We start from the raw sequence: 72,089 nt of genomic DNA on the forward strand, positions 1-72,089 counted from the left end.
TGATATCAACGTGCTCCTCGCTTGTTATCCCTTCTAATTCATCGCAAACTGTATTTTCTAGATAAATTTTTCTCGAAAGCTATATACAGTGATTGCCTATGCTTTCCCCTTTCAGAATAACCCACAATATGTTACGGTTTACGTTCCTATACGCTCCGGTAATGTCCATAAAAACCACATATAGCGGCTTCCTTTCTTCTTTGGATATTTCAATACACTGAGTAAGGAAAATAAGTTATCATCCAGACGCCTACCGATTGTGAAGCCATTCTGAAGTTCTCCCAATACACCATTATTCTCTGTCCATGCTTACAGCGTTAATTTAATCACCTGCATTGCTAACCTGTATATTACCGATGTAATCGCCCACGGTCTATAGGAGGGAATTCTTTATTTTTCCCCTTTATGAATTAAATTCATTCTACTATGTCGCCAACTGTCTGGTATTTGTCTATCGTTAAAGTTTTTTTTCTTTTTTTTGGTACTGCTTTCAACAGAGCTTCCTTACTTTTTGGTTCTAGTTCATTAATCAGCCTAACGGGAAGCTCGTCTAGCCCTGTGGCAGTGCGCTTCGTAATTTTAAAGCGAAAGCTTTACTGGCCGCGAACTTGCGATTTCGCCTAGGCCTTGCTCCGAGGAGGCACATGACGTCACACCGCGTTCCTTGTCACACCGTGTTCCTACACCGCGTTCCTCATCGTTGCGCTCGCCTCCACTCGCTTCGCCAGCTGCGCGTCGCATGTCTGATAACATGTCGGAGGATTGAAAAGGAGAGCTCGCGTGCGCCGCAACCACAGTTGAGGCGGCAGTATGGACGGCGACAATTCTGATAAGCAGGAGGAGGCCTGGAATCGACATTGGAACGAGATGAAGAGGAAACGAATCGCCCAGGAAGCAGCCGAACGACTGGTTAAACATAGTTGGACAACTAGACTAACCTGGACTTGCAATCAAGATTAACCAAGGCTAATCATGTTATGCCTTAGCTTTCGCTACGTATATCGTGGCATAGCCGAGCTAAGCCACTGCCAATTTTTTCTCTTCGACTTCTTTCGAGTTGAAATTTGTCAGCACCAGGTCCTTTTTCATTTGGTTCTCTTTCATGCTACATTTTTCCTTGGATAGATTCGGCTGTTATTTTTCGGACGTAGTTTAATGCCGCGTCCCGGATGCATCATGGGAGGCCCCACAAACCTCAACGAGCTGGCCCACTCCAAGGCGCGAGGTCTCGCTTTCCGCGACCATGGAGAACTCCAACGCCGGCCCGCAGTGGTGGAGAATAGAGATCAACCGATCACATACAATGAAATTACGCAGCACTTTTATCTCGGCAGGAGAGACTTTCCCCTTCCACACAAGAAGTTAAATAGAGCACAGGCATTGACCCTCAGATTATTGCAAACAGGCTCGTATCACAGCCCGGCTTTATTCCACAAGCTTTATCGCGACACCTATGCCACTAGTTCTTGCAGGCACTGCAATGACATCGCTAGCCTAGACCATATGCTCTGGCGTTGCCCGTCGTTACGAGGCATAGAACAAATAAATGAGGACAAGGGGCTCTCCGCTATCAAGAGCCCCGATGCCGGGGCGCAACTATGGACTGTCCAGAGGGCCCACGATGCGGCGGTCGGGCATGGCCTGACTGTCCCAACGTGGGATGGGCCCGCAGCGCGCTGAGTCGCGTACCTCAGGACCTTCATTAAAGTTTTGCATCCATCTATTTCCAGTTTGTTTCCATCTTCGTCTAGAATATGTTGTTGTATTGTTTCAGACTTCCTGCCTAATATGTTTATGTGGTTCCAAAATAGTCTAGGTGCGGCCTTCGTTTTCTCATGTATTTCTGACAACCAGCGTTCACTTTCACCTTTCATCTTTGCTTGCACCAGCATTTGAACCATAAGCTTTCTCTCCTGGTATATTTCTCATTTTATGGCTACTTCATATTACGGTAACTGCCATTTATTTGCCTACCTGTGCTCTCGTGATCCTTTCTGTGGTTCGGTGATCGCTTCTCGTATCTCCCTGTTCCACCAGCTTTTCGGTTTATTTTTACTTGCTCTTCAAATCGGCGGTGTCTGTCTGAGGCCGCGAAGCAAGTGAACGAGGAAGGCACCTGGCGGTGAAGAGAATTTCGCGCCGGGAAAAGTACGAAGGAGCGCGCTCAGCGTGCGGCAAAGTACCGCTGCCTAGAGGAATGTGTAGATAACGTTGAGCAAAGTGGGGATGGAGAAACGAAGCGAAGCGTCACGGAGGAGGAAGGTGGGCGGATGCACGCTGGGTTGGCCTCCGCGGCAGTTGCTTCAGGTTTTCTTTGCCTTGCGTACGTACTTAATTCGTGTCGTGGTAACATCGTCCGCGCGCGCTGTACGCTGTGTGTGCGAGTGAAAGTATGCGACGGTGAGCCAAATATGGGGGCTAAATCTAGCGTACGCAATGGGACGAAGTGCACCATGGCATCAGAGGTGGGGCGGGGGAAAGTCGTAGTACTTCGGCCTCGCGCGGTCTCGTGGGCTTTATCTTGAAAGCGATCTGCTTTGGGGGCACAGTCTAGGTGGGCCGACGGCTCGTAGCTTTGCGCACGCTGTGTTCTCACCACTCAGTTTGTGTTGAAGTGTTAGACAGCACGAAGGTCACTTCACTCGCTGCTGCTGCCGCGATTCCTCACGCCAGCGTTTTGATAGCGAGTGTCCGCGGTAGTCGAGTGTGAAGTGTTCATGTCTGCCTGTGTGCGCTGACACCATGTTAGGTACTCTTGATAGTAAGCGAGTGTTTACAACGGGGCGTTTTACAACAATGGCTGCTACATATGGCGCGGCCGCGCAAGCCCTCTCTCGAATACGATCTGCGATGCGCACAATGTAGGCGTAAAGGCGCACCGACGGCCGATACCGTCGTGCGCAGTGCCCATACGCTTTCACGTCACCCGCGTAATGAAGGGAAACGTCACTGCAACTTTTTCCTTTCCAGCGAGCATGTTGCTTTTGTTTCTGTATTTCGGCCGTAATTACACTCAGAAACTCACTATATGCCCACTCTTCGCTTGGCCATTTGCCAAGTTCTTCCTCGACTCTCGTGACTATATTTGTTATTGGTTCAGCGTTCAAATGTGGAGTGGTCATTCTTCGCTCCTCGCTCTCTTTGCCAACTACATATCCCATTCTGAAAAGGGTGCGTGTATGGTCACTCCCTATGCTGCTATACCCTTCCTTGTCAATCACCATTTCTCTCAATTTATCATAAGTTCCATCTGTCGTCAGACAGTAATCAATCGTCGATTGCTGGTTTCCTACTTATTACGTGATCTGCCCATCACACTTGGGCCCTGTATTCACAATAACGAGGTTATGTTTCTCACAAAGATCTAGCATTTATTTCTCTGTTTTCGGTATAGCCATCTAGATCCTGCATGTGGGTATTCATGTCTCCTAATAGGATACTTTCGACGTCGTTCACGAAACCCTTAAGGTAGTCTACTAATTCTTGATTCTTTTCTCTGCAAGCCTTTCCGATCCACAAATACGTTACGCCCACTCAAGCTTTCTTTCAAGTCATTGTGCATGATAACCAAATGTGCTCTTGACATTTTTTAATTTACTCTTTTCCATATGGCTCCGTGATGGATGAGCATTCCGACTCCCCTCCCTTTCTTTCCAATTCAGTTCTGTTGCACCCTTCCGAAACATAATTCCCAATCACTGGCGGCTCTTCCGAGTCTCTACTTATGGTGCGTTTCTGTAACCGCATACACCCCTATTTGTTCTATATTTAACTGCTCCTCAATTTTTAAACAATTTTCCTTTCTTCTACCGCCCTTCATGTTTATGTAGCATATTACATGGTGAGCTCTCTTTCTTGCTTTCCTCCTTTTTCTGTTATTGACGGCGACGCTACTCTGACGTTCTCCTATAAGGTACCTTCTTCAGTACTACTGATTGTGGCCTCCTGAGCGCCCGTGGGCACCCCAAAAAAGCAACTGTGAGACCAGCAAGTCGCCAGCCCACTTCTCGTCCAAGCCCGTGAGTGAAGTGTATCTCGTCTCCTTGAAGATACGAATGTGCTGGCGAACAGTCAAAACACGGGAATGTGAAGCGAACGACGAGACGAAGGCGCTCACGGTGATTTCAGTGATTTCGCAATGCGGGTTTCAAGGCCTGGTGTACTGTAAAACGCGTTTTCGTGTGTCTGCTTTTGAGAAAGGTCGCCAGTTGTAGGAGGCAGGCGACATCCATGGCATCAAGTAACATATTACGTAAAAAGCTAGTGAAAACTGCGACGTAAGTGCACCCCGCGAGCAGAGCTCACAGCGGCAAGCTAAGCTATGAAACTCCAGCAGTTATATTTCAGGTGTTGTTTTGCTGTGCACGTTAACGTAAATCATGTGAATAGGGGAAGAGCACAAAAATTACGCACAAATAAAGGAGACGTACGCCTCCCTTTGTTTCTTGAATCGCTTCGCCGATCGCACATGTGTCGGTAAGTTCTCGTTGCCTGTCCCTTGTAATTGTTTTCATCTTTCCAATGCTTCGCGATTTTTAATGTCTTAGAAACTAGCCAAATCTTCATTCATGGTCCATTTCACACAGCTTAGCGCAACGGGCACCGTCGGTGGCATTTGCATTCGCCGTCGCTGCTCCGCAAGCAGTCATAGGCCGGGCGCAACCAGAGTTGGGAAACGCGAGGAAAGTAAAGATAGCTAAAAAGGAAGACTGATACGTTGATAAGACGACAAAATGGCTGCTACAAAAATAAGTGTTCGCCTTCGGTGCCAAAGCTACAGAGACGTTACACCTGCGGAGGCGAAGACAGGCAATTCCCAAGGGACACGAAGCTCTTGCGTATGAACGGCTCCTTTAATTATGTTAGAAAAAACTAGACCATAACCAAGCAACATCGGAAATGTACAGTGCTCGGAGACCGAAACGCGATACTCGGACCGTGCGGCTGCCGCCGTTCCTTTTTTTTTTTTTCGCCACATGTGAGCGCTAGGTGGTTGCTATGGCACGAAATTCAGTCACAGTGCATCACAAAGGCTCTCGTTATCACGGTATATAAAGAAGCACCAGCTCGGTGTCCTTAGCGCTTACAGTCGGTGCAAAAAGCGCCACCGACGATGAGCTTGGCGCTTTTCAATTGCTGAGCACTGTACGTATACTGTTGGCCACAGACCGCGCGTATCCCGTCTTTCCGCTGTTCTACGTGGTGAGGCCGCGATGAAAAACGATCGAAGTGAATGACCTAATCAGCTTCAGTCATATTTCACTAACTATTCGTGTACCCAAAAACGCAACAGGTTTAGTCAGATCTATTTTCACGAGCTATTTCGGCAATGCAAAACAGAAATGACGGAACGTATTAAGTCAACGTAGTTGGTGGCTGCGCATGCTGCGCCCGGAGCGGCCGCCACACGAGTTTGGTTGTGAGGTTTAAATTATATCGCAGCATGGCCGCATTCCACGATGCCAAATGTTTTACGTCGTAATTGCACTGTGTATTTCACGAAACGCGATATTCGCGAGCGCACTCAATACACTAGCATTAACAGACTGCTGGCTTTAATTAAGCTCAAGAACGACAGTAAAAAAGAAGCACGACGTGCATTACCTTAATCCTCAAACACATCTTCTTTATTTACTAACATCACTTGTCAGGTAATATACTACTTTATGAAGGATAAAACGAAGAGACGTATCCAAGGGCACAAACACAGGTTCAAAAAGAGCCGCATAGCATAACCAGGCTTAAGAGCTTAGTTTTCAGAGAATATTGGCGATAACGGAGCAACCTTAGGCAATTTACCCAGGCAAGAAGAACAATACGCAATATGCGGTTGTCCACACTTTGCTGTCTGAAAACAAGACACTGTTTCTTCGAAAGTCCAAAACACAGACGAAATAAATAAAAAGATTGTATAGACAAAAGTATTACACAATTTCGCGTAAACTACCTGTAGACCATGACCACACAACACATTGAAGTTCACGAGATGTAGGCGTTTGAGGCAATATGCGGTTGTCCACACTTTGCTGTCTGAAAACAAGACACTGTTTCTTCGAAAGTCCGAAACACAGACGAAATAAATAAAAAGATTGTATAGACAAAAGTATTACACAATTCGCGTAAACTACCTGTAGACCATGACCACACAACACATTGAAGTTCACGAGATGTAGGCGTTTGAGATTGAAGGTTTACAAGCTGTCCCTTGCAAAAAAAGTATTGCAGCCTTTACATAACGGAAGAAGAAAAAAACTATGTGAAACGTTTATCTCACGTCTAGCGACGCGAGCGTCGATGGCTGCGAGAGACAGTGCTACACTTAGAGCTGTCGGCACTAACCCTACTTCTAGACGTGTCGCGGAGCCCGGTGTCAAGCGTCTTCTTCATGTAATCCATGCTGTGTTTGCTCATTGCCGACGCGCGCCGGTGTTCCATCTTGGTGCACTCTACCGAGGTAGCCTGCGGTAGGCCACTCTGGGCGAACATCGATGCCATAAGAAGAGTGCCGGCCACCGCGTGCCCAAGGTCAGCACGACTGAGCCCATGGAACTCCAGCACTACCGTGGCACACACGCCGCCTAGGCGTCCACAGGCGAAGACCCAGCACACCACCGTACCACGGATGGCTGTTGGGAAAAGCTCGAGAGTGTAGACGAAGCAAAGGACAGAGCCGGAGTAGAAGAGCGCCGTGGCCACCATGACCAGGGCCTGGCTCGTAAGCCCTGCACCCGCGCCGACCGCTAGACTCAGTAGGCATTGAAGCATGCCGAGCACCGAAAACCACACATTCATTACAGTCAGTATGCTGAGCCTGGTGATTAGCAAGTGCATCATCGCGTAGCCTAACAGGTTCACGGAGAATGACCCCAGAGTGTACCAGGGATCATTTCGATTCCCAGTGGCGAACGACGGGATGAACGAGGAGAACGTGATGGAGAAATACGAAAGGCTCAAAATCAAAGCGCGCCGCCGCATGGAGTACCCACTGAGCATGTCCTGGTCGATGGAAGGCAGGCGAACGGCGTTCCTGACCATCGCCGTCTTGACCTTGTCCAGTGTCAACGCCGTGTAATGGATGGGAAAGTGGTTGATCGCGGCAGCACTCATCATAACCGCCTCCGCAGCATTGAAATGAGCCTTTGCGACCAGCCAACGGGGTGACTCGAAGACGACACAGAAGGCCGGCAGCACGAGCACAGTCGGAAACGTAAACACCACGTGCTTCAGCATCCAACCGAGCCTGACTGTTGCGACGGTGGCATACCACATGTCGGAAAACAGAAGGCCCAGCGTTCCGGCAAAGATGACATGGAGCGGCCGGTTATTGTGCGTGGTAATCTCGAAGACGGACAGGATGGTAATATTCATGACTGCGGTGACGCTTCCCGAGCTGACAAACTTCACTGCCACGAACATCACGTAGGTTTCGGAAAGGCATGCGGCGACAGTGGAGACGATGAGTGCTACCGCGCATGCCAGGACCACGGGCAACCGACCTATGGCGTCGGCGAGCGATCCAGCGACGACTGTGAACAGGAAAGAGCCGAAGCTGTGGACCGCAATCATCATCGAGACGAGTATCCGCCTCTGACATACGAGGTCCCAGTCGCTCACGATGCTAGTGCGCGCCGGCTCGTCATCGTCGTCGTACACCCACTCACCACAGGGAATGGTGTTGGGGGTACTGCCGTTTGGTTCCTTTGGATGCTCGTAGCGGCGACAGAGGCTCAATTCGCCATCTGCTTCTGTGGGGATTAACAAACTCCTCCATGCGACCGGAGAGCTGTTGTATTGCGGCGGCGGCGCCGGAAGCTTGCATCTGTACTTAACGTCTCTCATAATCAACTGGAGTACAAAGCCGTGGATGTTTGCAAGGAAGGTAGCGATGGTGCAGAGCAGCAGCAGGCGCCTTTGGAAGGTGCCGTGGCCGAAGGCGTCGGCGCAGTCGAAGGACTCGCTGGTCAAAAGGTCCTTGGACAGCAGCCGTCGTGGGACCAGGATGTCCATTACTAAGGTCTGCACAGTGCGTTCTTTGACGAAACAACAAGCAACAGCCGGTACAGTCGCTGGAAACGTTGCGTACGCTGGCGAGACAGCTTCTTCTTTGACACGTGAGAAGATGACGCGCAGTCTCGTGGCATGGTGATGATGATCCCAAACGACGGGACACACCCACATTCGGTGACTTCGCCATAAAGCGGATGATACAACTATAATAAAAGAGGCGGAGGGATGGGAACAGTAGCAATACTAACAATAATAATGAGAATTAGGCTTACAATATTTTGATAATGAGTTGAGCACTGTGAACAACATCGCTCATCTTCATCTGTAGATATCAACATTGGGGACGTCATGTTCCATTCTTTGGAGGGTCCTATAATACAAGGGCTGCCTTGCGAACGGTCGAGGTGCGTACTGTGTTTTTCTTCACGTAAATTTTTACTTACGAGAAAACGATTAAGAAGAACGTTTTGTTCAGCCATAACTTTACAATATATAAGGAAAAAGACAGGGAAGTGAAATCTGCAAAATGCAGAAGTAAAGAAAGGCTTCATAACTGTAGGTCTATTTGGTACACCGTGCACTACGTGAACTGGTCACGGTCGTGGGATCTATGTGCCGTCGTCGTGCATGGTGCAGTTCAGCAAGTGCAGCAGGAAGCAACGCGATAGTAGCGCCCTCACCGAAACGAAGGCGAGGGTGCAGCTAACGTGCAAGCCTTCTGTTACAGTCTGTTATCTTCGAGCGTGTTGTGGAAAAGTTCGGCGCCACTGCTTTTCCGTTACGTTGCCTGTGAATCAGCGATGGTCTCCCTTTGAAGTGAATTACGTAGTTTTAGGTGCCAAAACCACGATCCGATTATGAGGCACGCCCTAGTGGGAGACTCTGGATTAATTTTGACCACCAGGGAATCTTTAAAGCCCCCAATGCACGGGACACGGCCGTTTTTGCACTTCGCCCCCATTCAAATGCGGCCGCCGCGGCTGGGATTTGATCCCACTACCGCGTGCTTGGTAGCGCAGCACCATAGGCGCTAAACCAGCGTGGCGGGTGGACTCCCTGTCCGCGGTGGTTCAATTGGCCATGAAAGTCGTTGACTCTGACAGTGAGGATGCACAATACGACGAACTTTGTGACGAGGATTGTATCGAAGCTTGCGAAATAACACAATAATCGCGTGCCGCGCTACTGTGAGGATGTTGTGAATAACTATTACGACTTTTAATTCAAGGATCACTTCCGTCTTTCGTGGTGCAGGGTTGACGCACTTGTAGTCCGTTTTGAAGTCTCTTCCTTCTATCCAAGTGCAATAGGAGGACGGCCCCGGATAAGCGCTGAAAGAAAGAAATATCTGGTGATTCTAACCCATTTTGGCCATCAATACTGCATGTATTCGCTAGCGGACAGTTTTGATGTCACCGACTGTTCTTTACAAGTATACGTGGACAAGGCGTTAGCATTATTGAATGCACTGAGCGCTGAAGTAATATCGTAGCTGAACGTGATCGTCGGCCTTGACTTCTTATCCGCCCATTCCGCCCTCATCGATTTTTGCGCTGATATTGTACAGCTTGGCCTAACAAGTGGAATAGATCCACCCGTATTAGTCAAGAGGCAGTGGGCTCCATGCTACAGTTATATCCTGTACTCTTTATCGGATTCCTACGCTATAGCTCTCCCGTGCTTGCTAAAACATGCAAATCATATCTTCGAGAACTTCAGAGTGTGCAAGCACAGGCACTACGCGTTTGCCTAGGCCTTCCGCGGAGCGTCTCAGCAGCAGGAACCGTTATAATGGCTCAAGACCGTCTGATCATGACTTACATTAGCACTGACACGCTTAGGGCCCATATTCATCATGTTTCACGGATGCAGTCAAGCTCTTTTTGCCTGCCTGCCAATACGACGGCCACAGGCGTCATTATCCAACGTGGTCAGCTTCCATTGTGCCTCCCTACCATCGGGCTTCACATCCTCAGCACGTTCAACCTCAGCTTTTTGGTGTTTAATACAACTTAAAGTACCTCTTACGGTTCCAGGGATAAGAAAGAAGACTGACCTGCCTACCTTAACCTTTAAGTAAGTAGCTCTGCATTGTTTGCGCACTTTCTACTTTGACCAACTCCGCATATATACGTATGGATCTTCCACTCAGACCACCTGGTGGTATAACCAATGGTTATACCAATGGTATAACCAACGGTTATACCACCACGACCAATAAGCATACGATACAGGATTGCTCACGTGAAAAGATAGACCGGTTCTGAGCTTGTTGCCCTCCGAGGTGCCGTTGATTATGTTAACAACTAACCGGGTAATCGGTAGGCAATATTCTGAGACTCGAAGGCAGCTTACAATGTCTTCTTTCAACTCTTCGTCGCGGCTCCTGTGAACAACTCGTGTCGGAGATCCGAGAAATGCACCATCGTGAAAGGACACGACATCGTGTTTCAGTGACTGCCGGATTATTGCGGTATCTCTGGCAACGACCTCGCTGATGAAGCTGCTGGGAAAGCACACGAAGGAGCAACCCTTGTTTCTCTACCTTTATCGCGGACTGACGCAACCCAACACTTAAGCAAGCTAGCGCACCGTATATATGACATTGGAAAAGTGGCCCACACCTGCATTCACCCAACATCTTTTGCATTCCCTCGACCCACCTATGCAACTGCGGCTGTTACCTGGGCTTCCACGTAATGAGGAAACAATGCTGTGCCGCTTACGCTTGGGCGTCGCATTCACCAATGCATATACTTTTTTATTAGAATGGCTGATAGCACCAAGTGCAATGCCTGCAGTGTCGAGGAGACTGTACAACATCTACTGTGCTACTGCCTATCTTTTGAAAATAAAAGACATGACCTCTGCACAGCTCTAAATTAATTAGGTAGAAAACCGTTTACCTTGAAAAAGATCTTGGGATCATGGCCTCATAGCTAGTGGCGTAGCCAGAAATTTCGTTCTAGGGGGCTCACGTTGCAGCTCGGCCTCCTCCTTACACAATTTGTCGAGGGATTGAATACATGAAAAATAACTGCATTGCCATTGCCAAAAATGTTGCAAAGGAATTCTTGGACGCTACACATTGTCAAGACAAGTAATATACGTTTTTTTTTCATAAAAGATATATTCGTATGTCACAAAAATTGTGGCAGAAATAACTGATATCAATGCTTCCATGTTTTTGTCTATTTATTAAGCAAAGAAAATATCACAAGAACTTGAAAACTACATCAGTTCGAAACCAGCAAAGTAGCTAGTGCATGCCACTGATATGATAAATGTAAAGGCCGTGTAATGAAGCAGTTGAGGACAAATATTTTAATTAAACATTGTCATTCAAGAACCTTGTTTACATGTTTGTACATATGCAACGGCCAGGGAAAAATCTCAATGACGCTGTCCTTCGTTCCAATGTATTGCACAGGAGCAGCTGTCACCAGTCGTGTATTGTAATTGCACCGAAATTATAGCCGCAACAGAGATCACATATAAAAAGCAGAGTTCTGCAATATATACACTAGAAATGCGAAGATGAAATACACAAATGCAAAGATAAAGCTTGATAAAGGGCAATGAAGTATCACTGGAAACAAAGTTCACTACATGTATCCGCAAAATCCCACAACGAGGTATTTAAGTATAGGTAAAAATCTCCAATAAATCTAGTATCTAAGCATAAGCCACTGTATACAGGGCGTTTCAGCTAAATTTAGCCAGAGTTTAAAAATATGCCGATGCACTCTAAGACGACGCGACCAAATGCATGTTGCTCGCTTCTGTATGTAGTGTGCCACGCTATTTTTTGTATTTTCCTTAATTAGAATTTTAGTCAAGATTAATTAACCGATTTCTGAAGTAACGAAGCTAGGAAAAAATTCCATTTAGAAAGTTGCAGAGTGGTTTGCAAAACATCCGAATAAACAGTTTCTTCCTTTATATCTAATAAGCATTGGTGTATTTGAGCTTACAGATGATGCCAGCGGAATACAAAACACCAGGTGACATGCCCGCTTGCGTGTCGTGATTGCACTGCTCCCAAACGTTCAGCGCACAAACAGCCATAGGCCAGCTGCCACTTAAAAGGCCACAAGGCAGCGACGTAGGCCTTAGCTGTGCCATTTACGCCAGCGATGTGCTCCCCTCGCGAAAGTTGGTTATAGCGATAAGCAGATGCAGCGGTTATCGCTTGTGCTGCCGGAAGCAACAGGTCCGTCACGTCGCGATAGCTGTAAGCAAATTGAATATCCCTAAATAAAGAAACTCCGTTTCCAGAACGGTGAAAATAATAGAATAAGAGTATCCTAGATGGCCAGACACAGTCTTTCACGGAATTTACGTTTATTTTTCATGCGCTTTCACGGGAAGTGCTCGAAGTGATCACCTGCAGCGATACAACACTGGAATCTTCTGCACCGTCGGTGAAATGCTGTGGCAGACTTCAGTTATTTTCTCCTGTAAGGTTTATGGAGTCGTCGTTTCCGTCGTGTATACGTGATCCATAATATAACCCCACAGGAAGAAGTCAAGAGGATTGAGGTCGGGTGACCTTGCTGGCCACAGGACAGGCCCATTTTTCCCCTACCCTTTGCCCTGAGAAGGTAACATCAAGCCATGCTCCTGCTTGAGTGCAGATGTGGGCTAGGGCCCCGTCGTGCTGATACCACATTGCGTCAAGCCGGGCTAGCGGCATGTTGCAGCAGAAGTCTTCAACCGGCCCTTCGAGGAACTCACTTACGTACCTCTTGCCGGTCAGCGTGTTGTTAAAAAACACTGGGCCAATGACTGTGCTGTCATATATTCCGCACCAAACGTTAAAATACCACTGATATTGGTGGCGGTATCTTCCTAGCCAGTGGGGATTTTGCTCACTCCAATAGCGTGCGTTGTGGATATTGGCAATTTCGAGAAAAGTTCGCCTCGTCAGTCCAGAGTACCTCGGTGAGAAAGTCAGAATCCTGCTCCTCCTGAATAAAAATCCGATTCGCAAAGTCGAGTCTCTTTTGTAGAACCCTTGGCTCCTGGCATTGATGCAACTGCAGATGACAGAGGTGCAGTCCAACTGTTTTCAAAATCCTTCACGCAGTTTAGTTGGACACACCGAGCTGTGCGCTCATGCTGCGCGTGCTAGCCTGTGGATTAGCCGCCATGAAAGACAAAACGTTGGAGCAAACCTCATTATTTATGACTGAAGCTGTCTGCCTCTTTCTTGTGAAGCTGCCGGTTTGCTTCAGCTACTCATAGGTGTTGGCAAACATGTTGTTCACTTCATATTGAATAACTTTACGCTCTGAAGCAGAAACTCAATATGGCCGGTGATGAATAGGACTGGCATCACCAGTATTTATGTGATGCTGAACAATTGAAATCTGGCCCTATTGGCGATTGTTGAGGTCGAAGATGTCGTGGTAGGAAACCAAAAGGCGACACAAAGCTGCTGCTTGTTCGGGCAATAGGTACACAGCAATCCTGGTACGAAATGTTGCGTCAAGACAAATAGCATTCTGTGGAGATGGAGAAGAATCTGAGCAGACGTCTACTGAAAACGTCGTGAAGTCGTCATCTCCTATAGTGCGCAGCTTTGCAACCTACATGCCTTGGTGTAGAACTTCCTTTGTCAGGCCAAAATTGACGACGGGGAGGCACGTCCGGTTATCGGCGACGGTGACGACGGAGTGGGGTACAGGGATATTGCACATCAAAAGGACATCAGGAGCAGGTGTGGCGGCGTAATCACCATCGGGCACAAGAAAAGATGATAGCAAATCGACGAAAGTCAAGGCTTTAGGCGGCAGGCGGACGAAGGCCGTCGTACTAAAGTTGTTCGGCAGTTGGGCACAGATATTCGCGAGTAGAGGAAGTTCGAGGCAAAGGGTACCGGCGGAACAGTCGATCAAAGTTGAATGCGCCGTAAGAAAGTCGAGTCCGAGGATTAGGCCATGGGGACAATTGGACAGCACTGCAAAAAGAACAGGAACGTGGCGGTAAGCTATACTTATACGGGAAGTGCACATTCCAGTGACGGCAACAGTGCTACCATCGGCCACGCGTACGTCTCGAGAAGTAGGAAGCGTGAGAACCTTCCTCAGTCGACAGCGGGGATTACAACTCATTATGGACACCTGAGCTCCAGTATCTTTTAACGCCGTCAAACGGACACCGTCGACGTGAACATCAAGTAAGTTCTGGTTCGTTGGGAGCGCCAATGGAGGAATTCGACGCGACGAAAATAATGCAGCGATACCGTCATCGCGCTCGGTCGCGTGCCCAGGTGCCAGCTTCGAAATATTCTTGCAGCTTGCCGTCTCTGTCCGCCTGCAGCTTCTAGGGCAAGGATCATGTCTGCTTTCTCCTCATTGGAAAAAGGCATAACGAAAAGTCTCGCGCTGTAAGAGCCGATGCAAGGCTTGGCCGATGCGCGATAGTCTGTTTATCGCTGTCTGGAACTACCACTTACCACCACCAACTCGTCCGTCAGTCACTTTACGCAACGCAAGCGATAACGGTTGCTAGCTTCAATCGAAGAGCCAACGCTTGCGTCGCTGCCAATGTCGCTTTTTAAGCGGCAGCGCACCTATGTCTGTTTGTGCGCGGAACGCTTGGAAGCAGTGCAATCACGATGCGCAAACGGGCATGTCGCATAGTTGTTTTTTTTTGTATTTCCCGGACATCCGCGGTAAGCAGAAAAACATTAATATTTAATAGATGGAAATACAGAAACCATTTATTCGGACGTTTTGCAAAACGTTCTGCAAACTTCTAATTGGAATTTTTTTCATAGCTTCGTTGCTTCAGAAGCTCGTTAACTAATCTTGACTAATTATCTAATTAATCAAAATACAGAATGCAGCGGGGCACACTGCATGCAAAAGTAAGCAGCATGCGTTTAGTCGCGTCGTCTTAGAGTGCATCGACATATTTTTAAACTCTGGCTAAAGTTAGCTGAAACACCCTGTATAATGCGTCAAACAAGGCAAATCAACATGTTGCTGAATAACAGATTCCCAGATCAGAGCATACTTCTTCACCAGATCCGTCTTCACCAGATCTGCCACTACCGACCTGAACAAAATGATCGCTCCAGATCTTTTTCCCCATCAAGCTGACCATCTCCTTCGCCTCCTATCTTGTTATTGGGGCGTTTTTGACCTTTGTGACCGTTCTGTTAGGTCAAACCTGTACTGTCAAGCACCGCATAAACACTGGCAATACACATCCGACCCACTGGCGGCCATAGCGGGTATCTCCATGGAGATATCTCCATGGCCTTCGGTGCTGCAGTTGAGCATCACATCATTCAAAAGGAGTTCGGCAAGATGTCGCCAAAGATATAAACAAGCCATCCTGCAGCCCTGTGGTTTCTCCTGCGGTTCTTGTTAAAAAGGACAAAAATGCCATAATCAACTATCTTTACGCGCTGCTATACACAACCTGTATGTCTAACGAACACGTTGTAAAATTCTGGGTGCCTGGGGAAAGAGGCATCGAGGGAAATGCACTAGTAGATGAATTGTCTAAAGCCATAGAATTGAAAGCTAGCAACTTGTGCAAAACAGTTCCTGCCACAGACCAGAAGTTATTCCTACTTAAAAAGCTCAGGAGCTATTGGCAACACCTGTGAGATGTGGGAACCTTGAATAAGCTCCACGTCATTAAAGGTCAACTGCAAAGAAAGTTTAGACCGCGTAAAAGGCCCAGTTTCAGATAATTTAGACATGCAGTAGGCCTTGTGTGAGATCTTACGCTTGAAATACAGGTTTCTTTCTAGTCGTCTACGTTTAACAGCAGGGCCTCAGTGCGTTTTGACTCCGGTCGAAAAAGAGTGCATTGGGGTGACCAAGCTGAATGTGCAGTATAGTCCGGCCTAACATGGACGCCATACACGTGTGGCGCAGTTGCGCTACATCGGCGAAAATTGGACACTCTACAGTCTAGTGTGGCTGGCGCGGGAACAGAACATGTGCTATCGCACCCCGGAGCAGCTGGAACAGGGTGTATCGTGCGCTGTCTTGACTGACCAGCAGCATGCTGTTCGGTTTCACTGAAGCGAGCGTGTTGCGTTTGCGCCTTCGACAAACAAAGAAGCACTCGCTCGCCGCGTTGCTGCGAAACAAGTTTAAAGCGCAGGGTAAAATTTTAGCGGCCTAAACACAGAAACTGTGCCTTCCACAGTGCAACGGAAATAAGAGTAGCAGTGGCGGAGTGAACTAAAGCATGCGACCGAGAGGTGACGCTAGCACAATCAAAACTAATATCATAATTATTACGTAGTGAGCAATATGGTCGCTACGGTAGCGACTGGTGGGGCTTGACGCACAGCTCGCTGGCTGGTTTTGGGCACTTTGTTACCATTTTCGGGGCGGTATTCGTGTGTACGTTACTCTAACATGACTACAGACGTCTTTATTATGTCGCCAGGTGACCGACAGGTATCAACTGGCAAAAAACACTTTAAACAAGTAAGCTTACATTGTTTATTGTCAATGGTGAATTCAAGCCGGTCGCTCGGCGCGCTGTTCGTCTGTTTCCTGGGCGATTCGTTTCCTCTTCATCTCGTTACGATGTCGATTCCAGGCCTCCTCCTGCTTATCAGAACTGTCGCCGTCCATACTGCCGCCTCAACTGTGGTTGCGGCGCACGCGAGCTCTCCTTTTCAATCCACAGACATGTTATCAGGCATGCGACGCTGCTGGCGAAGCGAGCGGAGGCGAGTACAACAACGAGGAACATGGTTTGTGGGGAAAGTTCGCCTAATAAAAATGTTTCGTCATTGAGAGATTGGCCTGTATCATTCACCGTCACTACTACAGGACTGTGTGTGTGTGTGTGTGTGCGTGCGTGCGTGCGTGCGTGTGTGTGTGTGCGTGCGTGTGTGTGTGTGTGTGTGTGTGTGTGTGTGTGTGTGTGTGTGTGTGCGTGCGCGTGCGTGCGTGCGTGCGTGCGTGTGCGTGCGTGCGTGTGCGTGCGTGCGTGCGTGCGTGTGTGTGTGTGTGTGTGTGTGTGTGTGTGTGTGTGTGTGTGTGTGTGTGTGTGTGTGTGCATGCGTGCGTGCGTGCGTGCGTGTGTGTGTGTGTGTGTGTGTGTGTGTGTGTGTGTGTGTGTGTGTGTGTGTGTGTGTGTGTGTGTGTGTGTGTGTGTGTGTGTGTGTGTGTGTGTGTGTGTGTGTGTGTGTGTGTGTGTGTGTGTGTGTGTGCGCGCGCGCTTTAGATTTCTGTCATCAGGCATGAACAACGATGTATTGGTCAACATAGGAAGCCGTCCTTCAGATCCGTTCGAAATGTTTTGTTGTAGCTTTAACGCGAGAGCCTGTACTTGCTGTACGTGGCATCGAAATTCGGTTGCGCGTGCGGCAAGCCATGTGCGCTGTACTATCTTAGAGGCCCTAAAGGCTACAAAGTTTGTTGTTTCTTTGAAATTCGTTCAGTGAGCCATGCTAAAACCTAAGGCACCTTACCAAAAATCCCTGCCATTTTTCCTGCCAACGAGATGGAAGATGAAATAAACTGGGAAGGCGGACATGACAGCCTTGCAGCCTAGTCATCAAAAAATGGCTGTGGCTTAGCTAAGGTTAAGCCCAGGATGCGAAGCATACTAGCCTTTATTTTAGTTGTTGAACCGCTGTTTAGCCTGGTGAACTGCTGTTGCTTGGCTATATTTGGTTCGGCTTGTAGAAGAAACAACTCATGCGTTATTCTGCTTCGCCTTCAAGAGTGTAACGCGACAGCGTTCCCGTCGACCTGCCAAGGGGTGTAAGACAATGGGCTACGGCGCAGCGACTACGCGCCCCGCATTGGACGCGGTGAGCGTCGAGCAACGCAGCGTTCGGCGCGGCAACGAAATGTGCGCCTGAGCAAGCGACGCACGCCTGAGCCTTAGAAACAGCTCGTTTCTAAGGCAACACCGCATTCACTAGAGGTGCTTTTGTACCGCTTCGAAGCATCGTACTCGTGGCTCAGTGGTAGCGTCTCCGTCTCACACTCCGGAGACCCTGGTTCGATTCCCACCCAGCCCATCTTGCAAGAGTTGAGCCAAAGCCACCTAGAAAAAGCGCAGCTGCTTATGTACCGCCGAGACGCCGCAAGCGACGGCGCGAGTTGGAGCCCCGTTTCTCCTCTGTCGTAACGTCACGGTGTCACGTGGTATTGAAGGCGACACCGCCGCGCCTGAGTAGCTGGATTGAGCTCTAGTAATATGCTTCGCATTAAAAATTAAGCGTGACTCTGCTATCGCAAACACCAGAGACCAGCGGAGCAGGGGGAAGTTAAGGCTTCAGGAAAATCCATGCCGCCTTTCTCTGTGGGGGGTTTCGGTTAGGAAAGCGCATCATTTGAGGTACCCGCCGCAACAGAAGCGATTTGTTGAGACGCCACATGCGTCGGTGTCGTGTGCTAGACGCTGCACCGACGCGACGCGTCTTAGCTCTGATGCATGCTAGCTCCGACGCCGTGTACCTAGTAGCTTCTTGAAATCCGCTGAAGCGAGCACGCGGATTTCTACCGGAAAGCAATGACGGCACACCACCTGTGTCCCCACCGCGCTGCTTCTCCTCCGCTAGGCTCCGTCCACCCTCGCCACGTAGCCATGCTACACGAGGGTGTTTATATACTCTGATTTCACTCTCTCTCAGCTCTCTCTCTCCCAGCTCGGCGAAGCTGCGGATGTCAAGAGATACCCAGCGAGGTTCTAACGGCTCTACTGTAATATAAAGGAAAAGTAGGCCCTCGTCACCTACTTTTCTTTTGACACCAAAGTAAACGTTCCTAACGCGTGGCATCTGAGATGTTGCCAGCACAGCTGGCTTGTCATCGCCGTAAAATCTCGGAACTCATGTAGAGCTAACACACCCGCTCTTGTTAAGCCTAGTGGGCCAAGAAACCGAGCACGAATATCGACCACGGCGCCCACTTGTCACCAGTACTTTGCTGTCGAAGCACCGTGACTCAAACTTAGTGCAAATGCAAGTATCTGTCAGGAATGACTGGACGAAACAGTGCAGGACAACGACTTAATAAATCAAAAGCATACGGCTGTCACCTCACAAAAGCATGCGTGAAAAACCAAGCAATCTCTTGAAAGCTCCAGCAACAATTTGGGCCTATTCGTTACCGAGAGCCACCGCGCACGTGTAGATCTGAGAGAGAAATACGGAGTCAGAGGAGGCTAGCTTGTTGAGTCTAGCTGAGTGACGTCATGCTCCCTCCTAATTTTGTTCCTTCCATCATGGCCAGCGGTAAGCAACTGAGCGTGAGCAAGCGAGCATCAATGGACAATCATTGCTGTGAAGCCCTCTTTCAGTGAAAAGAACAAGGAAACGAAGCTTGAAGGTAGCTTCATGGCTGCCTTACAATAAGGAAGCACGAAGGAATCCTCCGCTGAGGCCAGTACAGAAAGAAGGCTTTCAGAATTGACCTGAGGCCGCCTAGCCAAACTGAAGACTTCCTTACTAAGATAAGCAAGATTTCACAATTTGGGCCTCAGTGTTTAAAGAACTTGAAAACTGACGTGACCGCTATTTCAGAGCGAAGGCGTTTATATCGAAACTTTGGCTGCATCCGCGGCGTCGCTGTAGACTGCAATTGTGAGTAGCAGTGACAGTTTTCTGAGGTATAGGCAGTTGAGCAACACTGAAACGCCCGTTTGACTTTCTGAACTTCAATGTCTACAACACATGGCTGTTCTGGTAGCCTGTTGCCTATACAGCCTTGTTACAGAACATGCTCAAAAACAAAGCAATGTTTTTTGGCCGGAGTTACTTTCTCAATTTCCCTTTTCAGCAAGGGCAAATATTACGGCATAGCACTAGTCCGAGAAGCTGTGGTTGCAATGTGCGCGTCTGTAAATGAGAAGATAATCAAGCTACACCGGGATGTAAGCACTTAGGGAACCGTACCGACCTGCAGTTAAAAGCATGACGGAGGCAGCGAGATCCACCGTACTAAAATCGAGCGCCTTTACATGCTGTCTACAACTGCTACATTCCCAGACAGTGTCGTGTCACCATGTGAAATAGTGGATAAGCTGTCACAGCCTCCGCTTAGTACTTTGCGCCGAACTGAAACGTTTCACCCCATCCTTCCGCATCTTCAATTAATCTGTATACCCTTTATTCAATGTTGCCTTGGCTTCAGAAGTATGTACAAACTGCACTGACCATTGTCCTTAACAAAATTTGTTTCTGGGGTAGTTGGTTCACGCTTAACAACTGAATACTGGTAAGTGCAATTCCAAGACGGGACAGAAGATAGACACAGAAGAACAGGACAAGCGCTAATTCCCAGACTGGACAGAAGATAGACATAGCGCTTGTCCTGTTCTTGTGTATCTGCCTTCTCTCCCGTCTTGAAATTGCGCTTACCACTGTTCAGTTGTTAACGAGGGCCCTTACATGCAGAAATCGGATAATTATGTGGAAAAAGCTACAGTGCGAGTGAAATCCCTTCGTTCATCGTAGGCATGCGAAAAGCGAATGCCTATAAAGGCACCCAGGCGTGCATGGCAAGCGAATGTCAAGACACGACACGTCCATATAGGCTGAACAAAAATTTTGTTGTAAGATTTACAGTAGCGACGTGGCTGCATTTCACGACGCCAAATACTTCATGGCGTAATTGCACAGTGTACTTCACAAAACACATCATTCGCGAGGGCATTCAGTACAGCAGCATTTACAGGGTGTTCACTTTAAGCTTGAAAACGGCTGTACCAAAAAGTACGACGTCCATCGTCCTAGTCACAAACATCACTAGTCAATTCACATAACCGTACAAACAGAAAACAAAAGAAGATATGTATCTAAAGAACAAAACAGGTGCAATAATAGTCGCCCATGCCTGCATAGCATACCAATGTTCACGAGTGGGGTTCCCTGGAAAACTGACGATTGTGGTGATAATGGGACAATGGGGCACCTTAGGACATGTGCCCAAGCAAGGACGACACTACAATGTGCTCTTGTCCACGCTTTCTAAAGCGAAAAATCCAAACACTTCTTCATATAAAATCCAAAATACAGACGAAAGAAATAGAAAATTGCGTCTGCAGAAAAATATCACACAAGTTCACGCACACTACGTGTGAATCATGGCCACGTATAACACATTGCAGATCACGAGATGTAGACGCGTGAGCTTACAGGTTCACGACCAGTCACCTGCAAACAGCAGCCATCGTAAAATGCAAGCGGGGAAAAGTGTGCGCCATGTTAAACTCACGCCTAGTTACGCGAACGTCGACGACTCCGAGAGGCAGTGCTATATTTGGAGATATCGTCACTAACCCTGTTTCTGGGTGTAGCGTGGATGCTTGAGTCAAGCGTCTTCTTCATATACTCCATTCTGTGCTCGGGCACAAACGACGGGCGCCGGTAGTCCATCTTGGTGCATTCTGCTGAGGTGGCGCGCGGTAGGCCACCCTGGGCGAACATCGACGCGAAAAGAAGAGTGCCGGCCACTGCGTGCCCCAGGTCAGCCCGTCCGTGATTCTGGAACTCCAGCCCTGCTGTGGCGAACACGGCGCCTAGACGTCCACAGGCGAAGACCCAGCACAACACCGTGCCACGGATGGCTGTAGGGAAAAGCTCGAGGGTGTAGACGAAGCAAAGAATAGAGCCGGAGTAGAAGAGCGCCGTGGCTACCATAACCAAGGCCTGGATCATAACCCCGGGACCCCCCCCGACGACTACGCTCAGTAGGCATTCAAGCAAGCCGAGCACTGAAAACCACACATTCATTACGGTCAGTATGCTGAGCCTGGTGATTAGCAGGTGCATCATCGCGTAGCCTAACAGGTTCACGGAAAATGAACCGAGTGTGTACCAGGGCTCATTTCTGTTCTCGGTGGCGAACGACGGGATGAACGCGGAGAACGTCATGGAGAAATACGAAAGGCTCAAAACGAGAACGCGCCGCCGCATGGAGTATCCACTGAGCATGTCGTGGTCGATGGACGGCAAGCGCATGGTGTTCCTGACCATCGCCGTCTTGACCTTGTCCAGTGTCAACGCCGTGAAATGGATGGGAAAGTGGTTGATCACGGCCGCACTCATCATGACCATCTCCGCCTCCTTGAAGCGAGCCTTTACGATCAGCCAGCGGGGCGACTCGAAGACGACACAGAAGGCCGGCAGCGTGAGCACGGTCGGAAAAATAAAGAGCGCGTGCTTGAGCATCCAGCCGAGCTTGACCGTGGTGACGGTGGCATACCACATGTCGGAAAACAGAAGACCCAGGGTTGCAGCAAAGATGACATGGAGCGGCCGGTTATTGTGCGTGGTAATCTCGAAGACGGACATGACGGTAATATTCATGACTGCGGTGACGCTTCCCGAGCTGACAAACTTCACTGCCACGAACATCACGTAGCTTTTGGAAAGGCATGCGGCGACAGTGGAGATTATGAGTACCACCACGCATGCGAGGAGCAGGGGCAATCTGCCTATGGTGTCGGCGAGCGATCCAGCGATGACTGTGATCAGGAAAGAGCCGGCGACGTGGACGGCGATCATCACCGAGACGAGTATCCGCCTCTCGCAGACGAGGTCCCAGTCGCTCACAATGCTAGTGCGCGCCGGCTCGTCATCGTCGTCGTACACCCACTCACCGCAGGGAATTGTGTTGGGGGTGCTGCCGTTTGGTTCCTCAGGATGCTCGTAGCGGCGACAGAGGCTCAATTCGCCATCTGCTTCTTTGGGGATTAACAAACTCCTCCATTCCAGCGCAGAGTCGTTGTAATGCGGCGGCGGCGCCGGAAGCTTGCACCTGTATTCAACGTCTCTCATAATCAACTGGAATACAAAGCCGTGGAGGTTCGCAAGGAAGGTAGCGATGGTGCAGAGCAGCAGCAGGCGCTTTTGGAAGGTGCCGTGGCCGAAGGCGTCGGCGCAGTCGAAGGACTCGCTGGTCAAAAGGTCCTTGGACAGCAGCCGTCGTGGGGCCAGGATGTCCATTACTGAGGTCTGCACAGTGCCTTCTTTGACGGAACAGCAAGCAACAGCCAGTACAGTCGCTGGAAACGTTGCGTACACTGGCGAGACAGCTTCTTCTTTGACACGTGAGAAGATGCCGCGTGGTCTCGTGGCATGGTGATGATAATCCCAGACGACGGGACACACCCACGTCGGTGAATTCGCCATAAAGCGGACAGTACAACTATAATAAATGAGGTGGAGGGATGGGAGCAGTAGTAATACTAATAATAATAATGAGAATTAGGCGTACAATATTTTGATAATGAGTTGTGCACCTTGAATACCGTTCCGCATTTTCCACTGTGCATATCAACATTGGGGGCGCCATCTTCCTTTCTTCGGAAGGTCCCATAATTCAAAGGCTGCTTTACAAATGGTCGAGGTGCATACTGTGCATTTTTTCTTCACTAAATGTTTACTTACGAGGAGAAAATTGACAAGAAGAACGTTTTGTTTTGTTGAACTGTCATTTTACAATATATAAAGAAAAAGATAAGGAATTAAAATCTTCAAAATGAAGAGGTAAAGAAACGCTTGATAGAAGCACCTTGGAAACGAACATTATAATTGCACCAGATGCATCACAGTGCGAGGAAAAAACTGGCATTGGAATATTTTGTCCTGCACTCGACTGGTCTTTTTCTTTGAAATTGCCTAATTTTGTGCCTATCTTTTTGTCCTAGGCTTTTGCAGTAATCCTAGCTTTACGTAAGTTAGACGAAATGATTACAACAGCGGCTATTCTTACTCACTCCCTTTCTGTATGCTCTTGCCTTACCGCTACTAATGAGTCACCCGTGCTAACGCTCTTCCACTTGCTAGTTCCTGTCCGTGTGCAATCTGTTCATTTGATTTGGGCGCCTTGTCATAAAGGTTTATTTTTTAATGAAACTGCCGATTCACTGGCAAAGGCATCACTTTCCGGCCCTGTTCTTCCTATTCTACCAGTGACAGCACAGATCACAACGGCAAGATTTCCCATGCGATCAATTAGAATAGCCTTATCAAACCCAGATCTGACTTTTTCTCCAGATTATAAGCACCTGGCGTTTCCCTGGCGTAGCGAATCTTGTTACACAAAGATGCTTGAGGTCTCTCTCACCAAATTATACGTTGCCGCATTCCCTCCCTGAATTTCTACTTACACAGGTCGGGTTTGGTTGCCTTTCCTTTCTGTTCATTTTGTAATGAAGAGGAGACGATGGAGCACTTTCTTGTATCTTGTCTCCGATTTACTGCGGCAAGAAAAAGATTGTTGAAAATACCTTTCGAAGAATTGGCCTGAACTTGACAGAGCCTGATATCCTTACGTTCAGGGCATCCACTTTGGGATTCAGCCACAGGGATGCTTGCTTCGCTGTTCAAACAATCCTTACAGAATCTAAACAAATGCCCTGCTCAATTCTTTTTTTTTCTACTTTTAAATCAATTATTACTCATTCCATATTACCTTCCTGATCTGATTTTAACAGGTAATTCCACGCTATTCAATGCTAATTCCATAGATATTAGGAAACTTATGCTCCATATTAATATCTAATAATCCACCCATTTCTTGGCCAACTCCCCGTCGTGTGTAGGAGCAACACGTGGGACAGGCTACAACAACAACAAGGTCCACCATGTATTCGTCGACCTTCGTTCGAACGCTCCTCGGACCTGTCTGCGGCTCCTGTTTCTTGGCCAGGTTTTGGATGGTATTAGGCTTTTCTAGGCTTATTGGTTGATCTTCCTATTATTCTTGCGCCTGCTTCATCCTAGGCTGATGTCCAAAAACACCCCCGGCAGGGATTTTTCCCCTTGGACAGCATCTATTCCGACAGACGAATTACCCCTGGATTTGTTTACCCGTAGTGGCGCGAGCAGCATCCCTGTGGCTCTGGTTCCTTCCAATGGAGGCTCTATATGGTTCACCAACCTCCAGGCTATCCAGAAATTTCTGCGTGCTGCCACATCTGCATACCAGACCATCACAGAAGTGAGACAGTTCGGCCGCGGAGGTATCGTGTGCAGATCACTAGACCAGACCTGTTTCGCGGATTTGCTTACGTGCTCATCGTTCGTGTCACTGCCGGTGAGTGCCTTCATCCCTGATCACCTCGCATGCACCAAGGAAATAGCCAGAGGTGTCGATACTGATCTATCTCCATCAGAAACATTAGAGATATTGTCTGGGACTGGAGTAATTGCTGTTTATCGCTGCAATCGAGTGGTAGACAATAAGAGGGTCCCAACAAAATCGGTGATTGCAACATTCGCAGGAACTTCCTGTCCATCAGAACTAAAGGTGTGGCCCCTCGTGTTCAGAGTTCAACCTCTGGCATCGCGTCCGCTACAATGCCGTAATTGCTGGCGATACGGCCATAGTAGTGCAGGATGCAAGTCTAGTCAGCGTTGTTGCAAATGCGGGGAAGAGCACGATAAAAGTGATTGCAGTGCCCAAGATTAGTGATGCTGCCTCTGTGGTGGAAGTCACCCAGCCAATTATTCTAACTGCTCTGTTAGGGCTCAGGAATTGTAGGTGGTAGAAATAATTGACTGACGAAGTTGCTCCAGGAAGGAGGCGGTAAGTATCGTGAAAGAAAGGGCGCTTCGTTATGGGGGTGTTACTGGAAGCAAACTCTTACCTCGGACGTATCACTAACAGCAACTTTAGAGGCCGCTGTAGAAAAGGCAGTTACAAAAGCTATGGAACGGCTGGCAATTAGCCTTGGGGATTGTATATCACAGGCCATCTCTAGTAACTTATCTCATTTGGTGCAAGCCACCTGTCTTAGTCCTACAATGACCCAAACAGTTGATCCCATGCCACAAACCAGTGTTAGGTGTTCAGATACCCATCCTTCTAATGACGGCGTTGAACCTTCGACTTCCTCTTCCACACGGCCAGCCAATGATAATCTGGTTAACGCAGATTTGGAAATAACAGATGTGGAACAAAACGCTCGAGCTTATAAAAGAACAATGTCACCAATCAATAATTTTTCTTCCGGTCCTCACTCAAAAGCTCAGAAAAGTCAGCCCAGCGCTATACCGAAAGAAAGCATTCGACAGAAGGCAGTTTCGGCTGTGGCACTTTCTAAACTATGGTGTCGCTGAAAGTGCTTCAGTGGTACTGTCGCTCTTTATATTCATTTTCAGTAGATTTAACTTGTCTAACTACTCAACTTAACCCTGATTTAATTCTTTTAGAAGAAACTTTGTTAAATTCTGTAAAACATTTTCAGAGAAAATTTTACAGATCATTTCGTCTAGACCGTCCTACTAGAGGTGGCGAATTAATTATATTTATTTCGTCTCATATTTGCCATAAGGCCAAAATTTCATTTCAACTTTCTACTTCTGAGCGTGAAATCGAAGCGATACAGCTGAATCTCCCTGGATGTGGCCCCTTTACCATAGTAAATGCATATTTTCCTTTTGGCGTACAGGACACACGCATACTGGACAGGGTTCGTAGTTCTTGTGGACAAGGCATCTCACTGTCAGGCGACTTCAACTCTCATCATATATCATGGGGATTAAAAACAGATTTGTGCGGCACCATAATATGGAACTGGGCTATGGACAATGGGTTAACGTGTGTAAACTCGGTATCTATTACGTTTATACGAGGTAGATCCTACTCTGCAATAGACCTTACACTTCGTGGCCCGAGTGTTTCCGTATCTTCGTGGTCGACTGTTGAGTATGCAACAAGCAGTGATCACCTTCCAGTAATTTTTGAGGTAGCACGCCCTGGTAACGTTTATGAGCGATCAGGGGCGCACTTATATTAATGAAATATTTTTACAAAATGTTTACGAAATACTCTTTCACCACTGTCTGACGCGTGCACTAAGCAAAAAACTACGATTATCTGTTCTGCTTTGGAAGGTTCTCGCAAGAAGTCTGAATTTGAGATTTGTCTAAACAACATAAATTCATACAGCCCTTGGTGAAAGAAAGAATGCGCTCGTGATTATAGAAAGAGAAAAGCCGCTTGGAAAAAAATTATTACATAACCAGAGTCCCGAAAATTGGAGCGATTATAAATTGTTTCGAGCCGTCTTTAAGCGCACAGTTTCAAAAGCCAAAGACGAATACGACTGCAAGCATTTTGACTTTGACTTCCTATCTAATAAAAAAAATTAAGCGCTTTATTCCGTTTTCTCCGCAGTGGAAAAGTTTTTCCGCGTCCAATTAATATAGACTCCATAGTCTTAAGTTGTAATGAAATGAAACAGTCACTAGAAGAAATAACGAAGTGATTATAAATTATATTTTCTTCAGTTTTGCCACATTGGTCGAGCTCACGAAGGACATCAGATGATTTTATAGGAATTACCATGTTAGAATTGACGGAAATCGGGGAGCGACTACTAGATTCAGCTCCCGGAACAGATGGGCTAACCTCTGTCATGATCAAAATTTTATTTAAGGAAGCTCCAGATGACCTTTTAGTTATTATAAATCACTCTAGATTTTGATAGATTCCGTCTGCATGGAAAATTGCTAAAGTAATTACAGTTCTTAAAAATCATAGGGAAGGATATACAATAAATAACATTAGACCAATCACGCTAACCTCAAATTTGGTGAAATTAATTGAAAGAATACTATATGCCCGTATGCTAAAATTTGTAGACACCAAAGACTTGCTTAATTCCTGCCAAATTGGATTCCGACGATCACGTTCAATTTGGCATGCTCACTTGGACTTAGAGAGTAGAATAGTATTGGCACGGCACCAAAGACAGATAGGTGCTATAGTGACACTAGACATCTCCAAAGCCTACAACAGTGTAGAATATGTAATTTTATTGGATTTATTACGAAATCTAAAGTTTCCAAGTTACCTTATAAACTTTGAAGAGCAGTAGAAGTTGAAATTCTACTGCTCTCTAAGAGGCTTTTCTTCGAGCACACATAATCAATCACGAGGTGTTCCTCAAGGCGCTGTCATTTCTCAATCATTATTTAACGTTCTGATGAGTTCCATTCCTCGGCATGCAGATGTACAAACATATGTATACGAAGACGACATTGCTATCTATGTATCAGACAGCGATATTCACTCCCTACATTATCGACTACAGAGCTATCTCTGCGCCATAGAAAGCTGGGTAAAGAAGATTCGCCTTTAACTTAACGTGAGGAAATGGCCAATATTGATTTTCCGCCTTAATAATCCCGTCCCCATATATTGCTATCCTACCGTCTCGTGACTATACCTCAAGGGGAGTTGGTGAAGTACTCAGGTGTAGTCTATGATGGCTCTATCAGTTGGCTTGGCCATATTGACCACATAGTTAAAGAAGGAATGAGAGCTGTTGGCATGCTACATAAGCTACGCAGCAGTCGGTTGGGGACGCGGAGAGACCCACTACTAATGATTTATAAAATGAACGTGCGGCCCATTTTACAATTTGCATGTGTGCTCTTTTCTGGTGCGCCAGCTTATAAATTACGCCCCCTTGTTCTGATTGAGCCGGAAGCACTGCGTTTGTGCTGCGGATTACCGAAATTTTTGGCTAGTAATGTATTACATCAAGAAGTCAGGTTGCCCTCAATATTATGCAGATGTCGGTTGCTGACGGTGCAAACATTCTGAAATATGTACGGATTCCCTGTTATAAGATTGGAGAACATATTCATTCTCCAGCTTGCATCATTTTTGGAGTGCACTGGCCCCGGTTTCATAGACCAAAGGTAGTCTTTGTACAAACATTTATTAACCTCTTAAATGTACGTATTTGGGAAGTGTCCCCTATTTGTAATGTGTGAAAGAGTCTAAATATAATCTATGATGACAGTTACCCTAAAAATGCAAGATTTCTCTCTCGAAATATATTAAATTGACTATTGCAAGATAATTTATTGAGTTTAGGTATAAATACAGTCATCGCAACAGGCACCTCGCAGTGTGGAGAAAAATCTGGAATTAGCATTTTCGCTCCTGCTCTAGACTGGTCATTCTGAATTAGGATTCCGGACTACTTAATCGTATTTCAGACTGAATTTCTAGCTGTAGTATTAGCCTTACGTAAGCTAAATTAATCGATATCGACGGTAGCGATAATAACGGATTCTTTATCGTTGTGTACGTCGCTCACAACAAGTAGTAGTGCTAGCCTTTTACGTACACTTAATCTTCTAGTGCCTGACCACATAAATTTAATTAGATTACTTTGGGTGCCTGGTCATTGGGGATTATACATGAACAAGATGGCTGACAGTCTCGCAAGAGCGGCCCTCAATGGCCCTGTACTATCATTACTTCCGGTATCAGCTTACACAACTTCTACTAGATACAGGAGATATGTAATTGCTCTAGACTTTTTGTATCCAGCGTTAGCAAATTTTTCGAAATATCGACACCTCCTATTCCCTTGGCACAAAAATTCATTTCACGCCAGAAAAACTGAAGTAATTTTTACCCGGTTACACTGTCGACCACCGTTATTAAACTTTTATCGTCACAGCGCTGACCTGGTACCCTCCCCCTGTGCCCATTCTGTGCAGTAGATGAAACCATCGATCATTTTTTTCTTATTCTGCCGCCGTTTCTCTGCTTTAAGGGAAAACATTCAGCTTCACGCAACTTGGTTTAAATTTCTTCATTTTAAATATTCTTTCTCTAGGAGCCTTCTCTATTGGCAACTACCACAGGGATGTCTGTTCAGGCATGGAGAAATTTGTAGTTGTTTCAAGACTTTTTCCTTAAGTTCCTCAAACATTATTTTTATCCTTTCCACGTGACACTTTAACCAGTTTTTGTACCACCAAAATCTTCCTAATACCATCCAAATCTTGGCCAATCCCCCGCAGTGGGTACGCGTCATCGAAGAAGGAAATCCAATCCAATCCAGCTGTAGGTCTATTCGATTCACCGTGCACTACGTGAACTGGTCACGGTGGTGGCGACTCTGTGCCGTCGTCGCGCATAGAGCAGTTCAGCAAAGGCAGCAGGCATCAACGCGATAGTAGCGCCCTCACTGAAGCGAATGCGAGAGTGCAGCTAACGTGCAAGCCTTCTGCTACAGTCGGTTATCGTCGCGCGTGTTGTGAAAAAAGTCGACGCCTCTGCTTACGCTGCCCGTGAATTAGTGATGGACTCCCTTTGAATTGAATTCTGTGGTTTTAGGTGCCAAAGCCACGGTGCGATTATGAGGCACGCCGTAGTGGCGATTTAATTTTGACCCCCAGGGAATCATTAACCCCCCAATGCACGGGACACAGGCGTTTTTGCACTTCGCCTCCATGGAAGTGTGGCTACCGCGGCCGGACTTGAGCCGACGACCTCGAGCTCGGCAGCGCAACACCATAGGTGCTAAGCCACCGTGGCAGGTGTACTCCCTTTCCGCGTTTGTTCAATCAGCCATGGAACTGGCAGACTCCGACAGTGAGGATGTACAATACGATAAACTTCGTGACGAGGATTGCATTGAAGCTTGCAAGGATAGGATAGGATAGGAATAAACTTTATTTGTCCAACGGTTATTGCTGTTGGTGCCCGGGGCTAGGCTACCAGGGGTCCATCGCCCGAGGAAAACCTTCCGAGATCCTCGGCAATGGCCCTGGCCCGCTGGACGGCCCATTCCTGGTCTTCGGGTGCATCGCTGATGAGGGCGGCTTGCTATCAGCGAGGCGCTCCACTTCAGAGGGTCCTGCTGTTGTCTTCCCCCTTCCTCTTGGTCCTTCTTCCTCATGGCGCTGGCATTCCCAAAGCACATGGGCCATATCGGCTCGTTGGTGCTCGCACCAAGGGCAGCCGGGCGACGGGTGCAGTGTGGGCCACAGGCGGTGCAGGTAGTAGGGGTTGCTGAAAGTGCCCGTCTGCAACCGTCTCAGGTTGCAGGTCTCAGGAATCGCGTGTCACGCTACTGTGGGGATGTTGTGAATGACTATTACGACTTTTAATTCAAGGATCACTTACCTCTTGCGCAGTGCACGCTTGACGCACTTGTCCGTTTTGTAGCCTCTTCCACCTATCCAAGCGCGATAAGAGGACAAACCCCGGGATAGATGTTGAAAAAAAAGTACCTGGTTATCCTAACCTATCATGGGCATCAATGCAGCATGTAGTCGCTTGGGGACCGTTTTGACGTCGCCAAGTCTTTTGTGCAAGCACACGTGGACAGGGTGTTTGTCATTATTGAATGCACTGAGCGCTGAAGCAATATCGTGGCCGAACGGCGAAAAAAAAAACGAAAGGTGCAAGGCGGTATTTCTGGCTAGAAGTGGCGGGAAAAGGGCATGAAATACAATTGGCTGCGTTGACGACTAGTCGCACTTTATTCGCAAAACGTTTCCTTCTTTCATCTTGCAAGGCGTTTTCAATAACCGGAACAAGTTCACCTACGTACTTGTTGGATTTCCCGCGTCAGCACATGACGCAACGCTCGTTAGAGAGGGCTTCTTTTTTAGGCATGCTACCAGCAAGTGAAGTGGGGGTTAACTGCTTGGTGACTCGGTATATCCAGTGCTGCCTTGACTTATGACGCCATGCAGGAACTGCAAGGAATGATTCCCAGCGTGGAAGAGGAGACACAAAAACCATCACGCGCAGCATATGGTTACAATACAAAAACACATTTGGTCTGCTGAAGCAGCTGTTTCGTAGACTGTACTTTATTTACGCTAACTCGTCCAGGGCAGTGCTGTTTGATAGTCATGGCTGCGTGTGTCTTTCACAGTTTGTGCAACAAGGAGCAGCACTTATTCGATGAACTGGAGACAATTACTCTGGGTGACGAGGTCGGAAGGGATGAAGCTGATCTCATTAATGATGACGTCGGCTTCAGTGAACCATTGAGTAAATGTATTGAACAAATGAGAGTTACGTCTCATTTTTTTTCTAATCTTGTTTGTGTGCCAAGTTCCTTTCGTGTAAGAGTGCAGATATATGATATTAACACACCGTATTTATTTTTAGAAGAAACACAAGCACCTCTTTGTACATTTTCTTCACTTTGTGAACTTATTGCCTTTCCTTAAACATCGTTGACCAGCCTATCAAGTATCGTCTTTCTTTTTTCAAGACCGCTGGGCCCTTTCCTTGTGGCACTCCTGCAATTCCTCTAGAAGTACGTCGAGAGCGATGCTCTCCTTCTTTCGTTTTTGTACACAAGGCTGCTCCACATGCTCGACCTCTCCGCCACCACTTCTATCGAGTCAGCTACGCTAGGAAAAACATGTTACACGTTTCAATCATGTGGCAGCGCAGGAAAGCAGGTTCCCAAAAAAGAAAAAAAAAACTATAAGTTTTGCAATCCGTTGCAAGTATCAAGATGCATCTCTACTTGTACTCTTTATCTGTGATGTTTCCTGGTGCCATGAGAACAGTAGGCGACGCATGATGTTCCTTTTCAAGCCTATCTCTGACCTCTATAAGGACAAAACAAGTTTGCTTGAATGTTTCAGACAGGAAAGCAGCATGTGATCACAAACACGGAAAACAGACACGAGACAAAACCAAAGTGTTGATTAGAAACCGATGCTTTGTTTGGAAGCGCCATAAAGCATTGGGAACGTTCCATGTGTTCGCCCATCCGAACAAGTCTTGTTTTCAGTCAGCACGTTGGGATCGTCCCCCGCCTACGGCAAGTTGCTATTTCATCCACTTTAATTGCCATTAATTTATTCCTTTTATTCACTTGGTAAGTACAACTAATTTCCCCTGTGTTTTCCTTTGTTTGTGGGCTTCTCATGACATGATTAATAAACATCGGGCCCCTTGGTTAACCCCCTTTCTTGTCATTCTTACATAATGAGGGTCTCGAATCCAGCGAAATTGATGCCTTCAGGTAGCATGTGCGGGTTTATTGACCAGTCGCCTTCACCCAGAAATATCACGTACTCGTGACGCCTGCGGCAGAAACTTTGTTTCACATCCGCCGCCAAGGTTTGTGAGTGGTGGCGCTGGCTAACACCCCCAAGGTTAGTTTTAGTAGCAACACTTAAAAAACAAAAAAAAATGGATGGGGAAATCGCGCCACGGTAGCTGAATTGGTTAGAGCATAGCACGCGTAATATGAAGACGAGAGGTCGTTCCCCACCTGCGGCTAGTTGTTTTCTCATCCACTTTCACTGCCATTAATTTACCATTTCTTTAATTCACATGGTAAGTAGAAGTAGCTTCCCCTATGTTTTCCTTGGTGTTTTTGTTTGTTGGCTTCTCAAGAACATTAGAGTATTTACGCCGCAACCTCCGTCATTATCCCTCTAATGTTCGCAATTTATCCTTATAACTTTCTACCGCACACAACTTGAAATGCCTCATCTATTTTGTCCCCATCCACTCATTATCAAATTAGCATGCTTGAAGCAGTTCAGAACAGAGCCGCCCGTTACATTTCAAGGAACTTTGACCATCATTAAAGTGTGACTCAGCTTCTCTTCAACCATTGGCCATTCACCGTCATATGTCTCTCTTATAGCTATCATAAGAAGCCAACAAACACTGACACCAAGGAGAACTTAGAGGAAATTACTTGTGCTTAATAAATGAAATAAAGAAACGATAAATTATTACAAATTAAAGTGGATGGAAAAACAACTTGCCGCAGGTGGGAACCGAACCCACAACCTTCGCATTTCGCGTTTCTTTATTTCATTGATTAAGCACAAGTAATTTCCCCTAAGTTGTCTTTGGTGTCAGTGTTTGTTGGCTTCTTATGATATGACTAATAGAAATCGGGCCCCTTGGTTAACCCCCTTTCTTCTCTTATACCTGTTTCACAAGTACGTATACAGCAATAAAATAGCCTCGTTACATCTTCATCGCCCCCTTTTCACGTCACGCAGGCTACATAATCACGTCAGATTCAAGCGCATCTTTGGTAAGAAAAACGCTTTTAACACATCCGCACTTCCACAGACATCCGAATGTGGAATGATCTTCGTTATGATATCGACTCTGATAATAACCTGAACACATTTCGTCACAAGCTTAAGATGAATTTTTCGCAATAGCGCTGTATCATGGATTAGTCGTTAGTGTTCATAATTTGTTAATTTTGGGGTGTGTTGCATTTTCCTCTTCACTTGGACTCAAACGCTCTTTTAGGGCTTATTTCGCAAACGTATTTTGTTGTGTGGCGTTTTTCTTTGTTCACTTCCTTAGCAACCCTGTTCCTTACTAGTTTGCTTGTACTTTCATTGTAGTAACTAAACCCCCGTTACTCAATGACCTTTTGGCCTGTAAAGTATTGTAAATAAATGAATAAATAAATAAATAAATAAGTAAATAAATAAATACCCACTGTGATTATGATGATAATGCCTTATTTAATGGGAGCTGGAACTACGCAGCCTGTGACAAGTGAATGGTTTTCCTTTATCATTGGCTCATACTCACTTGGGGGGATGGGCCAAGAATCGGGGGGTTAGGAAAATAAATAGTGTAATCTAAAAAGAAACACTAAAGGGAAATTCTGAATATATATCACAAATAATAAAATTATTTGAAGATTTATGCATTCAACACCTATAATCTATGTGACCTATGTGATCGTTGAAAACGTAGCGAAAACTGTCGAGAAAATTTCTTCGTTGGTACAGACGGGCACAGTAAGCACAGACAGAAATATCGAGTGATCTTGCGGAACAATTTACGAGTTTCTCTCAGCTTCAAAAAGTGCAAATCTTCGTAAAGAGTTAAGGAAAATGAACAGCAAGTAAGATTTATTAGTCCCAGCAGAGCTAGGGCGCCATTCAGAGCCTCCTTTTTTCGCTAAGGCCTTCCATTCCAGCATAGATTTGATGTGTTGAGTCTAGAGAAATCACCGTACACGGCGCTCGCGAGGTGGTGGTGTACACCTACCAGCCTGCTGGAAGCTTCTTGGCTGGCAAAAGTTGACAAGACAATGTTTACGAAAGTGGATGTAGCGGGGACCTCGCGGCAAGCGCGTGAATTCGACAGCTCATATTTGCACTGTATACACAGGTTGGGGAGCCAGGGCCCCTGTGTTACTTGTCGCCTCAACTCGTGGTTCCTACCGGCGTATGGAGTTACGACAATCAACGTAAAAGCAAACTAGTACGGAACAAGGTTGCTAAGCAAGTGAACATCGAAACGTAACGCAACAAAGTAAATTGTAAAATACACTAGAGCTAACGAAAAGTGCACCTGAGAAAAGACAAAGAAGGGTAAAAAGCAAACAAACAAAACCGAAACTAGGCGACTAAAGCACAACAAGAACTTTGAGGGGACTCATTCATAAACGTAGAAAAAAAAAAGAATAGAGCGCACTATGTTCTTTACTCTACATAATCTTCCCGACGTGTTAATGAACTTATCCAAAGATGAAATAACAGACTCGTGGCTTGTGGCCAATTGAGAGGCACCAAAATACGATACGTTTGTGTTGTAAGTGTTGTGTGGGCTTGAAGACTGATCCAACGGCACCTACCTAAAGTTTCAGCCAGGAACATTTATTGCATAGCTCGTAAGACGACTTCTTTACGCTCCTTTTGAATCTCCTTGACTGAACAGAAATAAACCTTCGGAAATCGCCTTCATTATGCCTTGTGCCTACCCCACCCCCCTGAAACACACAAAATTCTCGCCTTAAGTATACCCCGACCACGTCTTCGTCTCCGGCCCGCTTTCATTGCAATTCCTCCAACCTTTCTTTTTCTGATGTCAGTTTTGTTTGTGCTTCCTAGCTTTATGCGGTGCTCTGAAAGTATAGAAATTTTCGTAATTTCTTATGACGCCTCCATTTATCCCATATCTTTGACATGGCGGTGGCAGTCCACCTGTCACTCTTCGTACCCTTTTTTCACCACTTCGTCTCCTCAGCGCAGAGTAACAGGAAAAAGCCGACGCCAGCCCGGCCACTCTGCCTGTCTTGTCGAGTTTAATAACTGTCTCTATCAAATCCAAAAAAACTTGCAGGTCATACACGGCCTGTCCCCCCGCACCAATACTTTGCAAACTCTCAAAGCAAGTGAGACGTTTACGTTGGCGGGAACATGCCATATTTGCCCCTTGTAGTTGCTCTATGGGTGATGCAGTCGCCGAGTCACCTTTTTAAGCCACCTATTTTCTGAACTCTAGAGGATAAGGGGGCAGGTATATGCCTCGCTTACAGGAGGCGTCTTGCAAGGACCTTTTCTCATAATTGGAGCACGCCATCAGCTTTAACCAGGTGCTTCATACCGATACTTCATACCGAAACCAGATGCTTCATCGTCAGTTGCTTTGCTGCTTCCGGTCTTCAGTGCTTACATCATAATCATTATCAGCAGCAGCAGCATATTTTTATGTCCGTAGCAGGACGAAGACCTCTCCAAGCGAACTCCCATTACCCTTGCCTTGCGCTAGCTGAAACCAAATTGCGCCTGCAAAATTCCTAAGTTCATTACCCCACCTACTTTCCTGCCATCCGCAACCTCGCTTCCTTTTTCTTGACATCCATTCTGTAACTCTAATGGTCCACCGGTTATCCATCTTGCGCAATACATGGCCTGCCCATCACCATTTCTTTTTCTTAATGTCAACTAGAATATCAGTTATCCGCGTTTGCTCTCTGACCCACACCGCTATCTTCCTGTCTCTTAACGTTACGCCTAATAGTTTTCGTTCCATCGCTTTTCGCGCGGTTTTTAGCTTTTTCTCGAGCTTCTTTGTTAACATCCAAGTTTCTGCCCCTTATGTTAGGACACGTAGAATGCATTGATTGCGCACTTTTCTTTACAATGACAGTGGCAAGCTCCCACTCTGAATTCGCTAATGCCTACCGCATTCACTCCAACCAATTTGTATCCTTCTGTAAATTTCCTTCTCATGACCAGGGTCCCCTTTGAGTAATTAACCTAGATAAGCGTGCGCATGCACAAGCTCTATAGAGGCTGACTGGCAATCTTGAATTCTTGTTCCCTTGCAAGGCCATTGAACATGATTTATTAACTTCTGCATGTTAATTTTTGACCCACTCTTACACTTTCTCGGTTAAGGCCCGCAATCATTTGATAAAGCCATCCTAGTCTATAATAGCTTGAATCCGTACTCCTCCAAGTATGCAGTGAACAGCATTGGACAGATTGTCTCTCCTTGCCCGGCCTCTTTTTTATAAGTAATTTTATGCTTATCACACGGTAGCTATGAAATCTTTGTAGAAATTTCCCAAGATATTCACGTATGCCTCCTATACTCCTTAATTACATAATGCTTCTATACCTGCTATTATCTCTACTGAATCAAATGCATTTTCACAATCTATGAAAGCCATACCGTGGGGTTCATTATACTCCACAGATTTATGAATTACGAGGTGGATGACAAGGATCTGATCCATTATAAAATATTCATTCCTGAAACCAGCCTGTTCTATTGGTTGATTGAGGCCAAGTGTTGCGCTGGTTCTATTGAAAATTAACTTGGTGAATATGTTATACAATAATAAAAGCAAGCCAACGGACCTATAATTCTACAATTCTTCAACGTCTCCTTCCTTGTAGACAAGTATAATGTTGGTATTCTTCCAGCTCTCCGGTACACTTGGGAGGCGTTGCGTATAAAGGGCCGCAAGTTTTTCAATTATAATATCTCCCCCATCTTTGATTAACTAGAGCGTGATTCCGCCTTCTACGGCCGTGTTTTCCCGGGACATGTCCTGCAAGTCTCTTCTAACTTCATCGCTAGCTATAGACGAAGCATTTGTATCCTGTTCATCACTAGTTCACCACATCATCCCTTGCACGAAATGTGCGAGTACACGCCTTTAATTTCTACCTTCACATTGGAGCGAGTACCGCGCGTGCAGTTTCCATCTACCAATTGATGTGCTTCACCGAACCCAGCAGAAGCACCGCGTCCGGGTCGCTGCACGTCACCATGAACAAGAAAGGCCGGTCCACGGAGAAACGGCGTGTCGCCTTCCTCTTCGACTCGGTCTTCTGAGGAGCGGCGCCTTTGGTGCAGACGCGGAAAGCGGCCGCGTGTATAGCAGCGCTTACGGCGGGAGGGCCCGGCTTACTCGGGTTCAGAGATTGCAGTTGGTCCGTGTGCCACGCTTCGAAGCCGAGCGAGGTAAGTGTCTGCTTCAAGTCGATGACCTGTGTTTGGAGAAGACACAACTAGTTACTTGCGGTCGTAGTCATAAAGCCCCTGGCCATTGTACAGTCTGTATTTGGCCTAGAAACGTGCCTCGAGTCGGCACTTCTCCTTTATTTTGCCGGCGAGGTTCACTAACCCACTTAAATATCCACTGTGCTTAAAAAAGCATTCCTCGGGGATTCCCAGCTTTAATTTTCTGATCAAGCTTTAGGGAACGAAATGAATTTCTGTAGCTGAAGGGGGCCTGTCGATCGAAGGCTAGGCAGACGCATAGGCGTCCAATGAAGCCAGAAACCAGAAAGCTCTTTTTTTTTTCTTTCGTTTTTTTTTCTCGACCCCAGGAGCCCTAGCATAACGCAGAAGTGCAGTCCAAGTGGAGCTGAAGGACGAGGAGGATGACGAAGCCATTTTAAGGCGATTTCATCGTCTCCTTGAAGGCGCTGGAGTGTAGGAATGCTTTCTGAGAAACTTCTCATCGCAGATGTCACCGAGGAACCTCAACAAAGTGCACTTGCTATAACAATCAATGCAGTGGCGCTACCCTCCACTCAGCAGAGTCGAGACACGCTGATGAGTTTTGCAAGCCACTGTATTAGACAGTGTATGTCGCCACATGTGAAAAGAGAATCATACGTGGGAAGAGAACTCATATATACGCCTCAGACGTTAACGACGTCCTAGACCATGCCGAGTAGACGAGACAGGACAGCACAGACAGACAACTGGAAAGCTCCCTAGTTCTCTTCACTATTATTCAAAAACGTTCATCAAAACAAACAAGTGATAGCACGTGGCCAAGTAAACATTCATTCATTCATTCATTCATTCATTCCGCAACTAATGTATTATAATCCGCCACTTTCAATGTCATCTCGAAAGTACTGGGTTGCAGGTGTACCTACAGCAGTTTCTTGTGGCAAACTCTGATGACATTTATAAAGCTTTCGTTAATGAAGTCGAGTAAGAGTTTCGAATTTAAACGTGTCTGTTAGTGTATAAGTTAGCCTAGCTATGGCATTTGAATGACCAGAAACACGGGAGTGATATTCACGAGAATCATTGATTTAATCGGCGAAATACTTGCGGAAGTACTTTTCAAGCAGTAAGTGAATGGCGCGGCTTATTGTGAAAGCCACAGCATGTATTTCTCTGGAAAAACAAGGCCAACCTTTCTAGAACAATTTTATAAGAGACTGCAGATAATATATGCTAGAGTAAGATGACTCTCAAATAAAGATTTCAGACAAGAATGAATTGCCGCATATTCCATATCATAACGAGAGGCAGACAATTACCTTCTTTTCTGGTTTCTTATCCTCAATTTAAATGTCCTCCTGACTTGACAGTCTGCTACACCCTTACCTTCACTCCTGAGTTTTTCTTTTGGCATTACATTAAAGTTCACGAAACCCGTCACCCTCGCTCGTCCCCTATCATAACTTTCACACATTATACACACATGTAACATTGTGCGCAAGGTGCCTAAAGTAAAAGATTCCACGTTATTTCATATACATAATTAGCTAATTGGCGTTATCTTAGGCCAATAAAAATTGTAACTTGTCACGTGGCATTGCTTTCACTTCCACAGTGTCAGAAAAAGCTCAGGTGAAGTTCTGAGGTGTGACAGCGACCTTCTTTAATCACTGTGACAAATATCATGATGTTGCCTGCATCAAAGCTAGCGCTATACTACTACGCCACATCAAAGATCCAACAACTGCCAGCGCTTTAACCTGCCATAAGGTTTTACATAACTAATCATTTATGGCGAAGGACGTTACCGGGAACGATACTGTGGTCAGCGGTTTCGACCAGAAAGCCACACAGTATTCCGGGCAGAATACCAGCGAACAACGTTCTTTGTGAACACAATATTCATGGTGTAAAAGCCGCAAGTTTTCATAACCTAGGAAATGTGAGACAGTTGAGTGCAATCCGCAGTGTGCCTATCTTTTGCCAAAATTGAATTGGATACCTGTACGAGATTACCTTCGCCGTTCATTCGAGTGTGCTTGGCTTTTTTACCAAAAAGAAGATATGCGCTTGGAAATATGTGGAACCAGATGTCCGCGGAATTCGCTCTGGCATTGGCATTACAAGCGCGGTACACGTGCGTATAATCACTCCTAGGGGAGATCGGCGGGTTCCTGAAACGTGCGAGGTAGCCTCTGCCTAAAATATTTGTCACCCACAATTTCTACCATAGTTACGTACTATTTTGCGACTGCAGTGTGTTATTACAGTCTGTGGCTTACCACGTAATAGGCATATTCAAAATGTACGAGTCACAGCGGCGTCTTTGTTTCTTTGCATCCACGTGAACCAAAACAAACATGACTAGCAGCTGTAGGGACACATTAGTCTCGACCAATTATATAGTTCGACCTCCACTCTTGGCGCTACAGGTAATACGGCACAATAGCGGACGTTACAGATGTGTCACGGCTGTACAAGCACTATTGGCATACCCGCACTATCTGTAGTGGCATACCCGTTGTCCCACAGCGCTCCGTCAAAAGTGCTACCTGAGTCATGTTTAGATAAAAACTACTTGAGATGATTCTGTTGCGCTCACAGAGCTCGTCGGGGTTTGCATGGCACGGGATTCTTCCCCGGTACAGTTCGCCCCTAAGGACAGCCGAGTGTCGGGCCGGGAGACGCCTGTGCCCATTTTTCATTCTGTTGTTTTAGTCCTTTCTATCGTTAATTAAAAATAAAACACTCTGACGTAACAGCCGGAGCAAGCGCTTGAGCATGTGTGCATCTGTAACTTGCAGCCGTTAACATCTTGGAGGTAGGCTGACACAGACGCATAACCAAGAGCATAAGCCCTGCTCCATGTGGGTGGGCCTTATTCATGCGCTATAATGATGACGTGATAAATTGGATGTAAACAGAAATCTCTTAATCACATAAATAAGCGCATCAAGAATGGCATGCCACGCATTTTAACCACAACTTTAGAACAATAAAGACATATCGCGATGTGCCTTCTGAAAGAAGTCGCGCTCGTACAAAAAAATTCGCGTTTGGCCAGTCAACGCTGTTCTGCAAATATCCGCAAGGCGGTAGATGAAAAACAAGACTGTCATCCGCTCCACAGTAGCAAGAACATACACAGGAAACCCGTACGGGTTTTACACAAAGGCTTCGCAATGGGAGAAATAGTCTTGGTCCGCGGGCACTGAAGACGGGACCAACGCTATTCAGGGGCGGTCGTTTTAGGATTGGAGCTGACCAGAATAAGTTTTTCTTCAGCTGCGAATAATTATTTCTGAGAAACCCGTATGTATTTTCTTTGTACAGGTGGATGGAAATTTCCAATTTCACAAATTCATGTCGTACTCACCATTCCTTCAGCGGCCGAACCTGTGAATGTGCATGCCCCGGTGGGATGCATGGCACAGGTGCAGCCCTATTGCACGTATGCAGACAAGCCGGGAGAGAACCAGCGTGTGCATACGCCGTGAAGCCGTGCTAATTCTAATTCAGATTATAACGAAACGTGTGAAGTACGGAAACAAAAATTTTTCTATTCCCCAAACTGGAACAGGACCCGTGGTGCGTGTGCTTTTAAAACGGCTTGTGTGGAGGACGAGTGTATGCTCGATTAGCAGGCCGGCTGTGGCTTCAACTGTGGGATGGCTATAGCTGCAGCTCTCAGTTATCATGAATCTGACCTGCTTAGTCCGGAACAGTGGCAGAGTGAGCTCGACGTTGTCCACTTCGCGGAGCTGGCGCAATATTTCGCTGGCATTCGCCACGTTGAGTGCACGTTCCAGCTCATCCAGGCCGTCCATGTCCGCGGGAATAAAGAGGACCATGGCAACTTTGGGATCTTTGTCCTGCGTAACGTTCGGGCAGCCTGCATGTTCTTTCTTTCTTTCTTCTTCCTTTCTTTATTAGAACATAAAACATACAATCAAATATTTTGTCAGCCCGGCAAAACAATGATGCTCTTGAGCGGGACTGGGCAGTGCTCTGGCCCGAATGACACAGTCCTGTGCTCTAAGAACAGAGGAAACAATAGGACGAGAGAAAAAATAAAAAGTTCAAGAGCAAACTTAAATTTTTTATATGTACCACAAACAGTAATCTGTAGTCCACGAAAGCATCGATGCTTTTATGTGAACCACTGTGTATTTGCCTTCAACGACGCACAATACAAGTAGACAATTTTCCTCCTTCCTCCCTTCCATTCCCTCTCCATTTTCCTCCATCGCTCGGTTAATTTCTAGTATTTGATCGTGCACGAGCAATAGTTTAAGCAAAGACATATTACAGCAGCAAAATATATGTACAGCACAACCCTCTATTTCATCATGTACAGTTGTAAATGTTTTGGAAGAGTAGTAGTCACCAATCACTATTAGGAAGTAAAAATAACACAATACACATAGAAAGAACCATATTACTCTAGTCTGTTCTATATAATTGTTAGCGAAAGCTCATCAGAAAAAGTGCTGTCACATGGTCTTATTCTATTATTCTCAGCCACTTGTCAGAACCGTGCGACGTACAAGATCTTTTGTTTTCCTGAATGACGATACTTTGGGAACTTGTATTTTATTAAAGTAGAACGGTACATAAAATGATCTCCTTCTCTTACCATAGTTCGTGGATGCTTTAGCCCGAACGAATGTCTCAGTCTTGTGCAGATCACGAGTTTTTATGTTATTTGTTTTAAAGGATTCATCAAAATAATGCTTCGTAAATACCACCGAGAGAAGAAGTTGTTTAACATCAAAAATAGCAAGTTCTGCCACCAGCTCACTGTGGCTGATGGAGTTGCTGTATGTTCCGTATGCTATCTTATTCGTTATTTTTTGTATTATTCTATTTCTATTTAACACGTTTAGCCTATATGCCAAAGCAAGTCCGTAGATCGCAATGCCATACCGTAATACGGTTTCACCTAGAGCCTTATATGTCAGTTTTCTTAACCTAACGTCACATACTGATCTGATTTTGTACATGACTGCACATACTGCTCGAAGTCCTTTAGGTGCATGCTGCATGTGATTGACAAATGAGAAATATTCATCGAAAATAACACCAAGGTACTTTAAATTTGTGGCATACTGCATATTTTGGCAAGAGCACTCAATGCAGCATTCACTATGCAAGAAGAGATGTTCGGTTAGCTGCACGTTTTTGTACGGGCTGTGAAAGCAGATTAACTGTTTTTTCTTTGTTCACAAATATGTAGTTGTTCTCAAACCATGCCATTATTATGTATGTATCGTCCTGTAACAAAGTAATGCATTCATTAAAATTTTCATGGGGTAATATTAAAGCAGTATCATCCGCAAATTGGTATAAATTTGAGTGCAGTGCTAGATGGGCTAAATCGCTCACATACAAATTAGAAAGCAGTGAGCCTAGTACGGATCCTTGTGGAACTCCATGCTTTGTGTGTCTTAATTCGCTGTCTATATTTTGAATTCGAACGACCTGATATTAATTTTTGAAGTAGTCTTTAAAAACCTCTACGAAAGGCCCACGGAATACTATTTGAGCTAATTTTCCAAGGCGTACTTCGTGATCTAACGCGTCGAACACTTTTTTCAGATCTAAAGAAAGCCCAATTGCTATCTTATTTTTATCTAGTTCACTGTTAACTACGTCTGCAAAATCTTCTAGTAGCGTGACTGTGCTTCTTTTGCAACGAAACCCATACTGTGAATTAGACAACAGATGAAACTTTTCGCAAAAGGAAGCCATTTTCTTGTGCATAAGCTTTTCTAGAACACACGGCAACGTGGGCAAGATTGCTATACATCTATAGTATTCGAACTGTCGCCTTTTACAGTTTTTGCACATTGGTCCAATTAAAGCTATTTTCATTGCGTTGGGAATCTTACCCGTTATAAGTACTTCAGAGTAAATATATAGCAGCACACTCTTCAAACAAGCAAAGTTGAAGAATATCTCACGAAATCGAGTCCCATCATATCCTGGCATTCTAGTAATAGAAAATGACCTTATTACATCCCGAACATCGAGATCAGTTACCGCACTCAAATATGCAGAGTTGACGCCTGATTTGATTGTTAAGTCATATGCAGCGTTAGAAAAATTTTTCTTAAATTTCTTAACAGTATTTACAAAGCAGTTATTAAATTCGTTTGCTATTTCATCGATTTGTCTTCTGTGGAAATTATTTCTTATGCTTTCGTCTATGTTGTGTTTCGTTTGTCTGCCTGTTAGCGAATTTGCTATGTTCCGCTATTCTCTCAAATTAAATTTACACTCATTTAGCTTATTAGTATAGCATTTATTACTGTAGTATTTATTACTATATAGTATTGATGTCACTGCCAAGTGTCGTCTCGAATAGCTTCGGTGCCCTCATATTGTTGTACGCTATGACCACCGAGTTGTTTGAGGGACATACAAGGGCATGGTAAAAAGGAAAAAAGGTGTTGAAGGAGCATCGCATGACAATCTTGAAAATGATTGACCAAAAATAAAGGTCAATCATAGGAAAAGCACCCAAGCACCTGATGGCAAGCGATCGTGTAAGTGACCCGTGTGACTGCTCCCGTTCACGCTGAGTTCGTCCTCTGCTTCTCTGCCTGGCAACGCTCAGAGGTTACAACGAGCGTCCGCAAGCGTGCGGATGTTCCGAATTTAGTGTTGTCATTGAGACGGCGAACTAAGTGTTCTTTTTAGCTGCACCAAAGTTTTACGAATCACCTGTGCCAGGTAGCACAGTTTTAACCCTTCAACTGAATTACACAGTGAGCTGGATATTACTCTCATAAGCATTGAAGTGTGTAATGGGCTAATTAACAAAACTTTACTAATTAGGCTTTTTACTAACTTACATCATATATTGTAATTTATGAATTGTGGATTGTGAGTTGGCAAAGAATATTCACTAAGAACGAGTTCTGAGGAAGGCATTGCTATTGAGATATGCACCGTCAAACCTGCGGTTAAAATGCGCTGTTCTTCCACTCTTCGAAGAAAACGCCGTTTTATGGATTACAGCGCAAAAGTAACTGGAACCCCAATTCATTTCATCGCACACTTCGAATATTAGTATCTCGAAACTGGTGTCATCCTTAGAATTTGTTCCAAATGGACACGTTTCATTTGCGAACTCACCGACTACAATTCGTGAATTACAATATGTGTCTTAAAGCAATAAATAAGTTAAATAGCGCAATTGTGCTTCTTATTGAAATAAGCACTTCGATGTCTCGTAAAAGTAATGCCTGCCTCATAGAGTAGTTTAATTCAAGGAATAAAAGTGTGCTATCTACCACATGCATTTTCTTTTTTTTAATTTGGAGCCGCTGAAAGAAACCACTCGTATTCTGAGGTATTGAGGCTGGAAACTAAAGGCATTAAATGCTGCGAGTAGAAATCAAGAGACGTGGGATGGAGAAAGCGGTGGCGGCCAAAGGTACTTAAACCTGCCACGAGCCAAGCCATATTCTACATATCCTCCCAGGATTCAACGGATTATGCGCGCATTTAGCCAATTAAAGCATGGTGAGAACAGCGTCAGAAGGGGTTGCTTTTTGAAGGCCGCAGTGATCGCATGGCATAATTCTCCCTTCCAACCTCTTTCAAAGCATGAAACGCTTTTAGCTCCCGTTGTAGACGACCTTCAAGTGCCCTTCAACCAAAAGCCAGAGCAGTTGCCAGAGCAGTTGCCAGAGCGGGCAAGTTGCGAGAACAAAATGTGATCCGGGCAACCAGTCAAAACATTAAAAAAATGTGGTCTCTGGCTCCCAACCCTTTGTACAGGACTGCATTATATACGCTAGCTATTGCCCAAACAAGTTGCAAAACATATTGCTTCCGAGTTCTTCCTAATGCTTGTTCACAATATGACTCAAGCTGTAACTTTCAAGCTGAAGTTTTATTTATCATTTCCAATAGCGGCGTCCAAAAGGCAGTTAGAGGGCACTTCCTTGTCATCTTTTGGCGCTGAGCACTGAACGCCAGCGACCCGCGACTTCCGCGGCGTGGGTATTGCGTCGCCTCGAGAGATGGCGCCACGCTGATTGGCGCCTCCTTCAGGCGCTTCTACTCACCATGGTGGCTTAGCGGTTATAGTGTCGAGCTGCTAAGCAGGAGGTCGCGGGATCAAATCCCGGCCGCGGCGGCCGCATTTTGATGGAGGCGGAATGCTAAAACGCCCATGTCCTGTGCATTGCGGGCGCATTAAATATTCTCTAGCGGTCAAAATTAATCCAGAGTCTCCCACTACGGCCTACCTCATAATCAAATCTTGGTTTTGGCACGTGAAAGACCAGAATTCATTTCATTCTTCTTATAGCCGGGAAGTGCGCTCCGTCTCCCTGGCGTCTTTCGCTGCCTGTCGCGCGGCCTTCGCCAGGTTTTCTTCTTCTAGGTGGACAGCGTTCATATGGAACAGTGCACAATATGGTGTGCTGTGGTATGGTGTAGTGGGTTGTGCTGTTGGGAACATGCACTAGACCCATTTTAAGATTGTAGCTAGTACCATATCCAATCAATCTGCATTGCCAGTTGCCAATTCATGCGTACATCTACTTTTGTATAAGAGAGAGCCAGAATTGTTTTTCTTTCGTCCGTGCATGAGTCTAAGGAAATCGCAATGGCCTTGAAGCATTGTCAAGTCTTGCTTTGGATTAGAGATGCTGCGACACAGGTGAACAAACTATCAAGACATTTGTGACGGCACATGTTATCTTCAGGGCGTGTCTCTTTTTGCTGCTGGGTTTTGATCTGTTCTGTCTGACAGGTGAAATGTTCGCTATCGCTAATGCTGCTAGACCAACTACTTTTGCAAACTACTGCAACAACCAGAATAAATTTTCACATTACCACTGCCCTTATGGCAGAAACATTTTTTTGTAGCACTGAGTTAATCATGCTGACATATTTGTGCCCGGGCAAAGTATAGTCAAGTGGACACTTGAGATGCCAGAAGCGCATGGTAGCCTAAGACAGGCACGAGTGCTGCTTTTGTGATTACCGCGTTCAACAAAATGCGCACCAGCCACTCTCTGGCAGTACATAATTTGGCTACATTGCGGAGAGTAATAGCGACAGCGCTTTTCAGACTCATCGCATCGATAAAATCAACTCATTCAAGCCCCACCTTCGTGTGCAAACTGAAGGTGCCTTTCGGACCTTCGTAGGGTACTTCAATCACCATGGCGCCGAAGTTGTTGCTGGCATCGAACACTCTAAACCGCCCAGTCATCTTCATCGCGCCCACCGTGATTGGGGCACGGGGACTTTCGTAGAAGAACCCTTGCTCCACGGCCTGAGCATGTAACATAAGTCAAAGAGAGAAACACGAGGGCATTACAACAAGAACGACACAACTCATCAGATGCAGTGTTTCGTTTTTTCCTACAAATTCCATTGGGCAGATCTCTATAGTGATCCGCCAATGAAACCTTTGCTAAACCTCCTCAAGAAAACTTGTGCAGCCTTAGAACTCACCGTGCGCTACACCATATGCTTAGTTTTTTTTTTTTTTTTTGCTTTCTAGGTGACTACGTGCAATCTTAACAGACCGTTGAAATTCGACTGTAAGAATTTCTCGAGCGAGACAGTATATCAGCTGTAAGAATTTTTCTAACAAGACTTTGTGTTACATAGAAATTCAAAAGGGAACCAGCAATACGTAAAAGAGCAAAATAGCCTCCGTGGCGCTCTTTCAATGGATCCATGCGCGATAATGGCCGTGACCCGCCGCGGTGGCTTAGCGGCTATGCTGTCGCGCTGCTAAGCACGAGGTATAGGAATCAAATGCTGGCCGCGGCGGCCGCATTTCGATAGGGGCGAAATGCGAAAACGCCCGTGCCCCGTGCATTGGGGGCACGTTAAAGATTCCTTGGTAGTCAAAATTATACCGGAGTTCCCCACTACGGCGTGCTTCATAATCAAATCATGGTTATGGCGCCTAAAACAGAATTCATTCATTGAAATGGTTGCAGTTGTGGATACCGCTTAATCAGGCACGTGTATGCTACGTGTAACGCAAGCGTATCTTATCATAAGAAGCCAACAAACACTGACACCAAGGACAACATAGGGGAAATTACTTGTGTTTAATAAATGAAATAAGGAAACGATAAATTAATGGAAAATTAAAGTGGATGAAAAAACAGCTTGCCGCAGGTGGGTTCGGTTCCCACCTGCGGCAAGCTGTTTTTTCATCCACTCTAATTTCCATTAATTTATCGTTTCCTTATTTCATTTATTAAACACAAGTAATTTCCCCTATGTTGTCCTTGGTGTCAGTGTTTGTTGGCTTCTTATGATATGACTAATAAAAATCTGGACCCTCGGTTAACCCCCTCTCCAAGCGTATCTTGTGTTTAATGTTTCGGTTTAGTTTATCACAGAACGGTATAGAAATCCAGCATTAAATCATATTGTGATGTCATCATAGCGACAAAGACAAAGCTACCTGGAACCTTTAAACGCATTTGCCGTCTGCCTTATGCGAAGCATTCATGATTTGTAGAAAATGGTTGTATGAATAATGCAAATGTTGTGTGGAGAACGATTATGTATAGATTATATGCTGAAGGGCACTTCTATTTATAATAAGCAAGGCAGTGTTCTAACTGCCAGATATACCATTGCAAGCACTTAAACCCTGTGGCACATGCCCAGTGGGCTCAGTGCGCATGCCCAGTTGTCCCAGTGGCACGTAATTTCAAACTGCACTATCACAAGGAACTGCCCACGAGAATGCCCGGATAGGCTATACTATCACCGGGATCGGCCCACCAAAGCAGTGAAATACCTCGCCCACACACCCGATACACAGCGGCGGCACTCGAAGAAGAATGTGTCTCATTAAAAGTGCGGCCTCAAAAAGAAGGTAACGTTGCCATGTGATGGCGGGCACGGCTTACTAATCAAGAGTTACTGCGCTGTCCGCAACTGCAGCCACTCGCACATTTCATAAATTTATCATAGCTTGACAAGCTGTAGCCTTATGCCAGTTTTGCACTTGCTGGCGGCAAATCAAAGCCACCCATGCCTGCTGCAGGCACAGCGCGCCGTGAATGTGCACCAAGTTTTTGGATGGCCAGGCTGTAACGGCGATTGCAAACTACAGCGCTACGCTAGATATTTCTCTTGTTTACAAGCTCGGCAGTGTATCATCAACGGAAGTTAGAAAGTTCAGGGAATCCAAAACATGCGCGCTTGGTGTCGCGTCACACAAGCGCTGTGCACAGTACTAAATCATCAATCAAATGTTTAGAACGATTCCAGTCGTGAGGCTTGGTTCTGCAATTGTTCTGCAAGACCCACGGAGGTTTTAATGCAAGCCTATTCAGAAAAAGAAAATTGGTTTGAGGCAGTTGTATGCCGCGTCCAATATGTATGTATCCACCTGATACAGCTTTATGTAGGGTTGAATGGCACTTTGTCTTCAAGCGGCACATGTTGTTTGCCCTACTGTTCATTTGAAAATTTGACACAGTGGATAGTCAAAGTCGTTCGCACAATTCACATCGTTGCGCGTAACATCGCGTTACTGTGTGCATTTTTCTTGTTTTTTTTTTCTTCTCTCTTCCTTCTCCTTTTATTCCCTTTACCCCTTTCCCCAGCACAGGGTAGCCAGCCGGTATTTACACTGGCTAACCTCCCTGTCTTTCCTTCCTTTTGTCTCTCTCTCTCTCTTGACACAGTGGAACTACGGAGAGCAATTAAGTGCGGAGTGATAAAAACCACAATTTATAGTGCATTCCGGACGCCGATCCCCACGCCAGCGTTCGTCAACGACACACCATGGAAATCTCAACCACCGCCCAACCCTAATCCCCATGTAAGGGAGTCCATCACAAACGCTTTTCTAGCTCATCTTTGGTGCAATCTGCATTACGTGAGATGCCTAAGAAGACAGCTCGTTGACGTTTGCGCGTGGAAAGCATCGTGGGACAATTCACAACACGCAGTCGAAAGAACACAAGTAGTAGGTTAGGTCGCATGCGTAGTCGACCCCTCTGACAGACGTGATTATTGACCAGCAACATTCTAAATCAAGAGCATTCGAGGACGGGTTAACTTATGTATGATGCAACATCCAGCATGGTACCTTGACGTAACCTTCGAAGCTATTCGACCACTCGGCATTTCTCTCCTTCCTATTACGGGGCTGAAGTAATCTAGTACGATCTTGCACAATATGAGCGTTCATAGGTAGTATGAGCGGCGGCAAATATCTTGCTCGCAAATATTTTCCAGCGAGGCACCGACGCCATAGCTGGAAGTAGATGCAAAGAACACAGAGGTTGATACTGTGATTACTAGAGAGAACTCTGGCGCTATTGTATAGAGGAGCTGCAAGCGGGGTGGTTGAGCAAGCATTGGAATGATGGGTAGTACACGGATTTGCCTAAATTTCGTCCTTCTGGCTTCAAGCAGCTTCGTGACTTTTAAAACCCGTCATTTTGAGCAAAGTGTTATGTATCGCGTAATTAAGTAAACATTATTACAATTTTCCGTAGAACGGATTCGAACGCAGGACCTCAAGCGCAGAAGCCCCCCATTGAAACCATTACGCCACGGAAGCATGCATCTTCCAGCGTAGGACGCCCTTATGAATTTCTCGCGGGCAAGCCAGCGGGTTCAGAGGCTTGGGGCGTTTCGATTTGGAGACCTCGAGAGGCTGAACCACCGCAATTAGTAGCGACTATGCATGTTCGCAGAGTGTTGTGCACTTAGAAAAGTATAGATGGCTATGAAGTTTAGGACAACGAAGGCAGATAAAGCGTAATAAACAAAGCCATAAGAACGTCTGAATCCACAAGCACGAAGATCAGACAAATTCACATACTGCCTGTCATTGCCCTGGTCACTGAATGAGTGCAACGCCACATTTCCTTGTAGTAATTATTGTAGGAAATTCTATGAGAAAGAAGCTGCACAAAGCGACAGTAATGCGATAGCATTATAAGATCGACCTGCCGCCAAGGTCGGCTTCCTAAAAAAAATTAGGGGTAAATGTGAGAGAAATGCATCAGCATTACGTCGCCCATCTCTGAGATCCCATATGCATGAGTTAAACCGCGTTCACCATATTGCAAAGTGTTCTCCAGGAGCTCACTCGACACATCTCTTGCCTATTCGAGAAGCGAAATGCAACTGACAGTGGCCCTGAGCGGGCCACTGTCAGAGGCCCGCTCAAGGTTGCTAAGCACGAGGTCGCGGGATCGAATCCCGGCCATGGCGGCCGCAATTCGATGGGGGCGAAATGCGAAAACACCCGTGCGCTTAGATTTAGGTGCACGTTAAAGAACCCCAGGTGGTCCAAATTTCCGGAGTCCCGCACTACGGCGTGCCTCATAATCAGAAAGTGGTTTTGGCACGTAAAACCTGATAATTTAACAGACCCATCATTAGCTGCACTATATATATCTACACTTATAAACTCTGCCATCCACTTTCTATTATACCACGTGACTGGCTCCACACTTCACACACGTACACTTTTTTTTCACTTTGACATTCCTATTGCTAACACGTAAAAAAAAATGTCGCAGTTTCGCACGAAAGGCGAAGGATCGATTGCGATGGAAAATTAGTGGACAGCTGGCTTTACGAAGTAAGGATAGCAGTTTTATCGGCCGTATACACTTGTAAACATAGGCATACTAACTAAATTAACAACCATGGTGTCCCGCGCGCACAAAGAAACATGAACCCATCTCACTCGATGACCGCGGTAACTCGTTGTCAAAACGCTAAAGATTAGGAAGCGCGGCAGCGGCAGAGAGCGAATTGACTTCGTGCTGCGCCTCGCATCAACGCGAACTAAGCCGCGAAAACACAGCGCGCCGCGGACTCTGTCCTCGTTGCATATGGCTTTCAAGGTACAGCGGCCCGGGCGTACGGGCGCGGCCGCCAGGGCCGCCAAGAGTAGAACGCGCCCCCCTCCCTACCCTCCACCCGGATCCTTGCGCGCAACGGAAGACAGCGCTCTTTCTCGCCGCTTTCATCGCTTGCGTGCGCGAGATTGAGCCGCGATCGCCAGCTCACCCTCGCACGTTTTCACCCAGACATACAACACACGGCGTGCGGTGAAGATTTTATCGCCCTTGGACTTCATACCGAACCTCGCGGCCACGCCTACGGCAACGGCAGAAATGCGCCTGGAGTGTCCATATAATTGCTATCGCAATAAAAAAAAAGCTTAAAATCCTTGCGAGGCGACCCATACCCTGCACTGGTCGCAGCATCGGAGGACCAAATTAGCCTAGTTATGATGCGAAAGCGTCAAATGGCCCATTGAGCGAAAAAGCCGGCGTCTGTCCTCTGTAGCAGTGAAACGGCCCCTAAGCTCGAATTGCCGTTTGCTGCGACGCCGCATCATGAGTGCGCCTTGCCGGAGTTTCCACTGGATGCGTCACAAGCTGCTCCTCGACGGAGCACAGTGGGCGAAAGGTACACCAGGGAATACCTGCTGCAGCGATAGCGCGCCAGGTGTTGCGTGAGGGGAGAGGACATCGCGAGACGCCACGTCACCCTCTCTCTCGCTCTCGGCACGAGTGCTTCTCGACAGAGCCTGGCAGAGCGGGCAAAAGGGCACACCTAGGTGCATGCCTCGTTGTCGCGAGGGAAGTGGTCTTTGGGGTCGGCCCAGCTTACTCGGCGACAAACCAAACAACGACGCCAAACTTCCGTAAAGTGGTTAAAGAAAGCTTCGCTTAAAGCTCTGGTTACCTTGGCCTGTAACGGGCATTTCCAGGAGCCTTCGAAGTCGATCACACTGAGCAGCAACAGGTGCGTCGACTCTGTCACCGTGCCCTTGGGCAGGATTTCATCGGGCGCGAAAGACGGTGCGTAGCATCGAGCGTGGTGGTCCGCGTCGGCTCGGCTAGACTCCGGCTCACGCTCGAAGTCCCACGGCATGCGAGACGCGCGCACGGTCGTGGGACTGAACGCCGACGCCCTTACGTTGTCGTCTTCGTTACCTACCCGGTGGTAGTCGTAGTGCACGACGGTCTGGTAGGCCATGTCAAACGAGTGTACACCGTCGTTGCGACAGCGCGGCACGACGCGGTCACGACGCACGAAGTACGCCGACACACTCGCGTCTAGCGACTTGAGGTGCAACAGGCGCGTCACCTGCGAAGGAAGACGGGATAACGGAATTAAGAATTTCAGTATGGCTAAGGACACATTGGTGAAGCGGACGAGCGTGAACACGCTTAGTCACCGAGACGAAAAGGAACATGGGCAGAAAAGGGCAGACTGCCCTGTCTAAACGCCTACTTGCGCGATTACTCGTCAATTTGCTGCATTTTTCAAAGAGCAGGTAATGAACTATTGCATGCAGTGGTGGGCAGTATCGAAGATACATGTATCTTACATACTATCTCAGATACTCTTTGGGTATCTTGTATCTGTATCATGATCCTTCTGGCAGAAAGTGTATCGGTATCTGTATTTCCTATGCATGGAAGAATGTATCGTGCATCTTAAGATACAAGATACTGGTATCGCAACATCAGCGTGCGAAACTATAAACGTTGGATGAACTCCGCTTCTCAAGCTGATACTGCTGCCACTAAGAAACCAGGATTTCCACAGGCACTGAATTTTCTGTCTGACCTTGACAGGTGCGTCATGCTCAGATGTCATAGCTATTGGTGGTACCGCCTGTATCGTATTTTCACGTAACCACTGTATTTGTGTGATACGGAACCACCCGTTTATTTTACTTGGATATATGTATCTTTTTTTAGCTCACCCTTAAATTTCTTACTGTTACAAATCACCAGGTAATCGGAGCTATAAGTGGCAGTGTGAATGGCGGTGGTGTCCTACGACGCTTTGTGCCGCTACCATGCGTATATGAAACGTTTTTGGGTTGCACAAGTTTTCTCGTAGAAGAAAAATGGTAAACGGATTGCACGTCAATGAATATGTCACTAACAAACGCTTCACGCCAGCAAGTAATTAGAATATCAAAGCTCATTGCAACTTTACGTGCTCTCTGTATACATGATGCGTCAAAATAAATGTCGCTACCAGCGTGTTTGTTGCTGTAGACCTGTCCGTTGATCCGGTATTGTGTGAACGGTAATACGTTCACAGACAAAGCAAAACACCACAGTGATATTTGCGCCATCGTGCAGAGGCTTCTTATCAACGTTCGTGTATTTAGAGGGTGAGCCGCTAGCTGGTCGAAAAGCAGAGCAGCGGCTCCAATCAATTACAAAAGCGACAAGCAAACACTGCTGAACGCAGCGTATGAATAGTTTTTATGTTAAGTAGCTAAAGCAATCCCAATAAATTGTTTCGGAATGAAAAGGTTATGCTTTGAGCAAGAAAGGCAACATTTTTAGATACTAACAGACATTTTATTCAAATGAAACAAGGTTGGTCGTAGTTAAGAAATGTCCAAGCAAACATTTTCGTGCTTACGCGTTTCCTGCTACATTATATATGTAGATCCATAGTAAGAAATTTGCGAATGTATTGAAGTATCTCAAGATACAAGTGGGAAGTATCATATTGTCACGTGGTGGTGACGTTGAAGAACACAGTAGCAATACTCTGAACGACAAAACTAACTTTTATTGGGCGAACCTGTGCCCACGAAACAGGCTACACTTATAGCACAACGATAGCGGCGAACACGGTCGGCGATCGTCGAAATCTGATCAACGGGTCAAGCGCGTCGGCTTTTATACATCAATCGTGGAATGTTCCAGTCTAATCGTTGGGACCCGCGTGCCTTCCACAAAGTTCTACACCATTCGCGTCACGCGATGAAATCAGATAACATAAGGTTCGGCGACAACAGACAGCGAATAGAAGCGTCGATAACTTTCCAGAAACTTCGGATACATGCAGGCGCGTCCCGCGCTGTGCGATAACATTTGTTAGGCGGCGAAACGTGGTCGCCCGATAAAGATAAGTACACGTGTCAATATCGAATACAATAATTGTGGTAGTATCTTGTATCTGTATTTCAAATACTTGTTGCCCGAGTATCTTGTATCGTATCACGATACAACTGCAAAGTATCTTTGCCCAGCGATGATTGTATATAACTCGTAGCAAGGGTTTGGTGACGGATATCTGGGAGGTGGTGATGACGTTAGAATTTCTGCGATATGCGTGTAAATTTGTCACTGCCCGTGCCCGGTGTCAATTTCGCTGTTACAGCGCGAGACTTTAACATGTTCAGTTACCCATTGCGAATTAGTTAACTGGACGATATCGAATTACCCCCGTCTTCGGGTAGCTAGTTCCAAGTTGTGCCTGCAAATGTCCTGCAAAGTAATGCCGGGCACGGCGTTTCAGATGGATCAACAAGTTCGCAATCCGCCATTTGTTCAGCGTATACGAGCTGCTTTCGTAACGGTGTGTGTGCACTTTATCCGAGAACACGTCGTCAACACCTGTTTGGCCGTGGCGGCGTTTGCGCTGGGATCGGCGAGCAGCCCTGCCACCGTGCTGGCCACGGCGTACGGCGAAAGGATCACGTTGCTTTCCTCCATCGTGTCTTTGCGTCGAAGGTGAAGCAGGATCTCCAAGCCCAGCTGGAGGATGCCGGCGCTGATGACGGCCTCAACCTGTGGGCTGACACTTTGCCCAGATCTGCGTACCCCACAATTGTGCCCCGGACGGTAAAAAAAAAAGCATTTCTAGGTAAGATATTCACATTATTTGTGCGCGGACGCGTAAGTGGCAGGAAAACACTGTCGCAGGTGCCTATGCACCCATAGAGCGCATGGAGCCCAAGGCGAAAGCGCTCATATAACGAGAATCACTCCCAAGAAAACGGACAGGCAAACGCCGCAATAAGATCAGCAATCATGCATACACGCTCCAGGCGTCCGTATAGGTAACCCGTATACAGAGGAGGCGATGGCCAACCAAGCTCAAACCGCTCCGCAGCTCGACGCGCTCAACCAGCACAAACGTACTTGACAAGTACATAGCTGCTAATCTGTAGACTTAAATATTCGTAAAATTCCGAGTACGTGGCGGAGGAGAGGGTTAGCATGCATTTTTTCAAAGCTTTGCCTTGAGTGCACACCATTTCTGGCATACATATGCACTTTATTAACGAGCTTTAGACACCGCACAAAAGTAAATTTGGCACAGAAGAGATTGACAAATAACGCATTATTTAGAGATCACATCATTTTTTCTCACTGGCTTTGCTGTCGCTGATTTTGCCTGCTTTACCGCTACTACGAAAAAGGCAGCGCAAGTATCGTCATCATATATATGTATGTATTTTCCATGCATAGATCCATACTTTTCATTTTGCAATGTGGCGCCGTAGTGTATCTTAACAGCTTCAAAACAAAGAAAATAATTTAACATTTGTAAAACACGGCCTAACATTTGCCAAATCTTACAATGAGCTCCTCATTCGTAATATTTACAGATCCGTGAGACTTGGCAGGAATGCAAGCGTGGCTGACAGTGTATACCAGCAACCAGTATACCAGCAGTATACCAGCAACACTTTCAACATTCAGAAGAAGCTTTATCTCAGGCCCAACTCCGACGCGGCCTATTGAAATACATGCAAAACGCAAAAAAAATTTTGTGAGACAACCCCTGGACCGATTTTAATAAAATTTGTTGCATTTGAGAGAGAAAGTTAAATTCTAGTGCCTGTTGGAAGCGAAATTTCGATTTAGGGCCTGAATTTTGTTAAAAGGATTTTCAAATATTCGACCGTTTGAAAAAAATAGAAGCACGAAGTTTAAAAATTCATAGCTCTGCAACAAAAACAGATATCGCGGTTCTGTAAACGGCATCCATTAGATCATTCAAAGCGGACAACTTTGATATGTCATTTTACATCTTACGTGAATTTCTTACGTTAGTTACAAGGGTTCTGCAAAAGCTGTATTTCCATATTACTAAAAAATTTTATATTCCTGTGTACCATATCAATTTTGTCCGCTTTATATGTACTATTAGATGCAATTCACAGAACTATATTATCCTTCTTCGTTGTTGAGTTACAGAGTTGTAAACATGATAGTTTCTCTTTTTGAAAATTTTCGATTTTTGCGAATATTTAATAAAAAATTGACAACCTAAATCGTAAATTCGCAACCAACAGTCACTAGATTTTAAGCTTTTCTTTTAAATGTAACAAACCTCGTCAAATTCGGTGCAGTTGTTGCCGAGAAAAACTAATTCTCCTTTTACATGTATTTAGATAGGAGCAGTCGAGCTAAAGCTTCCTCTTCAGTGCTGCAAGAAACACCCGTTTACTTGGATTTAGGTGCACGTTAAAGAAACCCAGGCAGTCGAAATTAATCCGGAGTACGGCGTGCCTAATTAGATCATGCATTTGGCACGCGAAATTCTATAACGAATAAATTTTTTTCTTTACCATGAAGAGAATTGGCACAGATGAGAGAGTGGAATAGAGCAAAAAGAAAAAAAAATTGCGTGCGATTGCAGGTTAATTTACTTGCTTGACCCTAAACCAAGAAGCAACGTGGCAAACGTATCACATGCAAACGCTGTTAACCAGACAGCGACAAGTTACCATAGATACGATACAGAACCTGGCAACACAATAAATAACTGAAATACCCAACTCGACTAGAAATTCTTTAAACATAGCAAAGTGCGATAAAACCATTCAACCTGTGCAAATTTCGAGCACACTGTAAAGAAATAGCAGAAAGTTTCTTGTGTTAGCTTAAGTTAATCATGTTGCCATGTTCAACTCATCTGATAGCGTAAATACTCAAGCCTCAGTCGTGGCATAACCATAACAAAAATTTTATTATTATTAAAATTATTATTGCTCTTTGTTTTCCTTATTAGAGAAACACCAGCGTATACTTTCTCGCATGAAAATGGCAGCGCTAATGCCACTGCAAATATCCCGTTTTTATGGCATGCCGGGCGTGTATCCCCAAAAGTGCGGGAAACGAGGGACATTTTTTTGTTGCACGCACATTTCTTCGTCAGAGGATTCTGTCGCCAGAGATGTCCTGCTCGCGGAGCTCCGAGCCGGGGCTTGTTCGAGGGCCTCCAGAATGACCGAGGCCGCATCCCAGTCGGGCGATCGCCGGTGTGGGGCCCGCGGAGCATTTTCGCTCGTCGCGACGTTGCTGTGCCCAAGACCCATTGGATTCCGTGCGTGCGGCGAACGCTTCGTCAGAGCCTGCGTGTCGACATGCAAGCAAGCACCGGAATTTTAGGGTTGATGGCAACGCGCGAGACGTCAGACTATTTAGCAAGCTGCTTCCATTATATACCTGTAACTCTTGCTGGACCGTTGGTTTTCCGTTAACGCTATTACATAATAATTCTCTATAACTTGCCTTTATGAGTCGAAACGCGGCAATCAGTGCAACGAGCGGGCCGTAATGACCAAGATGATCTGAACAATTGCTTGCTTCCTTTGTCGTGGCGCGTACCCACTACGGTGGGTTGGCCAAGAAGCCAGCGGCAATAACGGAAACGGTTATAGGTAAAACGCGTCTCCCGTATTCTCTGGCACACGCTGATTATGACGCTGATGATGACGACGAAGCTACTCAGTTTAGCCCCCTTACGCGGTATACGCGCTTTAAGTGCAGATCCGCATCATCGTCAGCTACGATACGCCGACAAAAGAGGATGGGCCAACAAGAATCAGACTGCGAGAGGGAAAGTTAGGCAAATAATTACTCTACGAAGAGAAAAAAGTAAAATAAGAAAGGAAAACAATGTCAGTGGTGATTTAGCGGTAAATGCGAGGAAAATGCCTTAGCATTACGTAATACCTCTTTGAGGCCCCAGATCCACGATGTAAACCGCGTCCGCCGCATTAGAGTGTTATTCCTGGAGCTCACTCGAGACATGCCCTGCCTCTCTCTCTCTCCTCTCTCTCTCTACTATATATATATATATATATATATATATATATATGTATGTGTGTGTGTGTGTGTGTGTGTGTGTGTGTGTGTGTGTGTGTGTGTGTGTGTGTGTGTGTGTGTGTGTGTGTGTGTGTGTGTACCAGACAAATCGAGCCCCTCAGTTTACCTTCTTCTCTCACTTCTATCACTTTCTCACTCTCGTGAGACTTCACGTGACTAGCGTTCCTGCACTGTGCGAAGACGGTGGTGCGCTCAATATTGCGCTAGGAAGGCTGTTGCTCGTAGACGCTGACGTGTCTGGCAAAAGTGAAATTGCACGGCTGGACTGAATGCGTGCGTGAATGCGTCCATTTGAGTGTCTCTCAGTGCGATGCGTGTGCCTGCGCACGTGAAGAAACCAACGAATGAATAAGCGAGGCACTACGCAGTTGCGGGCGAATGTTGAGTCCATGGAACAGTGAATCTGCAAAATGGCAGCTGGTGAGTGTATCCATAGCTTTGTCGCAAGTGGGCGAGTAGGTGAATTTTCTTGTTATACACATGGACAATCGGGCTTGGGATGGATTCACCTTGCTTCGTACTACCGGTGTATCATATAATGTTCGTGAGGTATCGGGCAGGTGTCCAGGGAGCCCACGATGCTGGGGCCAGGCTCGGCCTGCTCGTCCCAGCCTGGGAGCGGCCCGCTGTGCGATAATCGCGTATCTCAGGACTGTCAATAATGTTTTCCTATATATCCATCCATCCATCGGGCTGGTGAGTGCAAAGTTTGACTGATGTACTGGCCCCCATATAAATCTAAATCGACCTGAATATTGGAGAAGTGTCAACCCTTCTTCTTTTTCGGTCCTCTGTTCCAAAAGAAAGAAACGTGATAATGCATTATTTCCTAGAATTGCCCGCTTTTCTTTTTCTTTCCTCTTTTTTTGAGCCTTTTCGGATTTGCATCGGGTAGCGTCGCGTCAGGAGCATAGGCAATGTTCAAAGATCCGCAGCGTATCCATAGACCGCGCTAACTTGCAAAACTGGTTCCGCGCAAACGTCTCCTGGCTAAATAGTCATGGGTTATATGCAGGCCGCAGATGAAAAAATTACGTAGCTTTTGTTTTCAAGCCTGCCGACTACCGAAGCCTGCCCAGCTCAAAACGGAGTCTTTTCGTGTTCCAGAGGTTCAACTGAACTATGATAGACACTGTAAAACACAACTGCGCGTCAATTCCGATGGTCTTTTTTTTTTAATCCGTTTCATTTCCGAGAGTCTTTTCTTTTTTAATCGGTTTCATTTTCGAGACATTTCGCGTGACAAGCGCCGTGCCAATCACCAGGAAACAACGGCGTGTCCAGTGCGCTATTCACGTCAGTTCTCGCAAATCTGAATAAAAGTGATCGCTTGAGCTTGTGTTGTGCTATGGGGTGGAGGATATTCTGTAAAAGTTCACATAGCCGACGGCCCATTGGGCAACCGCCGATTGGCTGGAGCTGTACGAGTGAACAGGAGAGAGGTGCTGCCAGCGTGTGCTTTGCTAGCAAGCACAGAGCTGTGAAATAAGCGTTTCGGACTATACGTAAAGGTCGTTTCAAGTGTATAAAACGTAAATTTGCATGATGGGAAGAAATGAAAAGCAGAAGAGCTTTAGACAGCGAATATTCACTCGGTGCGTGCGGCGGCCGCTATTAAATACTGGTGCAGGCGCATCTAGTGGAGAGACAACTGATCAGCGATTTTATAACACGCGAGCAAATACTGCATATACATCACTTGCCAAAGGGCGTGCTCTCTGACTCCTATGCAGACAAAGCTAACACAATGAAAAACATCTAGATTGACGTAAACCTGTAATGGAAGCAAGCAATGGCGTCTAGTCGACTTGATGATGATATAACCCCTCAGGGGGGTGGGATTGGCCAAGAGTCGGCCAGACTTGTTCTTGTTCCCTAGTGAAATGGCGCAACCCACTCTGGGGCATCGGCCACACTTGCATGCGTCTCACTTGTGGCGCTTACCTACTGCGGGAGATTGACCGAGAAGCCGGTGGTCAAAGGTTAATGAATCGGGTGGCGAAGACAGTGTCTTCGTCTTCGTCTTTCTTGTCGATGATATTCGCTTGACACATGGCATATGCCCATGAATGGTATGGGCCACGTGAAATGATTAACACGAATGTTGTTATTTCCAAAACAAAGACATGCAAGAGGATATTTGATGCACATACGGTAAGAAGAAATCGTAACAGAGACGCCACGCGTAGCTTTCCTGGTTTGTCGAGAGAACTTACGATCAGTATATATTTTTTTTTCGGTAAGGTGCATGTGTCACTCTTCAAGGAACCTATTTGCCGCCAACTTGGGTCATGGGTTGTATACCACCGGGTGTATGCCGCTGTTCAATGACAATTGACAATTGACAAGAACCTTACTGAAGTGTCCTGAGGAACATAATTGCCGAAAATATTTCTTGAATATTTCTTTAGTGCTGGGCCGCATTGAACCCGCATCATATATATCCAGACGTCTGAGTATACAGGGTGTTTCTTTAGCTGTATCGATTCTTTAAATATTGCCTATGGCAGATAGAACAATTCTAACTCTTGATCTAAATTCCTCGATGAAGCTGCCATTACTTCTACGAGAAATCCAAACGCTCAAGTGACTAATTAACTTGTTAATAATTACTTTAGGCCACAGATTGCAATCTACGAATTATAGCCGCTGAGTTCGCGCGGCGTGTCCACAGATTTCCTGGACAGCACCAGTTCTGAGATATTAATTTTGAAAGTGTCCGAGGAAATGCATTGGCGTTCCAGTTACTTTATTAAGAAACCGCTGTTTTATGCATTAAAGCACGAAAGTAATTAGAACACCGATGCATTTAGACTGACACTTTGAAAATGATTATCTTGAAACTGGTACTAGCTAGAGAGTTTGTTCCAAGTTGCTACGCCGCGCCAACTCAGCGGATAACTCATGGACTGAAATATTATCCGATGTGAAGCAATCAGTTAAAAAGCCAATTATCGCAATTACGTTAATTATTCATTTGAACGGTTTGATTTCTCGTAGAAGTAATGGCCGCCTCATCGATTAATTTAGATCAAGGGTTAGAATTGTGATAAGCGCCACAGGCTATCTTTAAAAAACCTGGTGCAGCTAAATAAAAAAAAAAAAACACCCTGTAGTGAAGAATATTATCGGTACTTGGAGAAGCAGAGTGCGTCGCTCATGCAAGAAGAAGATGACGGTTGAGAAGCTCGAGGCTTTTGCGCAGGGTCTGTTTTCCGAACTACGTCTGCCTACCAATCTCAAACGAACGGTTTTAACAGAAAGATTTAATCGAACATTAGGCAATATGCTGGCAACGTACGTCACTTCCGACCATTCAAATTGGTTCTGTGTTCTTCCCTTTGTGATGTATGGCCATGATACCGCTACGCAGACCACCACTGAGTTCTCTCCATACTTCTTACTTTATGGACACGAGCCCTCGTGCACGCTAGACACCATCCTTCTGCACCACCCTGACGTGAGTGTGTCGACGACAGTCTCTCAAGCCGCTACTCTGAAGAGCGTCGCCAGATTGCTCGCTCCCTCAGCACCGCTGATCAGCAACGCCAGAAACACCATCGCGCTGTCTCGTAGGCTCCAATGTCTTGTACCCCCGACTCGCTTGTATGGCTCTGGATGCCGTCAACCAGCCTCTGTCAGTCAGCGAAACTTGTTTTGACGCACCACGGCCCTTACCGTGTTGTCAAGCAAACTTCGCCGGTGAATTATGTCATCGAGCCGCTTGAGCCATCTTGAGATCAACGACGCCGAGGGCGTCACATCGTGCATATGGACCAGCTAAAACCCTATTATGACCCTGCTGTCGTGTCCTTACACTAAGTCGCCAGGATGGCTTTTCTCCTTAGGGAAAGTTAATGTAGTGAAGAATGTTATCGATCGATACTTGTAGAAGCAGAGTGCGCCGCTCATGCAAGAAGATGACGGTTAAGAAGCTCGAGGCTTTTGTGCTGTTCCCTGCCTTTGTCGATTCGCTGACTACGATAGCGTCTGTTTTATAAAAGGAGTAGCTTTCCAAACACCCCTATTATAGCCCTGCATATTCAGACACGCGCCACACACGGATTTTGGCGGCGGCGGCGCTGCTTTACGCAGATTGTCCAAAAGTGAAGGATCATAGATGACCAGCACTTTAGCACTCATACTTTAGCACTTATACCAGCACTCATAGATGACCAGATGATCACGGTGGAGACTTCAATTCTGGCATGTGCCTATAAGCTTTGTAGCGGCGCATACGCCACCGTCATGGCCAGAGTATGTAACTACCAGGACATTCTGTCAATGAACGTTTCTTTCCTTTTCCCAATAATCGGGTGTCTGCTGCGTAGGTTTCCTCTATAGCTGCTACAGTGGCAATGAGGATGGGATTCTGGTTTGGCGCAGTTCATTACTGAGACCGGAAAGATGGCACCTAGACCGCTTGCTTTTGACGTCGCCTTGGACACCTGCAGCACTTATCGGTTTTTGCTAGAAGCGTATTTTTGAAGGCAACGAGATTACGAAATCTGTCAAACGCTGTGCTGGTTTCGCCGTTGGGCGACAGTGTCGTCCGGGTTCTGCAAGGGCGCCAATGAGAGTCTCCATTGACAACCTGGCATAACTACCTAAAATTCCTGCAGGAGCACTACAACCCTTATACAAACGAAATAGCAGCAAGCTATTCTTTCTTCACGCGCAAACAGGAAGACCAAGAAAGCGTCACTAGATCGCTGACCTCAGAATACTTTCCGAAAATTGAAACTTCGGGGCGACGCTGGACCGTATTCTGCGCAACCTCACCGTTTGCGGGATCCGGGACGAAGAAGCACGCTGTCGCTTACTGGCCCGTAAGAAGTTGACCCAGGAAGAGTCCGAAGAATTCACCCTTGTTTCTGACAAAGCGAATGAAGACGCTCGTGGCATGCGCGAGTCTTTGTACTCGGACAGAGGGTGGTGGCACCACCGTGGTAAACTAACAGCCTCAAGGGGGGCTTTGGAGGAAGAGCTACGAGCCGCCAAGCCTAAAATCTTTTGCGCAACCGATGCAATGGGGCTCACAGAACTGCATCGTGGCGAAATCACAATGTGGTCTGCCACCAATGTGGCAAAAGAGGGCATATTGCCATGGCTTGCACGTGAGGCCGTTTCCGCACGGCGAGAACGTTCGCCGTCGAGGCAGCGGAATGCGGAAGTGGAGAAGAAATGCGGTCTGCCCTCGTCGCGGTAGCTCTGGCAACACAGATAGGGTGCAGCTAATCTATCACGTTTTCATGTGGGAGAATCGGAAGCTGCGAATGATTGTCGATGCAGGATCACCGGTTAGTATAATTTCTGAAAGCCTGTTCAGGAAGCAGCGCAAGTTGTGCCCTGCCTTACAGAACATACCACTACGCCTTTCACGTTTCCTAGCGCCACTGCTGGCCTTTGGCAAGCTGGATATGAAGGTGCACTTAGGAGCAGCGACGGTGAGCAGTTGGCTGTTGATGGTGGGAAAGGCCCTCACCTTTGCGGATGAAATACCATAGAGGCATTTCGCAAAACAGGCGTGTGCGTTTTGTAGAGAGGAACGTCTTCATCCGTAAATGTCGTTCCCGTTGGCACCCAGTCGGATGCACTCCTTGTGAAGTTCTTTTCCTTGTTCTTTTCTTGTTCCCTAGTGAAATGATGCGACCCACTCTGGGGAATCGGCCATGAATCGGGCGGTGAAAGATCTGTTATCTATATCTTTTAATAAATTCAGGTGAAATGAAATAAGTGCCTTGCAAATGGGATGTAAACTGTCTACTGTTATAGATATGAATAATCAATTATCTAAGCATTACATACAAAAGAGTTATGTGAGCATAATAAGTATTACTCCTTCCAGTCTCCCTAAATCACGGCCGGTGGCTCAGCCCTCGATGTAGCGCACGAGTTGTTCTGGTTATCATTTACTACAAAGCTGTCTCCCTGCGCGAAGTGTACAAACCATGTTTGACGGATGACACCTTATAGGTGACAGACGCGATTGACGAAGCTAATTAGGAGGCATAACATTCCTTATCAATAGCGACTGCGACTGAGGCAGCTAGACACGCCAGTGGGCAGATGGACGTGTCCCCGTGCGCAAGTGGCTCGTGGTTTTCGGGTGAAAGAGGCGAACCGCACCACCATACTTTCCTTCCCTACTCGTTTTAAGTAATCTTCAAGCTTGTGGAAAATGTCTAGTGTACCTAATTGCTTTCACGGTCACCTGCTTACGTGATTACGTGCGGTTCGGAACTACGATGTTAGAACCATTTGAATATAGTGCTACATAGTGCTACATATCATAAGAAGCCAACAAACAAAAACAGCAAGGACAACACAAGGGAAATTGCTTGTACTTACTAAGTGAAATAAACAAATTATAATTTAATGAAATTTAAAGTGGATGAAAAAAAACTTGCCGCAGATGGGGGACGATCCCGAAAGTGGATGAAAAAACTATTTGCCGCATGTAGGGAACGATCTCACGTCCTTCGCATGTGAAGGACGAGGGAATCTTCTAGTACACTACCTCTTCAGGCTTGTAGTGGCGCTTGACACCGGAAAAAAAATGCCGAGAGCCAGTGGGGCTATACTAGTCTAAGTGCAACCAAACTAGGAAGGTCCAATAAGCTTCTACAAAAGACACTCCCTCGCCAGAACAGGAATTCCATGGTGCCGTATTCGGCCACTACCTCCATCATGACTCCTACCTATGGCCCTCAGTCTCCAGCAGCTGCCGAGCACCTCACCAAGGTGGCGGTCAAACCTGCAACGCAGCAGAGGGTGCTAAGGATCTCTGGACCCGGACAGGCCGCCAATGGAAATTGAACCTGGCAACGCTCACCACACGAACCCTCTCGAGTGAAGATCGCTTAGCATGACTCCCTGAGGAACTATCATGCCTTCTGTAGTACATTATTGGCCTTAGTTAGGCTAGAAAAACTGGTGAGGCTTATACAGTGCTGACTAATTGCCACGTCCTCTGCTACAGAGGACTCCCAGATAAGAAGCAATACGGGGTAGGACTGCTAATCATAGCGGCCAACACTGACGAACTCTACAGCATTAGTAAGAGGGTAGCACTAGTCATAACAAAGCTAAATAAGAGGTACATAATTAAGGTAGCACAAGTCTACGCTCTAACCTCCAGTCACGATTATGAAGAAATAGTTTAAGTTAAGGAAAAAGTTTACAAAGTTTTGAGAAGATGTTGAATTAGCGATGAGAATAGCTCAAACTCAGTATACTGTAGTCATGGGCCACTTCAGTGCAAAAGATGGTGAAAAGCAGGCTGGTGAACAAGCAGTTGGCAGCTATGGGATCGATTCTAAGAACACTATAGGAGAGTTGTTGGTAGAATTCGCAGCTCCGAATAATGTATTTATTTATTTGAACATACTGCTAGCCTCACATTTGAGGCTGTTGCAGGAAAGGGGCAGGATACATATTCAAGAGAACGCAGTTCAAGTAGGCGCGGACATAGATAAGTTTAGGTGAACAAGGCAGTACATATGCACTCTATATTCATTATACAAATTGTATAAAAGGAGCGGGAAAAAATAGTAGTAAACGCCATGTTGGAAGGTTTAGAACACAGAAGAAGAACAAAGAAAAAAATGTAAATATATTATATGTGCAATACGCAAGAGACAAGATTCAGCAGGTATTTATATCAGGGCAGAATAGAAGAGACTGAGAAGTGAATCAGAATGTCGTTGTACGACGCAGCCCACCTATGTGCAGATCGTAGCTACAGAGCATTGCTTGATAATTTGGCGATAAAGTTTCGAGTGATGTGCAGGTGACAACGTCATGTTCCATTCACGGATTGCATGTGGAAAAAAGGAGTACCTGTATTCTCTGTATCTGTTAATCTGTATTCTGTTAAGTGCTTGGTGTGTTTTGTTCGAGAACTACGTGTATCTATCGGTAGTAAGTAGTCACTCGCATTGATTTTCATACTGGCATTAAGAACAAGGAAAAGAAACTTAAGACGAAGTAGTCGAGCTCGATCTTGTATAGTGGGAAGTTCAGCTTTCCTTAACAGTTCTGCGGGGGAGTCAAGACGGCGATGCTTATTAAAAATAAATCTAATCGCTTTCCTTTGAACGCTCTCCAATTTTGCCATGTACTGTTTACGGAAGGGAAACCAACATACTATTCTATAATCCAGTATAGAGCGAACTGGTGACAGGTATGCAAAGCGTTTAGTATCTATTGATGCGGATCTAAGCGAGCGTTTTAACGAGTATAGAACTGCCAGTGATTTATTAACAATATATGTTACCTGCTTGCCCCATTTAAGATCTCATGAAATTATGACGCCCAAATATCTATACTCTACTACTTTTACAACCTGAATAAATACGCTTCCTGAAAAAGCCAAGAAGTTATGCTTCTTCAGGAAGCGTAGCAAGAGGAAGTGGACCTGGAAAAGTCCTAATTGAGAAACAAAAAATTAGATAGGTCTCTCACTTTGTGCCGATGCCAGAATAGTGCAGGATGTAGAAATGTTAGGCAGGGTAAAGTGCAGCGATCATAGGTCAGTAAGGTCTACGATCAGTCAAAAAGAAACAGGCCAACGTAGGCGCAGTGAGGATAAAACCAGACCAATTCAGGCTGGTGCTTGCAAACAAATATGCAGCCTTAGAACCGAGAGATGAAGATGACATAAAGGAAACGAATGAAACCGCAACTAGACCGCCCTCAGAAGCAGCGATTGAAGTGGGAGGTAAGGCACCAAGGCAACAAGAAGCGAAGCTCTCCCATGTAACGAAGGACCTAGCAAATAAACGACAAAGGATGAGAATGTCCAACTCAAGAGTTCAGATAGAATTCGCGCAAGTGTCACAGCCGATCAACAAGTAGAAAGTAAGGGATATTCGAAATTATTACTTCAGAAAGACTGACGAAGCAGTAAAAATTCGACGCAGCATGAAGTCAGTGAGATGAAACTTTGTATAGGACAAGCCAAGATGTATGCACTGAAAAATAAGCAGCGTAATATCAACATAAATTTAGAAGATATAATAAGCAGCGGAAGAATTCTATGCTGACCTGCACAGTACCCAGAGAAGCCACGCTACCTCCCTTCGAAGTAGTAATGAACAGGATACAGAGGCTCCTTCTATAACTAGCGATGAATTAAAGGGCCTTGCAAGACATGAACCGAGGAAAAGTGGCAAGAGGAGATGGAACAACAGCCGATTTCATCAAAGATTGAGGGGAGATCCAGCGTCAAAAGCTTATGGAAATTTATACGAAATGTCTAACCACTTCAAGGGTTCCACAGAATTGGAAGAATACCAACATTATACTAATCCACAAATAGGGAGACGTTGAAGGATTGAAAAAATTATAGGCCCATTAGCTTACTTTCCCTATTGTATAATATATTCACCAAGATGATTTCAAATACAATAAGAGCAACATTTGACTTTAGCCAACCAAAAGAACAGGCTGGCTTCAAAAAGGAATACTCTACTATGGATCACATCCATCTCAATAATCAGGTAATCGAGAAATCCGCAGAGTACAATCAGCCTCACTATATGGCTTTCATAGATTATGAAAATGCATTTGATTCAGTAGAGATACCAGCAGTCATAAAGGCATTACATAATCAAGGAGTACAGAACGCTTACGTAAATATATTGGAAAATATCTACAGAGATTCCACAGCTACCTTTGTTCTCCACAAGAAAAGTAGAAAGATAGATATAAAAAGGGGTTCAGGCAAGGAGATACGATCACTCTGTGCTATTCACTGCATGCTTGGAAGAAATATTCAGGCTAATAAACTGGGAAGTCTTAAAAGTGAGGATCAACGGCGAATATCTCGGCAACCTTCGATTTGCATATGACATTGTCCTGTTCAGCAACACTGGGGAAGAATTGCAACAATTTATTGAGGACCTTAGCAGAAAAAGTGCAAGGGTGGGGCTGAAGGTTAATATGCAGAAGAATAGCTATGTTAATAGTTTATGTGAATGGGTGTAATAGTTAATGTGAATAGGTAATGCAGAAGAATAGCCTTGCAAGGGAACAGGAGTTCAAGATGGTCAGTCAGCCTCTAGAGTCTGTGAAGCAGATCGTTTGCCTAGCTCAATTACTCACAGGGGACCTTGATCATGAGAACGAAATTTACAGAATAATAAAAATGGCTTGGATTGCATACAGCAGGCATTACCTGATCCTGACTGGAAGCTTGCCACTATCATTGAAAAAAAAGGTGTACAATCAATGCATTCTGCCAGTGCTAACGTGTGGGGCAGAAACTTCAAGGTTGACAAAGAAGCTCGAGAATAAGTTGAGGACCGCGCAAAGAGCGATGGAACGAAGAGTGTTAGGCGTAACGTTAAGTGACAGGAAGAGAGCGGTGTGGATCAGAGAGCAAACGGGGATAGCAGAGAGAGAGGGTGAAAGGCAGGGTGGTTGACCAGAGACGAGTTTCCGGCTTGTTACCCTGCACCGGGGGGTGGGGGGGGGATATAGGTGTTGTAAAGACGACAAAGAGAGAAAGGTGAAAGAAAGGAACAAGAAAAAAAAGAAAGAAAAGGAAAACAGGTAACAGAAAAGGCGTTCCAATCACAGGCGTTCGCACAGGCCGGTTGATCTCAAGAAACGCAATAGCGCTTCTTGAAATTGGGCAAGCCATGTAATGCGTAAGATTGATAACCGGTGGACCATTAGAGTTACAGAATGTGCGCCAAGAGAAGGGAAGCGCAGACGAGGACGGCAGAAGACTAGGTGGGGTGATGAAGTTAGAAAATTCGAAGGTGCAAGTTGGAATCAGTTGGCGCAGGACAGGGGTAATTGGAGGTCGCCGGGAGAAGCCTTCGTCCTGAAGTGGACGTAAAATAGGCTGATGAAGAATAAGCATCAACAAGAACTCTAGCGTGCAATTATTTTTGTTTCACGCAGAAAGGTGCACAGGGCGTCACAAACGTTCCTGTGGCTGTAATCCAGTACGGTAGCCCCAAAGGAAAGAATGACAGGAACAGTCAAATTCAAGCCAAGCTTTTGGGAGGGCTCTTCTAAAAATCTTCTCCGTTCAATAATGAAACGGCGGCATGTCAAAAAGAAGTGTTGCAGAGATTCACTCACATTGCATAAAGGACGCAACGGTGATATAGCCAGACCAGACCTGCTGAAGTAAAAGTTCAGTGGGGGACTCGGCACCGTAGTCTCGTAATCGCTAATTCAATTTTTCTAATGGAGCACCATTTGTTGATTCAAAAAAAATTGAGGCGTGGGAAATGAGACGTTGACAAAGATGACTGCGCGAAGTTATTTGCAGTGGTATATTTTCTGGATCGCGCCGCAGTGACGAAAGCTGAAGTAGGTAAAATGAGGATTATAGGACCATCATGGGATGCTACTGGGAGTACATCCGCATATTCCTTTAAGGCTAGACCTTTGTAGCCTCGCACCCATACTAAACGAACGATACGTAAGTGTCTTAGGAAAAGAGAATAGAACGCTTCTAGTGAATCTGACAACTTGGATGTGGTTAGTCAAGAACAGACAGGCAGTTAGTTAAGATTACGTGTTTTTCAAATATCCTTTAATTTTGCGCGTTGGCATACTTGCATTTGTGCTATATACAATGCTGTCACATACCCTTCATAAGTACGTGCCGTTTGTTAAGGAATCAACATCATCAATCACGAAGACGAAAACGAAGACGCCGCCTCACGGTAAGTCTGAATTCCTGGCGATAATTCTAGCCATCTGAAAATTTGATCCACAAATATCTAATGCAATACTCGTTGCAGACGCGCTTTCGGTCTGTACACGTATAACTTCGACTAATCGGTCATACCTGTTGAGTATACATATTTTCAACTCTTGTCCCAGACAGCTTGTCCGCCTTTTCTGGGTCCCCGGACATAGTGGAATCTTTTTAAATGAATCAGCTGACTCGCTCGCATCATCATCGCTAAAAGGTCCGAACTTAAGTGTTCTTCCTGATTTCCCTTTTATACCAGGGGCTAGATTCAAACGCCTGTTATTGTTGACTTGTAATGAATCGTCCACACTTTCCGCAGATGATCTTCGACATCTAGAATTTCAGTGAAACACGAGCAAATGCCTTTCACGCCAGTGCGAGGTGACGTTAACAAGTTTCCGCTGTAGAGTTCCTCGCCTATCTTTCTAGCTTCATTGATCTGGTTTATACATTACTAACCTCTGCTCTTGTTGTAATAAACCAGAAACAATTGACCATTACTTTCTTTCTTGCCGCCGCATCTCCTCTCTCCGCAAGATGTTCCTCATATTTCCAACTAGTAAACTAAGTTTAGCATTTACTGCACGCATTTTGTCTTTTGGTGCCTGTCAATTAGGCACAAGCTGCGGTTCAATGGTTAGTGCTCTGCACAAGTTCATGGAAGCATCCGGAAGGCTACCCTGCTAGGGTACCGACCGTGGGACAGTTCATTTTATTATTATTATTTCTTTTTCTTTATCTTTTCAGGTTAATTTTATTTTTATTTATTTAGTCGATGTATAGATACTCTCAAAATCTGTGTTATCAACTAATTGCCAAATGATTCTTTCTAAACCTTCGCCTTTAACCCTTTTGGCGGGTTGTTGGGTGTACGTTTCAATCTATCTATGCAGTGTGGCCTATCCCCAGGCCTCGTGCGTACGAGCCACGTTTTGAGGCAACAACAACAACAACGTCTCTCAGAGTGAGTTGCGCCAGGTCATTGAAGAACAACGACAGCGAGACGGCTAGCCGCATGCTCGACAGGAAACAACGACAAGCACAACAACAACGACGGGTTGTCATCGCTAGTTTTTATTGCGAGGTTACGTGAACCTAGACGCTCTTCACCGTATTAGCTCTGCGTGTAGACCGCTCAGTGAGCATGCCAATTTGTACTGACATACTTAGGGAGTCATAGTTCGCGTGTTATGAAACCGCTGGTGACTTGTACCCTCGCATGCTTTCTCTGTACGCATTTACCAGTATTTCGAGGCAGCAGCTGGTGGCGCGTAAGTGAAATGTACTTATGCATTTCATTTCTTCCCACTATGCTAATTTTCGTTTTGTACACGCACAAAACGACTTACACGTAAGTCTAGATTGCTTATTTCCGAGCTTCGTGGTTACTAGCTGGCGAACTTCTTTAAAAAAAAGATGCAATAGTAATTTGCCAGTTCCTCTCATTCC

General features: G+C 45.9%; 3 protein-coding genes across 3 annotated transcripts; all 3 read right to left on the minus strand.

Moving 5' to 3' along the window:
• Nucleotides 1-6,276: 6,276 nt before the first annotated feature.
• Nucleotides 6,277-8,007, minus strand: LOC126541445 (solute carrier family 22 member 7-like). The gene has a single exon (XM_050188182.3). It carries the CDS (start codon nt 8,005-8,007, stop codon nt 6,277-6,279), a length of 1,731 nt encoding a protein of 576 aa, XP_050044139.2.
• Nucleotides 8,008-21,223: 13,216 nt separating this feature from the next.
• Nucleotides 21,224-22,954, minus strand: LOC126541945 (solute carrier family 22 member 7-like). Its single transcript, XM_050188915.2, has one exon. It carries the CDS (start codon nt 22,952-22,954, stop codon nt 21,224-21,226), a length of 1,731 nt encoding a protein of 576 aa, XP_050044872.2.
• A 14,719-nt stretch (nt 22,955-37,673) lies between these two features.
• LOC126541444 (ipis-1-like) lies at nt 37,674-53,253 on the minus strand. Its single transcript, XM_050188181.3, has 4 exons — nt 52,722-53,253; nt 47,128-47,295; nt 41,705-41,869; nt 37,674-38,020 (listed from the first exon to the last, which is right to left on the minus strand). The coding sequence occupies exons 1-4, from the start codon at nt 53,013-53,015 to the stop codon at nt 37,736-37,738; spliced, it is 912 nt and encodes a 303-aa protein (XP_050044138.3). The 5' UTR covers nt 53,016-53,253; the 3' UTR covers nt 37,674-37,735.
• Between the last annotated feature and the right edge of the window lie 18,836 nt (nt 53,254-72,089).

Source organism: Dermacentor andersoni, chromosome 2 (assembly GCF_023375885.2).
Source record: "Dermacentor andersoni chromosome 2, qqDerAnde1_hic_scaffold, whole genome shotgun sequence".
NCBI lineage: Eukaryota > Metazoa > Arthropoda > Arachnida > Ixodida > Ixodidae > Dermacentor > Dermacentor andersoni.

Coding starts and splice junctions, on each gene's coding strand:
- LOC126541445 (XM_050188182.3), bottom strand. CDS start 8,007: ATGGACATCCTGGTCCCACGACGGCTGCTGTCCAAGGACCTTTTGACC.
- LOC126541945 (XM_050188915.2), bottom strand. CDS start 22,954: ATGGACATCCTGGCCCCACGACGGCTGCTGTCCAAGGACCTTTTGACC.
- LOC126541444 (XM_050188181.3), bottom strand. CDS start 53,015: ATGGCCTACCAGACCGTCGTGCACTACGACTACCACCGGGTAGGTAAC. Junction 41,870..47,127: donor CCTTCAGTTTGCACACGAAG/GTGGGGCTTGAA, acceptor AACGTTACGCAG/GACAAAGATCCCAAAGTTGC. Junction 38,021..41,704: donor CACTGTTCCGGACTAAGCAG/GTCAGATTCATG, acceptor CTCCAAACACAG/GTCATCGACTTGAAGCAGAC.